The sequence below is a fragment of the Oxyura jamaicensis genome, chromosome 1 (assembly GCF_011077185.1).
Source record: "Oxyura jamaicensis isolate SHBP4307 breed ruddy duck chromosome 1, BPBGC_Ojam_1.0, whole genome shotgun sequence".
In the NCBI taxonomy this organism is placed as follows: domain Eukaryota; kingdom Metazoa; phylum Chordata; class Aves; order Anseriformes; family Anatidae; genus Oxyura; species Oxyura jamaicensis.
Window position 1 is genome coordinate 78,898,293 of NC_048893.1, and position 67,425 is coordinate 78,965,717.

At 43.0% G+C, this 67,425-nt stretch overlaps 2 protein-coding genes across 3 annotated transcripts in view; both read right to left on the reverse strand.

Moving 5' to 3' along the window:
• Positions 1-6,696, reverse strand: part of LOC118158242 (alpha-2-macroglobulin-like protein 1) — a 24,297-nt gene extending 17,601 nt beyond the window's left edge. Inside the window, exons 1-7 of the mRNA XM_035312876.1 lie at positions 6,487-6,696; positions 5,390-5,573; positions 4,607-4,769; positions 3,997-4,049; positions 2,026-2,046; positions 1,354-1,513; positions 808-892 (exon numbers count right to left, since the gene is read on the reverse strand). Coding sequence (XP_035168767.1) covers positions 808-892; positions 1,354-1,513; positions 2,026-2,046; positions 3,997-4,049; positions 4,607-4,769; positions 5,390-5,573; positions 6,487-6,545 — 725 coding nt within the window. The 5' untranslated portion in view covers positions 6,546-6,696. The remainder of the gene's footprint in view (positions 1-807; positions 893-1,353; positions 1,514-2,025; positions 2,047-3,996; positions 4,050-4,606; positions 4,770-5,389; positions 5,574-6,486) is intronic.
• Positions 6,697-10,907: 4,211 nt separating this feature from the next.
• On the reverse strand, positions 10,908-39,442 carry LOC118160389 (alpha-2-macroglobulin-like protein 1). Of its 2 annotated transcripts, none has more exons than XM_035315059.1 (36): positions 39,138-39,442; positions 38,396-38,579; positions 37,195-37,357; positions 36,792-36,844; positions 35,881-35,898; positions 35,190-35,349; positions 34,497-34,581; positions 33,542-33,656; positions 32,078-32,192; positions 31,558-31,667; positions 30,905-31,072; positions 30,268-30,498; positions 29,800-29,863; positions 28,902-29,047; positions 26,607-26,756; positions 26,042-26,158; positions 25,302-25,449; positions 24,777-24,891; positions 22,627-22,852; positions 22,366-22,492; positions 21,950-22,071; positions 21,388-21,442; positions 20,613-20,696; positions 19,376-19,552; positions 19,105-19,186; positions 18,566-18,722; positions 18,296-18,370; positions 14,980-15,142; positions 14,325-14,533; positions 13,917-14,132; positions 13,290-13,414; positions 12,806-12,896; positions 12,309-12,377; positions 11,995-12,097; positions 11,861-11,902; positions 10,908-11,773 (listed from the first exon to the last, which is right to left on the reverse strand). In XM_035315059.1, the coding sequence occupies exons 1-35, from the start codon at positions 39,194-39,196 to the stop codon at positions 11,862-11,864; spliced, it is 4,323 nt and encodes a 1,440-aa protein (XP_035170950.1). In that variant the 5' UTR covers positions 39,197-39,442; the 3' UTR covers positions 10,908-11,773; position 11,861. The 2 variants fall into 2 exon arrangements, with proteins under 2 accessions (XP_035170950.1, XP_035170949.1); XM_035315058.1 differs by having other exon boundaries at positions 24,777-24,894.
• Between the last annotated feature and the right edge of the window lie 27,983 nt (positions 39,443-67,425).

Here is a 67,425-nt window from a genome sequence, read left to right on the forward strand (position 1 = left end):
CCTTCCTTCCTTCCTTCCTTCCTTCCTTCCTTCCTTCCTTCCTTCCTTTAGCATGCCCTTGTCAATGCAGACAGTTCCACTATCTTGCTGGCTTTCTGTGCTTTAGTTCCTCTCTGGTCTTCTCTTGCAGAGCAATGTTCCTTAACAGTACCAGTGACAGGAAGACATCCATGAACTATCCTGGTGATGAAGAGTGCTGTGCTGTTTTCTGTTAGCAATTTAAATGCTCTGATTTGAAATGCAGTTAATAAGAAATGACGCCTGTTCAGCAGCAAAGACGCAGCAAAAGTTTTCAGACAGCCCAGCTCCAAATGTGGCTCTGTTCACCTCTCTACCTGTCCACAAAGTGCTTTCAAGAGCATTCTCCTTTCTCCTTTATGCTTATGTCTTCTGAGGTCATGCCTGCTTTCACACCCTCATCTGTTCAGTGTTTGCTAATGATTACAGAACTAGAGAAACACTGCTACTAAGAAGGAAATAAGTTCATTAGCATAAAATAAAATGAGAACCTTGTACTGATCCTTGTACCTCAACAGATCAGTCCCATATCAGATACGCATCTTTCCCCATACAAGGTCCACCAAGGCCAGACAGACAGCTTCCAGAGCAGGGTGTAGCTCAGGTACCTCCATCCCAAGCAAGAACCAAACAGTTAGACTCTTGTACTATCTATGATTCTTTGAAAGCAATGCTTGTGTTTCACCCCTCTTCAGCCAATTCTCCTTGGTGGACTCAAGAGAGTACATGTGTGGAAGAACAGACAAGATTTTGATGAGCTGTTTCCTTTCTCCAGGATTGTCTCCTCACCTGCCACATACACGCAGTGGGAAGGTTTTATCTGAAGCATAAATCTGAACTGGTCCTTCGAAGAAAACATCAAACTTCTGCAACACTGGAACAAAAAACACAAAGTTACTCTATCAAAGGCAGCAGTCTACCTAGACATGGATCATGAAAGGGAAGAGTTTGTTACCATAAAGCTGGAGTCCCATAAAGGAGCATGTTTATGAAATAAAAGCTAATTAAAATTTTAAAATTAAAATTACTTTAAAACAGGGAAACTAAAGGATGAGTCTCCCCCTTTTCCCCCAACCTATGAAGTGCTACAGAGATCTTAGGTTTATTCTCTCTCTGTGACACTCTAGTAACTCTTGTTACTAGATGCCCTCTCCAGGAGTCTCCAGTACAATCTCCCTTGTTGGCATTTGTGATACTGCCCACACTATACATTTTTGTTGAAATCTAGCTCTCAGAAAGTAAAACTTAGTTTACGGTGTTTGGCTGAATATTGTTATAAGGACAGAAATAAATAATTCTTCCACCCCATTCTTTGTTCTCCATACTCCATCTTACCATGTTCCTCCACCTTAAACGTACTGGACACTTTTGGGTTCACCACACTGATGGTGTAAGTCCCCAGAGAGAGTTCAGTAGCTAACTGGAAAGAGAGATCTGCAATGCCCTGTTTTGGTCTCACATCCAGCCATTGGCCAATGCGGTTTTGGTTTGGGTCCTGTAGTTGGAGGAAAGGAGACAAGAGACAGTCATTAAAAACATCTGCTCTTCTTTTCCCAAAGCCCACTGGATTCAAAGTTTGAGAGATTTCAGAGGCTTTCAAAGGCTCCTGCTTTGTTTGTTTGTTTTTGTTTGTTTGCTTGCTTGCTTTTTTAATGGGAGGTGCTGCAGCAACCTGAAAACTGAAACACCAACAGAGATGAGGCCACCACACAAAGGGTTACTCTATATTGTACTGCCCTTGAAAAATAGTGTGGAAGATCCTGACATTTAAACTCTCCAGTCTTGATGTAAGGATAAACTGTAAGAGTTTGCTAAAGTCTGGATGGAGCTCCTGAATGTTGAAAAGAATGAACAATTTGTCTCTTCAATGCTTTTTACAAGCATTTGGATGCATACACATGTATACACGGACCCTGAGAAAAGTAAGTTGACTCAGTAAGACAACAGCCTAAATATCCCTCCTGAAGTACCTTTCCTCATAACACTTGGGGAGTCCGACACACCCACCTGGATTTCCACCATGGAGTACTGCAAAGCAAACAGATAGCAGTGTCAGAAGCTGGCATGATATACCAACCTACATAGAGACTTATCTTACCCACCTAGCCCACATGACAGTCCCAAACATTACAATACAAGGAGCTTGATCCTACAGAAACCAGGAAAATGGTTTTGAAATAATATGGATATATTTTTAAGATGTATTTAGACATATTCAAGCTTTACTCTGTGACCATGAAAGCTATAGTTAGCTATTTAAAAAAAAAAAAAAAGGAGAAAATTAGAGATACTCACAGTCATTCAAAACTCATAAATATTAAAAGACATCAGTTTTGTAATACAAATCCCAACAAGTAGCACAGCCGCATCATCTATAGGATAAATAAACCCACATTCTCCTGTAAAGTCCCTGGCCTGGGAGGTGAGGCTTGGAGATGATAGGTAATGCTGCTGACTCCAGCAGCACATCCAGGCAGGCACAAAGAAGGGCCTCCTATGTCTATTATCTCTGTTCTTATATCACAGGAACTGTCAGCCAGGAGGCAATAGTGGTGTAAGGAGAGTGAGGCATAAGGAGGCAGAAGCAGGGGACTGGAGAAAGTAACTGGTCTGTAAACAGAAGGCCACATTTGATTCACATTATTCATCATTCTGAACTTTCATGCAGGTTATCACTGACGTGTTTGTTTTCATTGAAACTAACCAAAAAAAAAAGTGCAGTTTAACTACTTATATAACTAAATCCACTGTCACTGCTAAGCAAAACATGCCAGTGAACAGCACCTGTGTTATCACCAACCCACCTAATTCATAAACAAGATATTACAGCTTTAATGCTGCAGTGCACTCAAGCCTCATAATAGCATTGGTTAAATACGACCTCTTTTGAATTTTTGTCATAGCATTATTAACAGTTATAATGCTAATTTACTCATACTTACACATAGCCACCAAGCATTTATGGCCAAATATCTTTATGAACCAAAGGTAGGCATGGAAGCAAAGGTATTGCTTACTCTATTATCTAACTAATATAAGACAGATGCCTTCTATTTTTGGGGCAGGAAGTGAGTGTGTGATCCTAGGCCCTCATTAATAACCAAAAAAAAGGGGAAATTAAGTCAACACTAAAGAAGCCAGAAGGATCTTTCCCTTCATCTCAGTCTGGAGGGATTTGATTTAACTCTTTGCACACTTGTGCCCCTCAGAATTTATCTGTTGTGGCATGAATTCCAGTTGGCTCTCCTTAAATTGCTTCAGGACAGAGGAATGCAAGATATTTACAGCTGCTGGCAAAAGGTAGAATTGCTCAATGTAGAAAGATGCTAGTCTTGCAGTTTCCTGGCTAGCACCTATGCAAGTCTCTGGCAACTTCTCACTTCCTTGACTCAGGCAGAACGAGCTGCTGCCAGCAGCAAGTCAGTTTAATTTGCTTATACTGCCTTCTCTCGTCTCTTTTTATAATCAGTTCGTGTTGCATCCCTTCCCATATCAATTCTTTTTTCTTAAAATTTTGCAGACGTGCCATGGCTTGCTGCAGACCCTCCTACCACCCTAAGTACAACGCACCACACAAAGCTGCAGAACTCAGTTCTGGCTGAGCCTGGGCACAGCCCATCTGGTAACTGTGCCCACAGCCAGCAGCCTGCAGATCCCCTCAGAAGCCAGCTTTTTTCTGGCAAGGGGAAAGTGCAAGCAGATTCTGAGCTCCTAACTCAGCTAGCAGGCAGTGCTGGCACGCTCCCCAGACCTCAGCAGCCATACCAGGGTTACCACCAGCCAGCAACCGTCCTGTCAGACTGACAAAGCAGCTGGGAGACTGAACTCAGCAAGGTTTTGTAACAGGTCAGTGTCTGCTGCCTTGGGTACTGCAGACACGCAGACCATGTCAGCCGGCACAGCGTGGGGCTGGCAGAGCAGGCAGACTTGGCAGGGGAAGTCTGGAGACTTCCTTGCATCCACTTAGACAGGCTTTACCTTGCTGTTAACGGGGACAAAGTCTTCAGTCAATGTCACTATCCGAAATTTCACTGAAGGGAGAAAAGAGCATGTTGTAGAGACAGTACATTCAAGACAGGGCTAAACCTGCGCTTGCCTCATCCCCGAATCAGGGCTCTGCTGGCACCCCCGTGCCTGCCTGCAGCCCCCTCGCAGTGCTCGTTCGGCCCTGCTCACCAATTCTCCCCTCCCCACACACAGCAGGCTGCGGTGTTCCTGCTTTGCTTTTGGACAGTTTGCCCCACCCGCTGGCTCCACTCACTCACAGGACAGGCAAGTGCTTGGAGGCACAGGCTGAGGAGGGGGACACAAAAATCTTACTTTGTCCCCAGCGTGGGCCTGGAAAGCCTGCTCCTACATACAGCCTGTGAGACCACAGCTTCCAGCCCTCTCCCTTCCCTGAAACACAAGCATGAATACATTGCTCCAGATGGCAGCAGAGGCCTCGGTCATGCACAGCTTCTCCCTCTGTCCCAGCTAGGACTACATGGCTCAAAACACCGAGAACAGTCCTCGAGGAAAAACAGGAACAAAATACAGACAGATCAAGGCAGGGGAACTGCCAGGGTGCTCCATGCAGAGCGCTCACCTGTCTGTCCTGGCCTATAGACAGGTTTATCCATTTGAATGAAGGTGCCAGTGCCAGCCCTACGAATCAGGACTTGCTTCTCCTCCTTTGCACTGAAATAGTGGCCGTTGGAGATATGCAGCTGGACAGTGCCCACCTCTTGGCTGCCTGCAGGTTTGGGGACCTAGGACAGGGAAGAGAAGTCGCCAGGTTGGCAGGGAGCAGGTGAAGACATGATGGCATTAGAGCATATGCTCTTCTCCTTGCATATCCTGAACTGTGACACCTTCTTCTTCCCCACCTCATTCTGAAGGCCAGCACAGTGTGTCCCTTCAGGGGCTTATTAACTCTTATTTGCCAGCACAAAGAAAATAATGTTTGTGAGGTGTGAGGAGAGACTGCCTGAGATGAAAGGTCTGGCTCTTTGTGCACTGCGATGCACAGATGACATCCTGTGCATCCTTCATAGTGGAGAGAATGAGGTAACAGCTGCTGTTTGGTCGCTTCTAAGCTCCTCCACCTTCCTCTGTCCTTTGGTGACTGGCCAGGCACTCTTGGTGAACTGGGCCACCAGGGTGGGTAGTAAGCTACCCAACAGGAACAATACCATGCAGACAGACAGAGGCAGGGAGGAAATACACTAAGCTCCCACTAAACACTCTGCCTGACTGTACATTAACTCCTTTCCATGCCCTCTCCCCTCACATCATCCTCACTCTCCATTTCTCTGGCAAAAAGAGTCATGAGCCAAAGGAGCACTTTGGCAGCTGTTAGCTACAAGCTGCTCCCAGGAATGGTCCTCACCTGAAACCTGGAGCACTCGAAGATCCAGTTGTTCCGAACAACCTTGCGGTAGATGCTGATGTTGCCAGAGGCATGCACAAGCGTTAAGGCCACACGAATAGGCTTCTCCACACCACGCAGGTCCAAGCACACCCTCTGGGAAGAGGGGAAGGGCAGTTCAGCTGGGAGGATGATCAGGTACTTCCTGCAGTGGGGAAAAAAGACAATCAAGTAGTCTCTCTGCCTTGAGACTAATACTCCACGGCGTGTGGAAGCAGCTCTCTTTTCTGGGAGCACCTGCTCTGCTTGGGGAGAGGGAGAGGTGATTAACAGTGAGAATGTGTGCACCTCCCAGTGTTGATGGAAAGGATAAAATAAATTTCAGGAGACAACATGAAAAACTGCTTTGAGGTGAACTCACATTACACTGGTGTGTATGGAACTCTGGAGCATGCTACAGTGGCACAAGGAAGCATACACAGTAGGGACCATCTATGCCTCCGCAAAGAGAGCTCTTTTTTAGGGCTTCCCAGTACACAGGGGAAAGGCAACAGTGCTATCGGACTGGGAGATGGAAAAAGTTTCAGAGTTAAGACTTGGATCCAAAACCAAACTGCTGTGTTCACTCAGGAAGTTGCAGCTGTGTAATTCTGATCCCAAAGCTCTCTGTGGCTCTGGGTCAGTTTGACTCCAACATCCAAAGTGCAAGATTCTCTACAGCTTTTACTCCAGCCTCAAGAGAAAAGGATCCACCTTTCTTGCTACTTTGGCAGCAGTCTGGTTCCTGCTTAATTATTCCCAGCCCTGCAACCCTAAATCTCTTGCCCTTCTCTTTATCCTACACCTTTCCCGTAAGACTGCCTCAGACTGCAGACCCTTATTCTCCTTACTCCCACTGACACTCCTCACTTAGATCTTGCACTGCAGCAACATTCAAAGAAAAAAAATCCCACCTTTAGGAGGATCCTGTGCTCTTAACAAGGCTTGTGGCATGCATACCACCTCATATCTATCCCTTATAGGCAATGACTTTCAGAGTCCCATACTCTGTCCCTACCATCCTGGCCCCTCCCTCAGCATTGGACCTGTCAATCACCAGACCTCGAAATGGCACTTACGGTTGTGCCACTATCGCCAGGGTGTAGAGCAGGCAGCTCAGGAGAAAAGGAGTCCACATTTTCTTGGGAGAGCCCCAGAGAGGTGGATCTGTCTGGAGGGCAGGTCAGGAGAGAAGATGGAGTGCAGCTTCTCTCCTTCCAAGGTCTCCAAGCCACCAGCTGTTGTTGTCGTTTCTCCCAGGAAGCAGACAAGAAGCCCCGAAGTTTCCTTCCTTCTGCCTCATTCCTATGTTTATAGTGCTCCAGGTACAGGGTTGTACCGTTCAGGATGTTCTCCAGCCAATCCAAGTCCTTTTGGCCTCCGGCCTCTGCTTTCCTACTCCCCTGTGGATGCACTAGCATCATTCAGACAAGTTTACTTTCTATTTTGCTAAGCAACAGCTTGTTTCCTTTTCACTGCACTGCCCCTGCTCCTTGTTCCAGCTGCAGCCTCTATTCTATTGTTTTGCCTTGAGATGGATTGTTGCTCGAGCCCTTGGCGTGTGCATTCAGCTGGAGCTCAAGTTGAACTCTTGTGGTCATACTGTCCCCAAACTTTTTACGTCTGCATCTCCCCAGGCAGGTCTCAGTCTTGAAAGGGAGACTGGATTCTGAACATAAAAATTGCATCTACATAGAGCTAGGCTCCTTGACACAGTGCTCCCATGCCCAATGGAGAGCAGAGAGAAGGAAAAACTTGAATTCTTATCTCTGCCGTGCAGGTGTTTGAGTTTGAACAGGAAATCCAACAACTGCAGTGCACTCCAGCTCTATCTCACTTGCCTGCTTAGTCCAGTTCAGGGCCAACTTATGCATGCATCCACCAGTGGCATCCACCAGGGTTGGACGTTAGGCAGGCAGGTCAAAAACTGCATGCCTTGAGTCCTGTGGTTTTCCCCACACCCCAACAGCGTGTGGCTCTATCTCTACAAAATGGCAACACATGCTATCTAGTTTGGGAGCTTCTTTCCACATGCCATTTTTAAACCTGATATATACTGTTTATACTGAACTTTTACCTGAGTATGTTACCACAATTCAAAGTAAAATCTGCTTCTTGAAATACTTCCTAAATTAAGGAAGCTCTTCTATTTTAGTGTAATAGGCATTTCATATTTATATGATTTATATCATTTTTATATCAAAAAAATGATTTATCTTCAAGTGCTAATCTGAGATCTTAAACATTTAGGAATATTTTCATATTGGAAAGACTGACACATTATAAAGAAAAAAAAATGATTTTTCTTTTCTTGGCAGAGTGGGCAGATGCAAATCCTTTTGTTCTTTCTTTCTTCTTCTTCTTCTTTTTTTTTTTTTTTTAATTTTCTTTCTTTCCAGGGCTTTGTTCAGCTGAGTGATTCTGGTGCCAATGGCTGAGAAAAAGGTGAAAGTGCACCTGGATAAACAAATGAACAGGAACCAGAGCAAGAAAGGGAATCACTCTGACACCAGGCTGCCCTTCATTTCTTTCAATGGTTCTCAAAAAGTACGGGCAGTGCCTGCTGAACAATCCCAGCTGACATTTCTTTGTTCACAGTAGACCCACAGCAGTTCCAGGGGATGGCCAAATTCCTTATGAAAGCGTATGGGCTCACAATGGTATTTAGAGTCCTGGCTCCTGCTGATTTCTGTAGCTGTTTTGTGAGAGTTGAGTCCAAACATCTTTGAGTTCCCTACTTGTTACTGATTGGAAACTCATATCCTGAGGGGGAAACAAACAAACAAATAAACAAACAAAAACCCACAATCCAACTCACAGACAATGAAGCAGAATGAAAAAAATGTTGGAACAGCAAAAACAGTGTCCCAGGCTTGGTGTGCACAATTCATCCAACTCAGTCCCATTTCCATCTCCTGTGACCAGCTACTCATGGCCAGGGGTTGCCTAGGAAGTGAGTAGCTCTCAGCAGGGTTCCGCCCCGGTGCAGCTTGTGGCAGGACACAAGTTATGTGGCTGCTGTCTTTTGCTGTGGTCCTTTCTCTCATGGACCCATTGACCATGAGGACAACACACAAGGCTAGAGGTCTGCAAGCAGTTGGAATATAACAGAATAGTTCAGTTGGAAGGGACCTGCAAAGATCAAGTCCAGCTGCCTGACCACTTCAGGGCTAACCAAAATTAAAGCACGTCATTTAGGGCGTTATCCAAGTGCCTCTTGAACGCTGACCGGCATGGGCCATCACACACCCATCTGGAAGCTTGTTCCAGTGCTTGACCACCCTCATAGTAAGGAATTTTTCTGCGATGTTCAGCCTGAATTTCCTCTGGCACAGCTTTGTGCTGTTCCCATGCGCCCTGTCACTGGTTACCAGGGAGAAGGTAATCTGCATCTCCCTCTCCACTTCCATTGTGCAGTAAGTTGCAGGGAGCAATGAGGTTGCCTCCTTTTCTCCAGAGTAGACAAACCCAAGTATTCTCAGCCTCTCCTCATCGAACATGCCCTCCAGGCTTTTTACCACCTTTACGGCAGTCCTCTAGATGGGGCTGGGTTTGTGTCTCTGAAGGCAGTCAGTGCTCAAACAGTGGAGCTGATCAAAAGCCGGGTGGAAGAATGCATACCACTAAGTCTCCAGGATAAATCACTTCAGCCTCTCAGTTATGTAAAGGATAAACAAATGAGTGTGATGTTTGATACTGCTAGCTCTAAGCAGAGAAGGCAAAAACTAAGCTGCAGAGAAGTTGATCCATGTTGTACAAAAGTTTTTTGTTTGTTTGTTTTTTCTCTGTCTTTACTTTTCCCTTGCTGGAACACAGCCACCTCCCTCCAAATGCTGTCTAGCAGCCAGACCCAACAGATATTGCAGTTTAAGTCTGAGAAAGAATATTCTGAAGGAACTGGAAGAGTTCTTAATAATGTGGGCAGAGAAATTGCAGTGGATAGCAAGTAAAAAATGTCACTACGTGCAATTTTTACATAGAGTGTGTGTGCACACATGCATGTGAGTGTTTCTGTTTTTCGGGGGTGTGAACTCCTGTGGCAATAATGTGTTCAGGTATGAACTACCCCTTCTGGACTCAATAAGGAGTAGAATGTATGTGTGCGTGTGACCAATATAGCAATTGCTTTGCCAATACGTCACTATTCCAGAACACAGGGACTTTTATCGGATCTGTTGCCTGTGCTTTGCTAAGCAGTGCCAAAGAGAAAATTAGAACATTGTGGTTTTGGATTAAGAGCAAGGACACAAGCATTGCCAGAGATAAAGGAAATGGGGAGATGAGATACCTGCAAAGGAAACTGCAGTAGCTGTAAAGTTGTTTTTAAAATGTTTTAGAGAAAGCAGTATTCTGGTGAAAATCCTGTTCTGCTGAGCTGGGTTCTGCATTGCTCATAAACTGCTGAGGAAATTGAATAATGAGGTGGAAAAAAGCACCCGTTTAAACAAAGGTGCACAAACAGGGAGCAAGTGACTCCTGGAATAGAAGCCAATTTCAGTGGAGGCACTTCTGGCACTGCACAGGGCACTGGTAACACCTAACCACTATGTTGAATTTAGGCATTCATTCTAGTCTTATTTTCCTGTACATGAAACATGGAGCCTGCTTTACAGGCAGAATTCTTCAGTGCTTTACAGAGAGAGTTCACTCTTAGAAGAATTTCCAATGCTTCTGTCTTTGCCTCAAAGTGGGGACTTGCTGAGATTTTATGATTGCTCCAGAACTTTGAAGCTGGAATTTAAATACACTCTCCAAATCCCTCCCTCCAAACCACCACAAATCCCAGCCTTGCTGCAGAGTCTGGTCTGGAGAACTTCCAGGGCTGTTGCCAAATCCAGACCCTCAGCTCCCTGCCTCTCTTCCAGACCTTCCTCTCCTAAGCCTGACTTTGCACTTAGCCACTACACTGTCACAGCCAACTCTAGCAGGGTTCTAGGGAGACCTGTCTATACAGGGACACAGCACTGACAAGCTTAAAAATCCTAGATCACAAGATTTATTTTCTTAAATTGTGAGGTTTGATTTTAAAAAGCAATAATAGATGTTGAATTTTCTCCTGTCCTTTGGCTGCTGCATTTCCCTTGCCTCTCATCGTCTCACGATGAGATCTGTTCACTCTTTCCACTCTCCAGAAGCTCCTTAGGAGGGATGGGGTCAAGCCTGATGTACCATCCCTGCCCAACAACATGTGTTTCTGTTGTCATGTGGAAGATACAGCTTCAGAGGAGGAGAAAACAGAATCAATCCTCTCCTTCTTTCTGGGCAAGGAGGACAGGAATTTAGTGGGATCAGTCTCCAAAGAGGGCTAGAGTCCTCACCCCATGTTGATGGCTGCATGATGTTGCTGGAGTGAAAACCAGTGCTGGAAGGAATGAATGTCAGGTGTATGGTTCAGGTACCTGTCTCTGTAAGAGTTTGCTTCCGCACTCTCCTCCAAGGTGTAGAGTAAATATAATCTGTTATAGAGTACAAACACACCACAGAACCCAGATTTGTGTTTTATATTTTATTTTCCTTCTGTTTACAAGCAAGAAAATCCCTGGATTAAAACAATCAGAATTAATCAGACACCCAAAAGAATTCACCAGGAAATGGCTGTCAGCATGGCGTGGGCTGGGTTTAGTCCTGAAATCCAACTTGAGATCAGCCCCAGAACCAATATCCCAAGCCCACTGAAATGTGTGTGACTTTGCAGGTAATGTATGCCCCATCATACCGAAAGCAATAATGCAGCAGCCGTGCTCTCCTAGGGCATCTCCCAATAATGGGACCCCTGGGGGTTGAAACAGTGGATAGTTAGAGAGCATATCAGGTCCTTGGATAAAAAACAAACAAACAAACAAACAAACAAACAAAACAGTACGAAGAAGGAGAAAAACAGAGAGAAAATAGGATGACTGAAATGATTAATTCTGGGATGCTAACAGCTAAGTAGACCAGACCCTCAATAAAGACTCTTGGGGAAAGTGTTTCTCTGGTTTGATCACGTATTCTTGTCCTAATTCAGCCTCTACCCAGGAAGAGATGGCATATCCACCCATATCCAAATACTGTAAGCTGGAACTATTACCATTAATTCTGCTTGGAATTTCTTCTGGATCAGTGAAAACTGTCTGCAAGCACTGTCATTCAGCTGGCAGGCAGACCCACCAACTATACCAAGCTCAGATATCCCCCAGACTTTACAGCAAGAACATGTGTTAACCATTTCGTGTACAGAGCAATTTAGCAAAGACAACACAAAAAAAAATCCAGAAAACAGAGGACAGATGGAGGCCCAAGGAATTCCAGATGTGGTTCTAGATAAAGGGAATATGCTGAATCAGAGGTACACGGGGCTCCTCCTCTCAGGCAAAGATAGTGGGGCTGCAGAGAAATAATCATGAGGCTGCTAGGTCTGTACAGGGGCTCAGGAAGGGAACAGCAAAACATCTTTGTGGGGCTCATACCTACCTCAGATGCAGAAAACATTATAATCAGCCATGGCCTGCTCCTCTGCAACAGGACAAGAGAGACCAAAGTTATCCTTGCACAGAGTCAAGCACAAATACCCAGACAGCCCTTGCACCCCATGGTACCATACTCACCTGGATGGTAGTAGTCATAGACCCTGACATGTCCTGGCTTCAGGTTGGTCACCCCAATCTCCCGTTCCAGGTGCAGGACATATGTCTCAGACTTATGGCTCAGCTGAGGGAGAAAGGCAAATGACAGTTCAGTTATGAGCTGTTGTTTTTATTCCTCACCTAAATTTGATCCTAAAGACAGGCAATAACAACTCTTTGGGAGCCAAATACAGGACTTCAGGATGAATCCTGCTCTTCTACCCCAGTCCTGGATTCTCCACACAGCTTTTCCAGTGTCCTCCACTCCTACAGCTTCTCTAGTAGCACACACTTACCTTGTCCAAGTAGATGGCAACACCTGCTTGGGTTTTTTCAGTTCTTTTCACAGGGTGCCAATGCTCCATCTAAGACAGGAGAGTAGAGGAGGCAACTTAGTTGAGTAATGTGGAAAAGAAGGTGTGAGACATCCTCAGCGGATTTATCTAAGCCTGACTGAGCAGATTCTCATTCACCCACTTCCAAAATTATCTGGGGCTCTTACACCTTCAGGCTGATCTCCCTGCTGGGCCACCCACCTCCTGCAGAACCCAAGGACAGGAACCTAGGCTATGTGGCTGCTATATACTGAGTCAATTGGGCGGGAGGGATCACCACCCTCAAGGTACAAGGTAAGAGACTACTGTAAAAGTTCACGTTTCTTTATGTGGCAGAGTGGTAGAGATGATGAGATTGCTCAAGAGAGAAGGAACACATTCCTATGCAATCTCCCCTCCCCTTGGGCGTGGATGATCCAGCTGACACCACATCATCATCCTGATTCCAGGCTTCTTACAGGCATCCCAGATCCTGGAGCCAGGACAAATCCAGACAGAAGGGACACCTCCACAATCACCATGTTGGAAATGGCTCTCTTCCCAGTGTACCTGAGGGAGAAGATCAAACAGAGCTCACCCAGCTCCTCCTTTCCGCCATCACCATACCTTGCATGCAGATCCTAAGCCAGGAAGCCCAGCCAGGACTGTGGCCAAGGCAGTTGCTGCTCCCTCTCACAAGGCAGACAACTGCTGAACTGCTGTGAGCATCCCAGATCTGAGGTGACTACTTCCACTCTTCCTAGCAAGATCCAAAGACTTTGGAAACATTTCCCCTTCCCCAGAGACACCTATATCTTTCTTTCCCACCCATTCCATAGGGCATCTGGCCCTTCTGCTGAAACTGCTGGATGCCTCTATTGCAGCCAAGCATCCCTAACCTCTCCAGCAATTTGTGGCTTTCCTTCCTAAGTGTGGCTGTGTCTTCTGTGTCTTTACAATCACCTGACATTGACGTAGAGAGTTACAGAGTGGGTATCATCCCTGGTGCAATTGACTGGCTTGGTTTTCACTCGCAAGAAAAAGGATTTGGAGACTTGTGGGAAGGGAGTGTTGTACCTCAGCACCATCTGCATAAAGAGACAAAAAGACAGAATAAGACACAGATAATATGTTCAGTATCATCTCCATACCTTTTCAGTGACTATTCCAATCCTCAAGGTATGGACCACAGACAGTGACTGGATAAACTATATACAGTGAGCACACTCATCCCTGTACCAGAAATAAAGGTGACTCAGAATGGAAAACTTCCATGATCATTCCAACTGGGGCCACTTCTGCTCCCCTGTCTGCTTGAGACCATGCAAAGTCAGGCACACAACAGAGGGACCACTATGCAAGGTTTACATCCTCCAATACCCCAAGAACCACAGAAGCAGCACTCACATTTGGACGTGCTCTATCTCAGTCTCTTATGACACACAGATTTGTTGCATTGGCAACAAGATGGAAGTAAGACCCAGTTAATGCACATTTCCTTGCACAGAGCTGCAGCAGAGACTGTTGTTTTTCACAAGATGATGAGCAGAAGGTCAACACAGAAGGGGCTGTGGGAAGTGGACAACCTACCCGGGTAAAGACACAACAGCTGCCATGGGCCTGCACTGAGAACTTTCCTGGGATTTCTGTCAGTGCCACCTCCTGCACCGAAAGTCGGTTCTGGTAGGAGACTTGGAACTTCCTCCCAAAGCCTTTCTGGGACCTCACCCTCACTTCTGCAACCCCCTTTGTGCTGTACGTCAGCGCTGCATACTTAGCCAAGGCCTGCAGGGCAACCACTGTGTCCTGGAAAGGAAGAAACAATTATATTTGCATGCTTCCCCACAGCTCTGAGGCCCACACTTGAACTTGCTGATCTGAGGACCTCTGTATGCAAGGTCAGTATACAGACTGTATTCACACTGTTGTTTTCACATTTGCACAGATTCTGCAAATAACCTTTATCAGGCGGTATCACCTTCCCCAGCCCCAAGTTACCTGTGTTGAGGCAAATCCTCCATAGGCGTTCTGTTGCCTGGTGAGCCAGGCCACAATGCCAGAGGCTGTGGTGAGATCTGCTCTTGTAACATTTGGCTTGGAGAGCAGGGCCAGCAGGACGTAGGCTGTCAACTCCACATCCACAGACAGTGGCTGTGACCAAGCGCTGGGTGTCTCGGATGGGCTCTGACTCCAATGGATCTGCCCACCTGGAAAATAAAGTAAGTAGATAATATTGAGAGATGTCAGGGAAGAAAACCTGAGGTCTAGGAGGCACAGTGGCCTGTGTGTGCAAAGACCACTGAGTAAATACCACTTGGCTTGGTCATCACATCACTGGGTGAACTGCAATATCATGTATGCAACTTGTATTTTGCAATACCCAATGCTCCGTATTACACATTGAAGACCCATTTATCAAGGTGATAGAAATAATAATAATAATAATAATAAAACTATTAATATGCCCAAAATCTGCATACCAAGTAGCTCCCAAACAGCTGAATTCTCCATTGTCCTGTTTGCCAGGTCCGCTAGCTACCTGATATTAGCTAGCTACTCACGAGCTGGTCCTGAGGGTCAGGGACTAAGAAGAAGTAACCAAGGGCTCAAAAAGTCACATGTCCCTTCTCTGATGATCACCAGGCTCCCATACCTGCTCTGATTGCCTTTTGATCAAGCATGTCGAGAAGCTCTTGTGTGCGTTGAGGGTCCTTAGCCAGGGCGAAGGTGTAGGCCAGCAGGGCCTGTGTGTAAGTGCTGGCAGCTTTGGGAAGAGAATGAGCGATGCAGCCCAGAGCCTTGCGCACCACTGTACTCTACAGAGAAGAGTTACATTGATAGTGGTCACACACAAACACACAAGGTAGGCAAACATGGAGGTACACAAGCAGAAGGGTGCACTAGCATATGCTGTCATAGAAAGCACCTCGTACGTACAACCACATGTCACTGTGCTTGAGCCTGCACTCTTCCCTGAGTATCACTGCAGTGTCTGCATGTATCACTGTATGTCTTAGTTTCCTGAGACACCAAGCTGTGTCTCCAGCCCTCAGTGCAAGGTGCTTGACAGAGACTGCCCCCAAAGGTGGTCATGGATTTCAGCAGGGCTCTCTCAGTGAAACAAATTCCCTTACTGCTGGAATAACACCACCACATCTTACTTTGAATACAACAAGAGTGACAACACACTTGCAAATGCTTGTACCCAGCATAGTGACCATATTACTGTGTTAAATTCAGCTCTTCAGTGCCTTAAGGTTGCTCAGACTGCCAGTTTCCCTTGCAATATCAGTACTGTTGGCAGGACACAGCAAACCAACCAGTTTCAGCAGCAGTGCATTCCAACACTCATTTAAACCGCTTCAAGCATGAGCCAAAGGCTTGCAGTGGTTTCATGTTGGGTATTTGTGTATCTACAGCAGCTTGTGGTTTTCCCTCTACCAGTGACTCCTTGGTGAAGTATGGTAAGAATCACACAAGGGCTACATTTAAGATGTGACATGTTCGTCACCTCTTTCCCTTCTAGAAAGGAGAAAAGATATTGTCTGTGTCATTTTGGAGCTCACTAGATGGTAATATTGCTGGATACAGCCAGTGATTTTCAGACATTCTCATTGCATCTACTCATAAAGTATCAAAAGTTAGCAGGATACAACTGTTTATTTTTGGTTGTTCTCTTGGTAAAGCCCAACAGAAGAATTAAGCTAAGCTCCCGTCATTTCAAAAATCCTACCTTACTGTTTGATCTTAAATATAATAGCTGCAATTGACATGGTAATCTTAGTATTCTGTAACTGAATAAAGCTAAGTAAGAAGTAGAGCAAGTCCCTGAATTGTTCAGTTCAGATGTTCCTTTATTATTAATTTTCCTTCTTATATCTCTCACTTTCCCAGATGGTTAAAATGGAGTTAACAGAGCTAGTGTTTGTCCAGCTAACAAAATTCCACCAAAAGTACTTGAAGTGTCACCTGTGAAGTGGTGATCATTACCATGCATCTTAATATCTTGTCTATGAAAAGGCTAACATATTTTAACCCATCTGTCTCTGGTGTCTTCTGGTGAAACTAACACAAGAACTGAGTGCCACTCTACTGCAATCTGTGCTCATCCTGGTGTTGGCAATAGCATACTGTACAGAAGCATTGAACTTCCCTGAGAGCAGTCGCATGCCAGCTAAGGAATTTCTCCTCTACAATACACCATTTGTTTCTCCAGTCAACATAAACAATCTGTTTTGTTCAAAGGGATCTATTTCCAGAACACAGTGGATGTAGAGGGCTGTTTGACTGGATTTTTTTTGTCATACAGACCATGCTTTAATGTCAATTTATTCAGGATAGTGTAAACTATCTTCAGCGTTTTCTTTACATTTTAACCCCTAACAATTTCCATGAGCCTCGTAGTTATGCTTGTAAGGGAAAGTAGTATCTGTTCTGAACATCTTGAGTGCATCAGCCCTTGCAGGACACCCTCAATCTCTTTCTCATGATTTTCATCTCTAGTGACTGTGCATTCTTTGTAAAACCATTTATAACCCACTCAAATCCTCTGCTCCAATGAAGCATTCCTCACTCCACAGACAATCCTTTCTGAGCTAACAATGCTGTTGTCATCTTCTCTGGAGCCTGAAGAATCACATCACCGGTATCAAAGTGCAAGTCACTCTCTGTGGATTCATTCTGGACAGAGTGGCTTCCACTAGCTGATCACGCAAATTGATTTGAGGTTCTGTTTGTCTCCCTTTCTGTATTTTATTCATGGATTTGGAACACAGTCTGGTTGCTTCTCAGTAACTTTGCTTTCCTTTACAAATAACAGAACTGGCTCTTAATATAAACAATAAACTTTCTCTCTCTTTTTTTTTTTTTTTTTTCTACCAGGATGAAAGTGCTTGTCCTTGTGTTTCATTCTGCTACATTTGGCAAAACATGTCAAATAGTTTCATGAGAAGACTCCTCCACAAAATTCAGCCAAACTCAGACACTCAATGGAATTACCAGAAAACAGAATAATTCAGATTAGGAGGGACTTCAGAAGGTCTCTAATCCAACCTCTTCAAAGCAGGGTTAGCTATGAGATCAGACCAGGTTGCTTAGGGTTTTATCCAGTCAGGACTTCAAAATCTCCAATGATGGAGATGACTAAGCTTCTCTAATCAACTTGTTCTAACACTTAAGTGTCCTTACAGTGAAAAAGGTGATCTGAAGACACCTGTTGTCAGAATGAAGGTTAATTTCCATCAGTCTCTTTTTTTTTCTAAGCCCGCAGCTTTCAGATGCAATGAAAAACACCGTTCTTTCACTTACTTTACTTATTTCCAGGGATCTCTGTTTTTCCAAGTCTGTAGCAATAGCATTTCTTCATCAAGTTGACAATATTTTTTAACTGCCAGTACCACAAAGTCCAGTATTTAGTTATAAACCTTAGGACTTGTAAGAGTTCCCCCTTATTATTATTACTTAGCTGCACAATTCCAACTGCACAGCATGTATCTCCCTACAGTACTCCTTTCCCAGACTTCCAATTTCTGGGAAGATAAATCACATTAAAAATGTCATTATGTCTATTAATGTTGCTGCAGGAGTAGCTATGCCCACGACTCCTCCCTAACACCTCACTGCTAGCTATCATGCATATATAGGTGCAAGGAGCAACAAGATGGTGTGAGGATGGTGGAGGGAGCAGGAATCAGCAGCCCAAGACTGGAAAATTAGCATAGTATCTAGCCATGAACTCCAATGGCTCCTCTTATTTAGCCTCACATTTTCCCCTGCTAACAGTGTCCTCCACAAGGGACAGTTTAAGCTTTTTCCTGAGAAGTGATTTTTTTTTTTTTTTTTTTTTTTTACTTTCTGACCCATTACTTTGTCCTCAAGCCTTTCCAAGATGTTCTGTTGCCTGTTTAAATCCACCACACTAAGTTCTTCAGGATTCAGGCAAGAGCATAGCAAAGAATCCAAGTATTTACCTCTGGTGTCTCCCCTGCCTCCAAGTATGCAGCTGTGATGTAGGCAGCCAAGGGGACTTCCCCATCCACACCTCCCTGCAAAAAGCATAAATATCCAAAACCTGGGAAAGGTAACACACGAAGACCTGAAACTTTTCAGAAAAGGTCCCACCTACCCCCAGTTTTCTTCCATGCAAGAAAGCAGAACACAGAAAAGTGAGCTCAGACAATTGCCAGTACACTTGGCAAGAACTGCTCTGAGTTTGCCCTTCAAGGTACTCTGGCTCCTACCTTCATGGCTGTGTGAAAAAGTTGGCCCACATTTCTGAAGCATCCATTAGGAAGCTGGTGGAACTCCAGCCAGTTGAGAGCAGCTTGGATGCTCCTATTGTCCAGGAAAATGTATGGCTTGGCTTGAACAAAGCATTTGACCACAAATGAAGTCAGCCTGGTTGGAGAGAGAACAGAAAAAATGCATGAGAGAAGGAAAAGAGAAACAGTGAGAGACTGAGCAAATGAGAGAGAGAGAGAAGAATAAGTCAAGAGGAAGAACCTAAGCAGAAACCAACAAAAAGGAATAAAAGTGGGAATTTGAAACCTCTGGGTCTCTCCTCACCTATTGTAGTGCTATCCTAATTTGTCAGTCCAGTGTCATCCTTCATCCCAAGGATAGTTGCATACCAGTGGGGTGCCGTAACCCAAAAAATTGTTTATTTGTAACACTTTGCATCCAACAGGACAAAAAAGGATACAGTGCTAGAAGCAGAAAGCTGCCCACCTCCAGGTGGTCTGACAGCAGGAGGACACCAGGGAGAGAGCCCAGGGCTTACCAAGTATTACCGTACTCATCCTTGGTACCAAATTCACTGAAAGAACCATCGGGGTGTTGATACTGCAGCTGTATCTGGTACCCTGAGAAGTAGGATAGGATGTTAGGGTTCAAAGTGGTATTTTCAATGAGATCACTGAGCAGGTAATGGGAGTGGTATTAACGTTCTAAGTGGTGGAGTACCCTGCAGGTAAGGGGAGTAGGTACCAGGGACTATCACTGGGTTGGACAGAGGAGAAGGCAGAGGAGAAAAGTGGATCTGTTGTACTTGCCCTTGCGCAGGAATCCTGTTGCCCTTTCCTTGATTTCAGGGGTCAGCTGTCCCGTCTTCTCTAGGTACTGCAGCACATAGACAATGGGGGCAAAGAGTACCATGTTCTGCTCCCCACAGCCATGGGGCATATGCACCAGGTTGTCCAAGTTCTGTAGTACAGTCCCCATGAGGTCACCTGGAACAGAGTATAGGCACCCTGACCCCCTCCTGGACAGGGGTTTTGGGTATTCACCTCCTTGAATGACTCCTTTTGGTTGACAGTCAGCTGAATATGAGCCAGCAGTGTGCTCAGGCGGCCAAGAAGGCCAGCAGCATCCTGGCTTGCATAAGAAACAGCATGGCCAGCAGGTCCAGGGAAGTGATTGTCCCCCTGTACTCGGCTCTGGTGAGGCCGCACCTCGAGTACTGCATTCAGTTTTGGGCCCCTCGCCACAAGAAGGACATGGAGGTGCTTGAGCGAGTCCAGAGAAGGGCTACGAAGCTGGTGAAGGGTCTAGAGAACAAGTCTTACGAGGAGCGGCTGAGGGAGCTGGGATTGTTTAGCCTGGAGAAGAGGAGGCTCAGGGGTGACTTTATCGCTCTCTACAGGTACCTGAAGGGAGGCTGTAGCGAGGTGGGGGTTGGTCTATTCTCCCACGTGCCTGGTGACAGGACGAGGGGGAATGGGCTAAAGTTGCGCCAGGGGAGGTTTAGGTTGGATATTAGGAAGAACTTCTTAACTGAACAGGTTGTTAGTCACTGGAATAGGCTGCCCAGGGAAGTGGTTGAGTCACCATCCCTGGAGGTCTTTAAAAGACGTTTAGATGTAGAGCTTAGGGATATGGTTTAGTGGAAGACTTGTTAGCGTTAGGTCGGAGGTTGGACTCAGTGATCTTGGAGGTCTCTTCCAACCTAGAGTATTCTGTGATTCTGTGAATGGGTGACCAGTTCCTGGTAGTATGCTAGGTAAGATACCCCTAGAACAGCAGTGTCCAGTCAACTTATCAGTTCCACTGTGTTCTGCATATACATTCCCATCCTGCCAGGGGAAACCCATAAAGAGAACAACCTCTCCCTTGCTGAGTGTTTTAGGTCATCTCGAACCAGGAAACTCAGCCATAAACATGGAAAGATCAAGGGATTTGGAACCTCAGAAACCTCAGAAAGAGTACAGAGCATTCTCAGTTTGGGCTTTCCTAGGACTATTCTCAGAGATAAAGAAGCTGGAAAGGTATCATCACAGCTAAATTCCTTACCAGTGACTGAGACTGTAGCTCTGACTGAACCTTCAACCACATTTTGAGGCAACATCAAGGACACAGACTCCTGTGCTGGACTTCCTGGCACCAGAGGGCGTAAGGTACAGGAAGAAGGAGAAAAATAAAGAGATTCTGACAAAAATAGCCTTAAAAATCCCAATAAACTGTTCAAGACAGCGCTAACATCCAATTTTATTGTCACAAAGGTTGCAGATCACCTCACAAACCATGTTCCATTCCAATCTCAACTCTTTTCCACCCACCTCCATTGTGATTGTGCTATCCTACGTCTTCCTTCACAAGAGGGTGAGATGATCTCCTAGAAACCATCTGTGGCCAAAGCCACCTACCTGCTTTTCTCTACATAAATTACCCCAACTTGTTTCAGATTTCAGTTGCAGGCATGTCTTCTCAATGCACTTAGCACTCTCAAAAGCTGCAAATAGCCCCATAATGCACCATAATAGTCAAGACAGGAGCAGAAATTTGAAGTCATATCCTCTAGCCTCATCATGTTCAATAGTGTGGCTATTACCACAGGTGAAAAAGTCCTCCAGCTGCCATATTAGCTTCAGGGATGTGGATGCTAAAAGCATGAATCCCCCCCTCCCCACCTTTACCCAAGGGAAGCTCCTGAAGGCACCGCAATTATAGCGTGCTTCTGTAGCTTGGTCATGTTGACACAGGAAAACAATTCAATAATTGGAAAGACCCAGGAGGTAGCCAGGAATCAGAGGATGAGGGGGGTGAAAGAAGAAAACAATCTCTCTACCTTTTTTGGGACACAGGATGGAGCTGTGAGCCTTTTCCACCAGTACTCCCTCTGGCTGTTGGAACATTTGAAAGCAGCGGTAACGAGCACATAGGAGAGAAGCAGGATTACAAGTGGATTAGAAATAGATATGAACAAAATTCTGGTTCAGGCTGGAAATTCAGGTGGAGTATCATTATCACATAAACATTTTAATTATTGTCAATCATTTTAAGTTCCGATAAGAAATCAATAAATATTTTTAGAATATTGTAACTTCTGAATGTCTGTGAAACAGATACTGTAAGAGTTAGCAGACAGCTCAGGAGAGAGAACTTGAAAAGGTATAAATATTTAAAGTTTTTCATGTAGAGGCCTGAGCACAAACAGAAGCATGGGGGCTGGGAGGAGACCCACATACCTCCCACATCTATCAGCCCTCAAAACTGGCCCCAGCTCATGCCTCAAGATTCTAATTACAGACCTTGAATAACAAAGGGCAACTCTCAGGATTAATCTGCACCAAATTGGGAATTGCAAAAAAACCATTTTATGATCTAGGTAACAGAAGAAGTTGTCTAACCCGGACAAGAAGGAGCTTGGTGATTGTATCTTTCTGTCCTTGGTTTGGGACAAATGGTATCTCTTTGCCACAGAGCTCTTTGGTAGCCACAGCCTCTGTGCTGATGGTGATGTTCATGAGCCCTGAAAATAATGCACATTTAGTACAGAAAACATCTTTGAGGAAGCACTTCCTATTAATATAATAGAAGTCGCCTGTCGGCAACAACAAAACTGGATTAGAGCCCTATATACAGGAGGTCCTGTACCTCCTAGCACAAAACTATGAGCAATCATGACTTTAGGATGAATGCAAATGAATACCCTCAGATTTAACAGGGCATATAACCCAACTCCCTCATTTAGCCCTTATGAAGCATCCTTACCTTGGTCCCACTCCCTCCCAACTCCACCACCCCAGCTCCCTGTTCTTCTTACCCAGTTGCTCTGCTGTGACACTCCACTGAAACGTTTTATCTTCTCCAGCACATAAGCAGCTGCTGTAGACACAGCCTTTACATGGCTTCAGCTGGAAGTGTGTGAACTCCTCCACAGTGACTTGGACCTGAAGGGGCAGCAGGGATGGTAGATGGTAACAAGACAAATGTCACATAATTCTTAAAATAAGCTATGGACTTTAGCCATCTCCTACCTACTCATACCCCACTTTTCTTTCAAAGCCTGTCAGGGCTCACCTACCTTCATGCATCGCTGCAGGTAGTTGAAGACTGTGGCCTTCAAGATGAAGGTCTCACCCTGGATCACAGAAGATGGCAGTGTGAGATCCACAAAAAAGGGCTTGAAAACAAGCAAACTGGAGGTTGGAGCAAGTCCAAAGCCATTATGTCCTGTGCAGAACATCCCTGCTTTCCATTCTGTGATGGTGCCAGGCACTGTGACAGTGACACTCTTGTTACCACTGGAACTGAAGAGAAGTAGACAGCAATGAGAGTATTTAACTGAATCTTGTTGTATGCAGCACCATATGACCTGGTCTATACCCTTCTCCCCACTGCATCTCATCCCCTAACCTCCACCTAACTCCTAACCTCTACTGAATTTATACCCATTGGAGCATAGGCAAAGCACCCAAGGACATCATTCAACTGAACTAGACATGCCAATACACAGTATCCATGAGCAGCTGAGGGAACAGGCATTCACAACATCTATTTCAGGTGTCTGATTTTGGCAGCTTAGTCCCCCATATAGGCCCCTGTGAGAGGTAAGCTCCCCTCAGCATTACACCCTTTGATCCTCACTGATCTAACTTCACAATGTCTTCCTGTCTGGCCTCTGTGTGTATCACTGCCTTGCTATTCCCCTCCATCCATCAGCACACTCTTCCTGCAGGCCAGTATGAAGTCTGAAAGTCCCCAGACTATCCCAGAAGAGCTTACTATGGGTACTTGCTATTCCTCACTGGAATAGTGCCTTTATTTCACTCTTTCTATATTTCATGTTGACAGTCAGATGGCCTTACCTAGATAAATTAGGGACCCCTGCCTCAGATACTTATATCAACAGAAAACTTTTGAAAATAATTTACATAGCTGAAAGATGCTATCATCATACTTGTCACTTTTCTCACACAGCACTTGCCCTTTGCACATGTGAAAATGCTTTACAGCTGTCAGCAGTTTTATTCCTCTAGGCCTAGGAATGGAGAACCAGGCACCAAAAGAGCAGCAGGACTGGCCAAGACCATCAGAATTTAGCCAAAGAGACAGGTCCATCCATTCACCTTTCTGTGAAACACATTGACAGCTTAAGCTCTAACATGAAGACAGGGCAGAGACTTGACCTATGCCCATGTCACAGTTTCTGAGAGCATCGGACTATTCCACAGCTGCTACCACAGCAGACAAAAACAACCCTCATTAAAGCTAATCAACATGATTTAACTCCAACAATTGGAAACATTTGCTTTCCCCTAAAGAATCCACTTTTGCCAGACACATACAATATTAAACACCTTTTGTTTTTCACATCAGGCTGGCAGGCAAATCTCATAGGAGATATCCACTGATAGCAGGTGAAGAGATGGATGGAACTGGAAACAGAGGGCAGGTGGGAGAGGTCAGATCTGGGGGGATCTGGCCTGAGCAGATGCCAGTCTCCAGACACCAGACAAGAAATTCTTAAAGCCAGAGATGAAAAATCTCCAAAACTCATTCTGCCCCTCTCCTGAAGCTCAGTGTAAAATGACTTCCCACACCAGCACTCTGGTCCCTCTCCTGGGGGATACACTGCACACCCTTCCAGGGAAGCTGGAAGGGAGTATCAGGGAAGAAGAGTAACACTGATGCCGAGTAGGACCTCTTTCTCCACAGTACTTGGGGAACTACCTGGGAGTTCATGCAGTGTTTGCCCATTCATCCCCCCATCTTATACTCACTCCAGACCCAAGTAACTTCTCTCCCTCACTTGTGCTGATGAGGCTCCCTGAACACTCACTGAACTGTCAGCCTTTCTCACAGGACATAATTCCCAGTCTTGTGAAGGGCTTAGGCGGAGATCAGCTTCTCCTGCACCCTAGGATACAACCTGTGAGCCCACTTTGGGAACTACTACAGGCTACTACAAACAGAGTGCAGGCAGTAAACCAAGCTGCTTTGCCAAACCACACCTGCTTTCTTGTATACTCATGCCAGCCATCTGCTATGGATGGATGGTCATCTAGTAGAGAAAAACACATTTGATGCAGACATCAGCTTCAATGAGACACAGCCTAGTGTCTTCGTTGGTAGCTCATGATCTAAAATGGGTTGTATTTGCTGCCATTCCAGGTCAGAATAGACCACCACTGCTCAGTTTACCACTAGGCCCCCACTGCTCAGTTTACTCACCCCACAGAATACAAATCCCATATCCAGGTTTTTGTGAAATATTTGTGCACTTTCTCTTCAGCTGGAGAAACAGGTGAAAACATGGTGGGCTGATGGGTAGATGTCAACAGATGCCCTGCTGGAAATAACAAACACAAAGTTACTACAGGGTCCTCAGCACCTTAGAACAGAGGGGCTCCATCCCAGCTCAGGCTGCAGGTCAGACAGTCAGATCATGGGAAGCACTGCACTGATCTTGCCTATTTGAAAGGATAGAGCTGCTTTGGGCCTTACTTGTGTTTGTAGGCACCAAAAGAAAGGGCAACTACTCCCTCACACCAGGGGTAAGACCTGGGGTCCAGACAGCTCACTAACATTTCAGAGCCAGAAGTTCTAAGTGCTACAGAGTATCACAGGTTTAGAGCCAGGGGATGGTCTTTCTTCCATTTGCAATTACAGTAAATACTGCCTCTTAGCTCAAACCCGAGAATGCTTTCACTTGAAAGACTGAGCATCTCATGTAAGAAGAAGTTGGTAAGTGCTTACTGTTATGTGCTTTATGAGGTTGAGCAAACATCAACATGGGCCTGGAAGTGATCACGCCTGTTTCCTGCAGCATAGTTGTTGACTGAGTAGTTAGACACAATCTTGGTTTCCTGATATTGGTGTTGGACATAATTTTCAACCCCATTTCCTGTAGGAGAAAAAGAAAAAAATAATAATGAGGCACCATATTCTTTTCTTACCCTCTCTGTCCTTCATCCTGTGCCTTATTGTCCCTTTATGCAATGGGGACTCAGCTGTCCTCTGGCTTGGTAAACTGCTCTCTTGCTTCAGTTGAGGAGAGGATTATTCAGATCCTCAGCAAGGGGCAAACCTATGTTAATCCATCTGGTCTGAGTCAACCAACTTCCTTTTCAAACACATGGTCATCTAAGCACTATGTCTTCTCAGCCTGCAGAGGGCAATTCCTACCAGATTAATTTTGGGCAGCCCAAATTGCTCATGATATGGAGATTAAATATAATATGCAGAATCCAATTAAAGTAACCAATGATACTTGGCATCCTGAAAAATACAACTGAAGTGCAGTAACCACACAATAATTTCTCCTTGGTCAACAATTTCAAGTCACTTATTCAAAGAACAAGTGAATTATCAGGACCTATACCAAACCTGTTCCCTATACTATCTTTGATGACATTCCTAGGATCTTGGTAAAGTCAGGGGGCCACAATTCCCTCAATTCATGAATTATACCAAGCCACAAAATCAACCATTTTTACCTTGAATGCTGTAAACACATCAGGCTCGTCAGAATTTGGGAACCCACATGAATGATCATCTTCAGACACTTGGTGAGGATACCCAGAGTTATAAACAGATGGGAAGAGCCCATAGATCTGGGAAAAAAAAAAAAAAAATTAAAAAAAAATCAGTGCAAATAATACCTCGCATTCACTTTGTGTATCACATCCAAGGCCTGGGCCTGTTTGAATTGCTCCTGGCTATCACGCATGAATGCATGCCAGAAAGCACAGGCTCACTGTTAATCTTCACTGGCTTTTCTTTGATAGAGCCGGCACAACCTGCTGAACCAAACACGAGACAGAACAACAGAACCTGGGTCTGGATTTACTACAGGCGCACTGAGTGGCATTCGACCTTGTTAATAGATGCCTCCTAATCCTCACCTGTGCCACACTGAGAGTGCTCTTGATCCTTCTAGTCAGTGTTTTTAGTTCCTTGAGAGAGAAGCTCTTAACAGATGCTACAGCCTGTCTTCTCTCTCTCCCTCCCTCCTCATGTCAGTACAAAGGAAGGGGAAGAAGTCAGAGCAGACTTACTCACCATGGAGCTGCTGAGTTCTTTTTCTGGCTTCAGCAAAAAGACACTCTGATCCACAGCCCAGACAGCACATGTGGACCCAGGAGCTGCCAGCAGGTTCAAACCAACCTCTGAATCAGGAAGAGTCTGGGACGTTGAGAAGCCCAGCTCCACCTGGATGAGAAGAATACAGGCAATATATATATGACATTGCTGTTGTTGGCCACCCTACCACTTCCTGCACAGGAAAGGTTCCTACATGAAGAGAATTTCCAAGGACATGACTTGAACTGAAAACCAAGGGATCTCATAGGGATTCCCAGAACTCCTGGTGTTTAAGAAAACACCACATTGCAATTCTAAGAGGAAAGATGACAGGTCACATGAACTACAGAGGGGAAACCATCTTATCCACCATCACTGTGTGTAGGTAACAGTACTGGAGATATTAGAGTGTTAGAACACAGCACTCTCTTTATCCAGCAAGTCAGCTAGTCATGATCACACACCTCACACAGCTTGCTATCTGCTCCTTTTGAAGCTCTCTATAAAGAACAAGCCTGGTCTTTATCTCCAGGCTCCTTGTGGGGTTGGTCTCAGTTTCCTGAAGCATTTCCTGTTCTTACTTGAATCTGACTGTTCATGGCAGATGTGCAGCTGTGGAGCAGGAGCAATACCAGACCACAGACATTAGTCTTTGGAGTGCAAGACAGCTCAGAAAGCAGATTCCCGTGAATGTCACAATGATCACAGAAATTCGGCCCTTTCTGAATGGCTAGTAAAATCCACTTCTTCCATCAGCTGTCTTACTAATATCATGTACCGACAAGACTAAGCATCTGCTGCAATAGCAGAGCAGCCCTGAGCCCTTCTGGGAGTCACACAAATAACCTGTGCTGGACTTTGATCCTACTGGCTGCGCTTGCTATACAAGCTTACGGAGATAAACACAGATATGATCTGCCTTTCCCAAATACAGCAGCACAGAATCACAAAATGGTTAAGGCTGAAAGGAATCTGTGGTTGCCCTCTGGTCCAACCTCCCTGCTCAAACAGGGACACTTAGAGCAGGTTTCCCAGGACCATGTCCAGGTCGCTCCCTCCAAGGAGGCAGACACCACCACCTCTTTGGGCAACCTGTGCCAGTGCTTTATCACCCACACAGTAAAGAAGTGCTTCCTGATGTTTAGATGGATGTTGTGTTCCAGTTTTTGCCCACTGCCTCTTTTCCTAGCAATGGGCACCACTGAAAAGAACATGGCTCCATCTTCTTTGCACCCTCCCTTCAGTTACTTATACACATGGATGAGATCCCCCTCTCAGCCTCCTCTTCTCTAGGCTGAACAGTCCCAGCTCCTTCTGCCTCTCCTTGTCAGTGTTTCTGCTGACAAGAGATTCTTGTCAGCCCACATCTCCAAGCTGTCCAAGTCCCACTGGATGGCTGTGCTGCTGAGTCAGCCACATCCCCAAGTTTCTTTTTATCATGAATTTACTGAGGGTGTACTCTACCACATTGTCCAGATCACTAATGTGGATGTTAAACAATGCTGGACCCAGTACTGATCTCTGGGGTACTCTGCTTGTTACCGGCCTCCAGCTAGGCTTTGCACCACTGACCACCACCCTCTGACTCTATCCATTCAGCCTTTTTTCAATCCATCTCACTGTCTACTCATCTAGCCCATACTTAACAGCTTCTCTATGAGGATCTTACGTCAGACAACGTCAAAGGCCTTAATGAAGTCCAGGAAGACAAGCACTGCTCCCCTTTCATCCATCAGACTAGTGATTTCATTATAGAAGCTGATCAGGTTGGTCAGGCATGATTTCCTTGTGAATCCACACCACCTATTCCTGATGATTTTCTCCTCCTTCATGTGCCTAGAAAGGGTTTCCAGGATTAGCTGTTCTATCCCCTTCCAAAGGACCACGATGAATCTGACCAGTGTGTAGTTCCATGGGTCCTCCTTCTTGACCTTCTTGAAGATGGGAGTGACATTTGCTTTCCTCCACTCTTTGGACACTTCTCCCAGTTGCCACAATTGAGCAAAGATTATACAGAGAGGCATCACAATCACATCTCTCAGCTCCCTCAGCACTCATGGGTGCACCCCACAGCAGCACATACTTGATCCATTTGATCCATACATGATCCATTACAACACCTGTCACCATTCACATACTGCAGTTCACATGACATGGCACCCCACACAGTGCCAGCCACACACAGCACACGTATAATGCATTACACAGTCTCTTCTTTGGTTGCAGTAGACACACTCTCACACACTTAGTCATGACCTCTGACACGAATCCTACCTTATTTCTGAAACACGGGGAGACACTGAAGGTGGCAGAATCAGCAATGATTTTTCCATTAGGGAAGATAACATAAACAATGAGTGTTGGAGCTGGAGCATAGACTGAGCTGAAGGTAACAGGGATGGAGAAGAAGCCTTTCAGCACTAGATGGAGGAGAGAGGAAACGAGAAAAAAGTAAATTTGGTAATGGACATGGACTCAACTTTTGCCCTTGTGTGTGTGTGTCTATTTAATTCCTTTCCTCAGCTCTTTCAGGACCATGCAGATTTTGAAGACCAGTGAAACAATTAGCACATCTCTGGGCCTGGTATTCAAGACCTGAAGAAGACTCTTCTTGGTTCTGTTCATTCAAACTTAGCTCCACAAGGAGTGAGTCTCAGACATCTTTCAAAGCCTCCCATCACCAAACATCTCCCATCCTATCACCAAAGAGGTCACATTTGTCTCAAAACACCTATAATTTAGGTTGTATTAGGTTCAAGAAAAAAAGACAACAGTGAGTCAACAGTCAACACCCATCAAAATTATAAGCTCTGTCATTCTAACTACTCAATGGTTATTTGTAAACACAATTACAAATCCAAGCAGGATAGTTTTGATAGAGGACAAAGTTATAGTTTCATGCCCTTTGCATGGGCAGCAAAAGGAGAATTTTTTTTAGAAAATTAAGGCAACAAATGAGCCTGTGTGCCAGAAAATATTGAGCATTGTTCTCTTGGTACCAAGCAAGAGAGAAAAGAAAACATGAAAGCTAGAAATGCAAGTTGTTCTGACATGACAAAAGAAGGGTGAGCCAGCTCTAAACTGCAAAGAGGTTTATACCACATGTCCAATTAAGGGATGCCACATAGAACACTGAATGCTTGCTAGACGTGAAACCAGGCAGTGTACTTACTTCTTGGCAGCCCAACCCAAACAGTCTTCTGGCCTGTATGGACTATCCCTCTTTTCCCCGTGAACTAGGAAAGAATTCAGAAAGGGAAGGGAATGCCAGTCACATAGTCTTTGAGACCACTATGCAAACCAATGTATCCCTGAAACTGGAGATTAAATGGGGAGTGTGAGGGAGATAGGAACTTTACACATGCTCAGGTAACAGGGAAAGTTTAGGGAACTTGGGGGAGGACAGATAAGGTCAATACTTGCCCTACACCTGTGCAGAGCCCAAAAGAAAGCTGCTGCTTTTCATGCCACTACTGCAATCCCAGAATCAAAACCAGGATCCTAGCCCCATGATGGCTAGATGAGCTACCTGTCCTTGGCCAAGTCCAAGCTATCAAGTATCAGGCTTGGGAGCTTCCTGTGGAGGATGCTGATCTTGTGTTTTGAGCCACCACTTATTAGCACTTTCCCAGAAACTCACGAAGTAGGAGAAAATGACACGCTTGGGCCCATGTTCCAGGTCTTCCTGGTAGATTCTGAAGTCCACCTGGATAGCCTGCTTTTTACTACAGGGCATCATTTCTGGCACACGGACAATAGTGAGAAAACTCCTGCTGGTGCTGTAGAATGGATGTATGAAATGAGAGGCTTTTTGGTAATTCAAATCAACTGTCCCAGGCTCTCTATCCAAATCTTGATGCAAGACACTTGCCTGGTAAGAAAAAAACAAACAAACAACAAGATGTTTCTTTAGTTAAGCAAGTCAGCTGCAAATTACTCTACCTGTGGCTTAGTATGAACCTCAGGACAGGTCGGAACAACATCATCACACAAGTCTCTGTGTGAACAGCTCATGAGGAAAGCAGCTAGGATCCAGGGAATAAGCTCTAAAGGTGCACCAAGAGCCAGAACATGCAGAGGTGTTTCATGTTGGAATTCCAATCCCTCAGGAGGGAACAAGGGAGACAGCTGTGGGGCAGTAAACAGCACTGAGAAGCATGCTTACCCCTCAGCTTCAAAACCAATGTGAGAACATAGAGAACACAGCCAGTGTTGGAATATAGAACACAGCCAGTTGTGAGAACAAAGGTCTGTGAGACAGACCTTTCTTCACTTACCTCCAGGGAGGCTGAGGTGCTGTTCCAAGAAGTTGTATTCAGGCTAAATGAAACTTCCCCAGCATCCCCAGTGGTGTACTTATGCTGAAACTGCTGCTCACCACTGCTTACTATGAGGAGAACTTTTTTGTACTTCAGTGTCTTGCCTTTGTAGTCAGTGACTCTAATCTGAGAATACCATGAAGAGTGACAGAAACACAGAAGACTGTCAGTGGACAAAGACTCCTCTTCTCCAAGTCAGTAGCAGCATTTCCAAAGCCAGCAAGGTCACCCTTCCAGTCCCGAACAATTTTACCAACACTGCTACTGGTAACCTCCTATTATCCCATGCACTACCCTGTTGATCCATTTGTGTCATTTAATCATGATGAAATCCCCATACTCTCCAATGCTTCACAGCAGCTTTGAAATTCCAAATGCTTGGGTTCCCCCATCCCCGTCCCCACCTCTAGATCCCCATAGCTGCTACTACTCAGGATTTATTGATAATTACAATTGTCATTATCAATGACAAATGACAGTCTTGGGTGTTTTTCTCACTTTTGACAATTCAAAAGTTTTGTCTCTGGGAGTCCTTCATGCCCTCCCAAGCCCTTGCTGGAGGTGGGGCAGGAAAAGAGGTTACTCTCCAAAGGACCATAACTGGGAATTACCTTCCCCCTGTACATCTCTCCAGTATGGTAGTAAGAATTCACATCATCAAACAAGGCCATTCCACCAATCTTGGAAATGAGTAATTTGTGGGATGCATTGACCTGTATCTCTGAATAAGAGCAGTAAGACAGAAACATAAGGGAGGAGCAAGGAAACCAAGCTCTTCTCAGCACTTTGCCTGTAGAGTGACCCACTGGTAATACTGATGCACACGTGCACAAATGTTTCGTATCAGAGAAATGACTTGCCCAAGGGCTCCGAGTATCTAGTCTCCCTCCCACTTGCTTCAAGCCATTAAAAAGGTCCCTCAGCTTCACTCCATGAGATTAGACCACAGGCAGTCTGAGTGTATCGCCTTCAGGAATCTGTGGCTTTGCCTGCATTTGTGAGGTTAGATGGCAGGCCCCAGTGGGCTCAAAAAGCTCAGAGCCCTTGTTAGACTGAAAGCCTCTGGTGTTCTTGGTAAGACTGTGCATCTTCACATACCTCTTCACAGCTAGCAGAGGTATTTCCAGTTACCTGTGCCATCTTCCACCACTGAGGCCTCTGCAACTATGCTGTCCTGGTAGTACCGGAAGTCTCGGCTGAAGGAGGATAGGGTCACATTTGTGAAGAAGCAACCCATCTTGTCTGTCTGAAATCACAAAGAGAGGAAACAATGTCTGATTAAGACAATTATGTCAGAAATTATACAAATGGGGCAGTAACAGCAGTGCAAAATCCCTGCTCTCAGATGACCATCTAAGAAGCAATCTCACTCAGAGACTGCTGCTGTGTTTGCAGCCTCTGCCATCCATCTCCACTAGGCTACAATGTGACACAGCTGGATGCCAGCACCAGAGAGACATGAGGAGGTGGAGGGAAGCTGTCTTCATCCTCTGTGAGTACTCCCTGTAGTACTCTTTTAGCCTGTTTTTTTTTGGTGTGGTTTCACAATCACTTCTATTTATCTCCCTCACTGAGTGAAAGGAACCTATATGGAAGCACCCACATAAACACAGAAAAGAAAGTGACCCTTTCTTTTTAGAAAGGGTCAGAACTCTACAACAAATGTAGTCCAATGCCCAGAAAAAAATAAAAATAAAAAATAAAAACCATTGTATCCCTTAATTCTTTCCAGGATACACCTTTTAGACTAGCAAGTATGTTGTTCAGAGCCATTCCTTTTTTAAAAACAGCAGTTATTCCTTGAGGTAAGGGTCTCTGCTAAGAAAATAAACACCAGATCAGAGACATCTAGTAACAGCTTCCCTCAAAAGACCCAGAGAAAGGGGCCAAAGTGGCAAACACAAGAGGGAAAGTAAGGCCTAGTGAGAAGTGAAGCAGCAGTAGAAAAAGACAAAGGGGAAGGATAAGACTGGAAGGCCAAAGGCATACACAAATATGACACTCCAATAGTCTTGTGGTCTTGTTACTTCAAGGGTTATCTGCTGTTGGTGGCTGCAGAACCTGACCCTTCTTTGCACAGCAAGCAGCAAGAGAGAAGGTCCAAGTAGACTTCACAAAGTCTATGATAATTTTGTCTTTGGGCCAGGCAAAGTCTCAGCACCTGGAGTGTCATGTGGCTTGGGGAGATAGGGACTTCTCACCAGCTCTTGTGTGCCACAGAAGAATCAGCATCATCAGCATATTGCCCTTGTAAAAGGAAGACTTCTTCAAAGAAGAAGATTCTCTGGTTCTCTTCTCTGGTTTTGGTCTTCTAGATATTATTACATGTTAAATTAAATAAGGCCCCATTCAATAAGAAAACAAGGCAGTGTACAGATAGCAGTCAAGATTGTGAAGCAGGCATATGTTACACACAGAGTCATAGTCAGCAGATGCAGTTACTAGGAGGCAGCACTAGCAGACCCTTGGCCAAGTAGCCAAAACCAAGGGGTAACATCACTACTGTTTCAGCTAAGGGCTCCAGCAGCCTTGCCTTACCCTGGAGTTGACCATAATTTTCACTGAATGGGTTTCAGTTCCTGCTAAACATCTCACCTGGCTGTGGAATTCCTGACAGAGATCAGGTTTCGAAGCACTGGGTAAGAACACTGCTATCTTCTGACAAAGCTGCACATGAACCATCCCCTGGACACCTTTCCCATAGGTGTATCTGTTTGGAGGAGCAGGGAAAGGAAGAGAGATTCACACACACTGAGAGAACACAGGAACTTCCGTTGCATATCTCCAGAGAAACTTATTCATGGCTATTCACAATATAGCACAAAGGTGGCAGCTGTACAGCAGGCCCAGGAGCCCTGATCCACTCAACAAGACCAGGCTAGGACACTGCAATGATGGGAGATCAAGAGCTCTGTGATAAAATTAGTGTCAGACTACTCTATTCTGGGAAACTGAAATGTTTTAGGTGCTGACCCAACACAGAGTTCTGAATTTTCCTCTATCATCACTTGTGATAACACTGGGAAATGCTGAAGGCATGCATCCTCCAATGAGCACAAGCATGAGTGATTCAAATAAAATGCCTTTACATGAGGCTGTTAACCCTAGTGTTGTCCTTGGACTGTACCTAAGGCAATTTCTTTTTGAATCTCTGTAGATTCTGCTAGACTTTAACCTGGAAAAGTTTCCCTTCTTTTTCCATGGGTTTGTTCTGTAGGGAGATGATCACCAAACACCTTCTGTGCTCTGCACCTCAAATGACTAGTTATCAAGGGTAAGCCATTTCCCCATATTTTGTGTGTAGACATTTATGAACTGTTTTTAGAAAAGGGCACTAGATTACAAGAAGGGTAATTTTAGGATGTTTTTTTTGTATGGAATGTTTATGGAATGTAGGAATATTTTCTTTTGTTTGTGCAAACAACTGCCATAGAAGATTCTGGCCTCCTGTAACTGATGTAGTAAATTTCCTATGAACTTCTCACAAGTACCTAACCATCCTGTACTCATCTCATGCCAGAAATTAACATAGGGCCCACCTCTTCCTTACCTGCCACATACCCGGAGCGGGAAGGTTTTATCTAGTGCATAAATCTTAATTGGTACCTCAAAGATCACTTCAAATCTTGGCAGAGCTGGAAGGAAAAAAAAAAAAAAAAAAAAAAAAAAAAAAAAAAAGTGTAGGAAACACTGGCTAAGGACACCCTTTTCAGAGAATCAACATAAAAACGGACTGCGTTTGAATAAGAGCCAAGAAATTGAGAAGGAAGGTGGTGGGAAAGGGAAACAGAAGATTTCTGTTATGTCTTTAACAAATTTGCATGTAGCCCCTGATTGATTGATCTTTTCTAAACTAAAATCCAAACATGTCCATATCCCTACACACCAGACAGCTATTTATCCCAGCACAGTTAATTAGGGAATAAAATAGAAATGGGATGGCACTGAATTTCACACACTCCTGAAAGCCCATCCCAATGACCTTGTTTTGTCTCACACAGAGATTTACAGGGATCGACTGTGTCAAAGGTCTAGGGGCATGAACAACATTGTTCCCACACACCAGCCCAAGGTCCCAAAGTGTTCTCTCTCCTGAGCATCAGCTCAGACTCTTTTCTCTGACAGATGCCATTACTTTTCCCATTTGCTCCCAGGATGGCTATGATGGAATAAACACCCAGCTTCCTGGAACAGAAAGAAAGGTTATCTCTGCAGCTCAAACATAACCCCCACAGGCTCATACCATAATCCTCAACAGAGAAGCTGTCGTATGCTTCCCCATTGGTTACATTGATGACGTATGTTCCAAGCAGTGGCTCATCACTTAGCTGGAAAGACAGATCTGCAATGCCATCTTGGGGCACCACGTTCAGCCACTGCTCTATCCGGTTGCTGTTAGGGTCCTACATCCACAAAAGAGAAAAGCAATTGTTCCAGCATCTCAGTGATCCACACCCCACAGAAACCCAGCTTCAGGATTTTGGTGCTAGCTGGAAGATAGCTAAGAAACAAGGTTTGGAATAGTCCAGTCAAGAAATTTTGAAAACAATGATGTAATGCTACATTTTGCTCTCAGCCTTCTACATTTCTCTAAATTCTGATCTTAAAGAAAGATCCTTTGCAGTTCTAACATGTTATCATAATGGTCTAAATTGTTCTGTCTATACTTCTGTATGTCAGGATCAACTCAGATGTACACTGAAGTAACTGAGAGCATAATATCAAGTACATAAAACAGGCTCAGAGGCTGTATGCAGTATGTTCAATTAAGTAATCTTGAAGTTCTACCATTCTACTCACAGATAAAATCTAATAATCATAAAATAATCACAAAATAATCATAATCATAAAATCTACCAGGAACTGAATATGAATAGCTCAGTGAATTGGCTGCCATCAACATTACTGTAATAATAGATTTCAGCATCACTCACCTGAAGAAACAGGGAAATCTGGGAGGGAAAGAAAGGTAAAAACATTAAAAGAGAGAAACACATGCTGGTAACACACACAAGGTACTTGAGATGCAGAGCCTTTGTGAAGGGTGTGGGACTAGTGACTTGGAAATATAGAGCACTGATAAGCAATATAAATTGTCCAAATGTCACCAAAAAGGAGAAACACATTGTGGGTCCATTATGGGAAAGTCTGGAGAGGGAAAAGAAAAGCCAATCTGAAGATCACCTAGCACTTTCTAATGACTTCCTGACAGAGTACTCCATCAGGAAAACTCACTACTGAAACTGTAGTTAAAATGTAGCTCTGGCTCAGCTGCAGTCTCAAAGGGTTTACAGAGTTGCACAATCCTGCAGTTTGTAAGGCAGCTCTAGAGGTCATCTGAAAGGACATCTTATTAGAGCAGATTACTCAGAGCCTTCTCCAGTTGAGTTCTGAACATCTGCAAGGAAGAAAATTCCTTCTCTGGGCACCTGCTTCAATTTCTGATAATTTTCATAATGAAAAGCTTTTTCCTAATGTCTTATCAGAACTTCCAAGTTGTAAGAGCCAGCCTAAGAGCACCCCTCCACTCCACAACCCAGGAAAACCTCGCTAGTAAACTGCTCGCTCCTCACATGGCACTAGCACCTCACACATCAATATGAGCCATTCTGGTGCTTGTAGGGCTATTTTACCAAGATGAGCAATACATCTTTGCCATCTTTCTGAGTTAGCTGTTTTTACTTGAGTTACTGTTCTCCTCTGGACCTTCACTAAGCCTGGCCCAGGGATGAATGCAGGGGACAAGGAGAAATTGGAGCTTTGACAGATAAGCAGGGGAAAAAAGAAGTGGGAGTCACACATGGAAAAGAGCAGCCTCTTCCATGGTCCTCCAGGACTGGCTTACCGAATCATTAAGTGCAATGAAGTCCTCATCCAGAGTCACAATACGAAATTTCACTGAAGGCAAGGAAACCAGGGAATATATTTATTACTTTTCTGTCCTTCCCTGAAGACCCCTGCTTCCTCTGTCTCCCCAGGTCCTCTTTCCATTCTACATTTGTGTGTGGTAACATCTGACATGGATATTCCCCTATGTAAGATATCATGGATAAAGACCTACTGCCTCCCTCAACTTTACAGTCACCAAAGTCTGCACATCACAGCCACCAAAAACATAATTTCAACAAGAGTTATCTCAAAGCCTTCTGCTAGGGTTTTCCATGAATCTCAGGCAATTGTGGTCTTTTCATATGATGTTACAAGCAGAGAGCCCAGGCTCCCTGTTTGCTCCCATCTGCAGCTCTTACCTGTTTCACCTGGTTTATAGATGGGTCTGTCTGTTTGGATGAAGGTGCCACTGCTGGCCTTTCTGATCAGGACCTTTTTCTTCTCCTCAATACTGACTCCTTGGCCTGTGATAAGCAGCTTGACAGTGGCAATCTCCTCTGTGCCATCAGCTGGAGGTGCAACCTGTACAGAAAAAGAGAGAAGAGCATGCAGCTCCAAAGTAATATTACCTCTGGGGGCCCTGAGCAGGAATTGAGAGTAAGATGGAAATGGAAAAACTAACCAGTTCTTCTCCACCTGTCACAGGTAAACCCTTTCAACATCTGGATTCAGATCATATCCAGATTGCACTCAGTGCACTCACTACACTATAGCAACAGGCCCTGCATACCATGGAATCCATTGTTTTACCTGCTGTCTAAGGAACTTTGGGGACAAGAAAGTGGAAGTTAGGAAGATGAGAAAATGCCAGAAAGGTGGGATATAGCAGCACAGAATCGAAGCAGATAAATTGAGCTGTTTGACATAGCCTCAGATGCTAGGCCTTCAAAACTATGCAGCATATGTAAGTAAGAAAGCCATATTACGAGGACAGAGCAAACCCCATGATCTTCCTGATTCCTGCAGCCAAAGATCCCAGCAGCCTCAGCACAGAATACACTGTATAATTGAAGAGTTACTGCTGAGGCATGCATGCCTTATCATAGATCTTAGTTAAATTCTCACTAACAACGAATCAGCTCTAAGATGCTCTTTATAAATAATAAGTACATCCATTTCCAGCCAACTTCTGTTCAGTAGATCCCAAGAGTTGAGCTGCTGCCTGGTCCTACAGAAACTGTAGTCTATCACATGCAAACCACCATTTCCCTAGGCTTTTAGGGAAACTTTAGGAACTGCACAAGTCCTTCAGAGACAAGAAAAAGCTGTTCTACCTATTCTGGAGTGGAGGACAAGGAAACAGGTAGGTCCGTATTATAAACTCAGATGGGTAGTAGTTTTTAACAAATGTAACTTCAAATTAAAAGTTAGATTCAGAAGGGTAATTCAGTGCCAACTGGATACTGTGCTGAGCTACACAACCACAAGGACCATTCACTCTCCTTCCTAGCAGACTCACTCCAAGGTAAAGTAGAGCCTGTCCATGTCAGCTCTAGCTAGGGAGTAGCTACAAGGGTTTTACAATTCCTTCAGAGATGCAATTGGCCTAGGGTGGCTCACCCAGAACTTAGCACACATGAAAGTCTTCTCCTTCTGGATGGTTTCTTGCACTAAGAGATTGTGTCCTGCAGAGCGCTCCAGGACCAGATTCACTTGAAGCTTTGCTTCATAACAGGTGATGTGGAGGCAAGCAACTTGGGTGGATGGGTAGCGGAGATCTGCAGGGATCACCACCAGGTAATGTCTGGGACAGGAGAAAGAAGACATCAAAGGTTGCATCAAGTTGAGGGCTCAGAGACACAAAAGAGCTTCCCTGCAGCAGCCCACAACTGCAGAATTCCTCAGCAAGGTGGCATTACAGTAGTCAACAGTCCAAAGCAACCATGTAGTGATTGCTTCACAGCCTACTTAAGAAGTAGTTTCTGCTTGATTTAGCATAAGTACGGACCTAAAACCTATTTCAGCCCCTTTACTACATACATCTCCTCAACTTCCCAAAGCTGTCCTTTGCAGGCCAGAGGTGGCCTCATAGCAGTGCAGTCTAGACACCAGTGATTTGATCCAGTTAGACAACAACAGAAGCAAACGTACCTTAGCATAAGGTCTACCCTGGAAGACTCCCAAAGAGAAGATTTGTATTTTAACTTACAGGACATGAGAGGTAACATAAACAATTCAGCTGCTCTTTGGGGTGATCTGGTAAGAGCAGGAAGAAGGACAGCTGATGGCCTGGACTATGGTCAATCTACCTAGACTGATGCTTTTGTGAAACAGACTGAAACAGAAATTCAGCATCACTCACAGTTGGTGAAAAGCAGCAGCAGCATGGAACAGAAGGCTCAGGAGGATGGCTATCCTCATCTTGGGGGGCTCTTGCTGCCCAATCTCCAATGACCCTCTTCCTCTGAAACCACCAAGGCTGATTTTAGGGGGGTAATTTCTTTCTAGGACAGCCTAAATGGAGATTTGGATGGAGGGAGGAGCTAGCTTCTCCCCACCTTCTTCTCTCTGCTGAGATTATACTCATTCAGCAGTAGAGATGGGCATACTGTGCCAAGTGTAACTTAGCCAATAGCAGATGTTTTGGCTGCCATCCACCAGTTTATAACATCCCCTTCTGCAAGGTCACCTTGGAGACATTTGACCAAATGGGTGTTTCATAGAAAATTAAAAAAAAAAAAAAAAAAAAAAAAAAGAAAGAAAACAGAGAGAACTTTGCTGATCATTGACCCAGGTCAGGTCCTGATCACCTGTCAGTTGTGTCCCTTTGTTTCATCTCGAGATGGATTGCTGCTGTGCAGCCAACAGGAAGAGCTCACCCCTGCACACAAAACACAAAGGCGGTGCTGTCATTCGGGGCAGAGGTTTAGTAGCTCTGGATCAGTTTATGGCAATGAGGATATCTGTAGGCTGTTTGGCTTGAAAACATAGAGTAATTCCTTGTGCACAAAGGAGCACTGTATCAACACCACCACCTGCCACCAACCACTAATTTGATAGTGATTTTGCCTTTTCCCTCCCTGCACACAATGCGGGAAATGGAAACATTCACTGTCCAACAGAGGTCTCCGCCAGCTCTCTGCAACATCCATTAGAAATGGCACCATCTGCAAAGACGATGTCTCAAGAACTAGTTCCAGTTCCTCATTGTTCATGTCTGGGTCTGAAAGGTCTAGGGTGCAGGGATACCAGCCTTTAGGACCCGAGGGTTAGTTTAGAACTCACAAATTAAACATGGGGGCCTTTTTCTAGCATTGACAACCTGTATAGAAAGGTAGGCAATTGTGCTGCTTAACCATCCCGGCTTTCAGAAGAGCATTGTCACCATGTAAATTGCCAGTCATGAACAGTGCATGGATTGAGTAAACTCATGAACTACATCTGCAACTTGTGTGAGACAGCATTAGTTAGGTCAGGCAGAAATGTAACAGGGACTGTCCTAATAACACAGGCAGCTAAGGTTCTGTACATGGAAATATTTCCCAGCACTGTCTGATAGTGCTGATGCAGCCTAAGCTTTACATACCTAGGTCCTAATGTGGCATTACTCAAGCAGGCAGCTGGGACCTCCATGTCTGGCAAAACCAGGCTCCAGGATGCCTAGAAATTTCCAGCTAACCTGAGATTGCTGTTCCCCAGGCTTTCTATACTCTTTTACCAGCTGGGGTGTGGAAGGCTGATCTCCATTTCACCTCTATCACCAGGCCACTCTAGAGCAAGCATGTGTCATGTGGGCTATCTGCTATGCACTTGGTGCTAGTACTGCCTTTGCCTCAAGTGAGTATTTCACTGCTCATCTGGCCTCTGGCCAATTAGCTTAATCAGTTCTCACAACTCATTTCAGAGATCAGCTTTGAGTCTGTCTAAATCAGTGCTAGGCTCCCAGGCAAGGAAGACTGGCCACTTCTTATTTTGATGGACACATTCTCCCCATTCTTGTGAAGGAAGGTCATATTACCGAAAATGGCAGACAATTTTTAAACTGCTTCTTTGCCTAAAATCTGTCATTTTCCTAGAGAAAGCACCAGCCAGGTGCAATAAAATAAAAGCAATAAAAACAATAAACCATAGCAAGAGAGGGCCAACTGCTGGCAGACTTCTGACAGGACCTGTGCCCACCAAGGCCAGCGCTGGGGAGAGCTCTCTGATCCTGTCCCACTGTGCTCCTCCTACAGTGTTTGCCCAGGTGCATTCTCTGTTTGACTTAGGCAAACCCGGCTCTTGGTCACAGCAACATGCATATGAAGGATATGTATTGAAGGCAGTGACTGACAGCTGCAGAGGCGCCATAAACCTGAAGAAGTCTCTGAAATACAGAGAGTACAGCAAAGCTGTGCACAGCTTCTGCAGTTTATTTCTGTAAATGGACTCAGAGAATGCCTTTGTGATAGAAGTGCTCAGTCAAGGGGTCCAACGGAGGTAAAGGACCTATATCCCTCATAAAAATACACTGTTCAGCTGGAGCAAAGGACACATATAGTGGTAATACAAAACCAAACAAAAACCCATTTCTCAATAGATGGTTTGCGTCAAAAATGGAAAGGGAGGAGTAGAAACTTAGTAAAGGTCACACCCATGATCACGGAAGACACCTTCCATGGTTCAGAATCAGGATCAAGTGCAATGGCACCTTGGAACTCACTCCAGTGTTTTAATCTAATTGAAGAAATTATAAAGGCAATAATATTATCGTTCTCTATGAGAAGAGCACTAGGAAAGCAGAGCACTGACAGAAGACTGAGCAGAGAAGATTAACTAACTCATCATTGCCCCTCCCTGGAAATGTTCAAAGTCAGGTTGGATGGGGCTTTGAGCAACCTCATCTAATGAAAGATGCCCCTGCCCATGGCAGGGGGAGAGCTGGACTAGATGTTCTTTAAAGGCCCCTTCCAACTCAGACATTCTATGATTCTGATTTTATCAGTTTCTTTAAAGAATCACATCTGTTACAGAGCTTGTGCTGTAGAATCAGCCATCAAAGCCAATGAATCACGCTTCATTTTCCTGCAAAAACCCATTTCCATCTTCAGACAGGCCTGGGGCCTCCTCCGTTGTTGCCTCCTTTCCTTTGCAACCACAGACTTCGTGATCCTGATCACTGACATTCCCAGCTCACCTCTTATACACCCATACCATCTATACCCACTGTGTAGTATCTTCTTTGAAGACAACGGGATTTGATATTATACTGAAGTATACTTTTGCATTAAGAATTTTTCACAGTCCATTCAATGTTTGTAAAATCTGTGAGGCCATAATATTTCTGCAACCTGACTAGCATACATAACATAATGGAGTCCTCAAAAGAATCTCTCTGTAATACCAACGTGAAGAACTGTGCCTACTTTCTGCTGCTTTGACAAAACAAAATTTGTCCACTGCACCAAAGTCAGTCAAGGACTTGAGAGCACACCTGGACAAACAGCAGAAAGAGCAGGAACTGACTGGGTCAGAAAGCTCAAAGGAGACGTAGAGTAAATTGTTCTATGCCTCTCACAATGATTGGCCTCTACACTGAGGCCATCTGCAACTTGAAGGATAATCCAGAAGCCTGTGTCAGGATTAATCCTGTCTTCTGATTTTTTTTGCCTGGGAATCTAGTGCAAGTTTTTATATCATAAGCTTTGAATTTGTGAACTGGAACTGAGCTTTGGAGAATTATGGAGCTATGAACTTTCTTCATGAGAAGGTTCTCAAACAGAGGGCAAGCCATCTCTCTCTCTCCAAAATACAGGTGTAAACCCTGAAGCCTGCAGCTTTTGCATACTTTACATTAAAGTGCATAAATAACTAGCAAAGCTTATTTCTAGCTAACATCCCAAATATCTGTGCAACCCATTGAAAGCATCTTTTATCTTCTGAACCTTCTTGACACATAACCAAAGCTCTCGTTCTTGCTTGATCTCTCCCACTTAGCCCACTGAACTGAGAAAGTCTCACCAGCTTTCCAGGCATAATGAATGTCCTGGTTCTTGTCCTTGCAGGCAGCTGCTTGGATCCTACTAGTTCTGGATCACTTTTCTTCACCTTCTAAAAGAGTCAGAAGAAAAGAGAGGGACAAGTGAGAGGTATCCAGTGTCCTAAAGAGTTCGTCATAAGCCTTATGCTTATATCAGGCCAGTGACAGTTATGAGGAGGACCAACAGCATTTTTTCATGTTTCCGGCATGGCCACTCCTTTACCACCAAGGTGCTCTAGCCAGCCTATTGAAAGAGTGAGAGCAACTATAAGTCACCCCCATCATTTCTGGGACAGCTGTACATTTGGTTTCCCTGACAGGGGGAATTCAGTGGGACCAAGAAGAAATGACGCAACTGGTCTGAGCCCCTGTAGTAACGATGAGTCATAGTTACTCCCACCAAGAGGGGGTTACTCCCGCCACTAGGGCTCCCTACCCTTACAACCACAGGACAAGGACTTCTACACAGGACAGACTCCTGTGCAGAAGGAGGTGTTTACTGAAATGTCCAAGATGAAACAACCCATCCCAACGTGGTGGGAGAGAGAGAAAGGGACTGACAGGTACAATCTGGTACTGACAGGTGCTCTGAAAGGGACTCTCAGGTAGCACTGGTGTTTGAGCACTGACAGCACCGGGTGACACAGGAATGAACCAGTCTGCAAAAACAGCAAGTGCAAGAAAGGATCCAGGATCATAGAAATTGCAGAAAAATTAGATTATGGCTAGAGGACATCACAAATCAAGGACTCTCTCTTTACTCCCCCAGATGGATCTGGAAGAGTATAGTTGTGCCTGTCTATAGTATGCAGCCCATGGAGAGAGTAGTGAGCAAGGGAAGACTTCACTGCTGTACCTTCATGGCCATGTAGAATAGCTGCCACACACCTGCCCTGCAACAGTTGTCCTGCTGTTTCCTGGCCATGCACTTTGCAACTATTTGGATGATTCTGTCACCTATGAAGGTGTACTGCCTCACTCTCAGGAAGCATTTGGTCACAGGGGCTGTCAGCCTAGGAGAGAGAATCAGAACAGTGCACTAACAGATTTGGGTCCACATAACGAGAGACACAAGGTTTAAGAAGACTTGTTCTTTACTTTACTGAGAAGAGAAGGGCAGTTGTTTACCAGATATTGCCTTTCCCATGTACCTCTCCAAATACAGTGGAGAATCTATTGCTATGTTTGAACTGAAGCTCCCTCTCGTAGCCTGGGTGGGAGAGAAATAAGAGTGAAGATCTTCCAGAAGCAACAACTACTTTCCATCTGCCATTATTGTATTGTACTCATGAAAAAGAAACCACTTGTTAAAAGAACTGGAACACTCAGTACTGACAGTAGAGAAATGGTGCAACAGATCTGATGAACCTATCTGCAAGAATTCCATAGCTTTAATCTTCAGCTTTTCTTTCAGCTGCCTTGTTTTCTCCAGATACTGTAGCACACAGATTATGGGGAAAAATTGTGTCATGTTCTGCTCCCCACAGCCATGGGCATCTGGCTGGGACTCAGAACCAGGTGGTCCAGGTTCTCCAGAGCCATCCCTATGATGTTACCTGGGCATCAAAGATAAAAGACAACAAGGAAAGGGCAAAGCTCAGATATTCAGGCATACTGGGGCAAATGGAGCTTCCTTTTGCAACATCACTACTTATCCCATAACTCTGTTTACTCAAAACAAAAAAAAATGTTTTGTCTCCATTTTGGGCACTTTCAAGTAAAGCAACACAGTTGAAAAGGAGGACTATACTGGATACCTCTTGAAACACTTGAAAAAAACACTTGAAAAAATGTGCAGGTCACTGTCTTCAACCAATAGTTAACCTAATCCTGAAACACCACCGAAGTGTTCATTTAACTCTAACTTGCAAGTTATTCCAGACTGAACAAACCTACTTGTTTGGAAAGTAAACAAAATTCATTTTTCAAATAATAACCAAAAAACACACAGACACAATAGATACAGATGTTCCTCTTACCTGCCACCCTTTCTGTACCCACTCTTCCCTACAGATGCCTGAAAAATAAACAAAATTCCAGTGCATCTAAATGCACCTCTGTGAAGTCCCCAGCCTCTTCATTGATGTCCAATTCTTCCAAATGCTCGTGCAGGTTTCAAGTCACATGCTGTTTGCTAACGCAGCCTTTTCCCAGCTCCTGACCACATCAGGTACCTGACAAATTCCTTACCCAGCACCAGCACTTGGGACCTTGTTGAAATTTACACCATGGTCTCAGGGAGCTGCATGACACCATGTTCCAGGTGAAATTTCCCACCAATGGACATCAAAAAAAATAATGACTCATCACACGAGAGACACATACCACCCAGCCAGAATACATCTGACAGTGATGGCTCTCCAGAGTTCCAACACAGAAGGGAGATGAACTAATCATTTCAGCAACCAAGGAAAGAAAGAAGAAAGATCAATTTGAACCGGCCACATACTGATCAGTGAACTTCAAGTATGTATACATATTGGCACATTTATATAAATTATGTTCCCATTATGGAGAAATAAGTATCCCTTGTGTACTAAGTGCTTTTCACCACCAGCACCTGCTCAGCACATTTTTACTCCCCAAATCAAAATCCTATTGTCTCTGAAGCCTTTCCTGACTTTTCAATTCACATCTACATTTTGGGCAGAGGGGAAAGCTGTGAGAAATCTCCCAAGTACATCTTCCAGCCTGTGTTTATGACATAAAGGAAAACATAGTAAGTACATAATAGTGGGGAAAAAAAAAAAAAAAAAAAAAAAAACACCAAACAAACAAACAAACAAAACCACATGGTCACTGTGTACATTTGCAGAACTTTGGGGCTTTATTTCTTCACTCACCTTAGAGAAACCAGAGGGAGTCTTGCATTGGGAATGTCTTGGCATTTCACAGAATCACAGAATTGTAGGGGTTGGAAGGGACCTCAAGAGATTATCGGGTCCAAACCTTCTGCCCAAGCAGGTTCCCTAGAACAGGTTGCCCAGGTAGGCTCCAGAAGGGCCTTGAATATCTCCAGAGAAGGAGACTCCACAACCACACTGGGCAGCCTGTTCCAGTGCTCTGTCACCCTCACTGTGAAGTTTTTTTTCATGTTTGTGTGGAACTTCCTGTGATCCATTTTGTGGCCATTGCCCCTTGTCCTGTCCCCACAAACCATTGAAAAGAGGTTGGCCAAATCCCTCTGTCTCCCACACTTCGGGTATTTATAAACATTGATAAGATCCCCTCTCAGTCTTCTTTTCTCCAGGCTGAACAGACCCAGGTCTCTCAGCCTTTCCTCATGCGGAAGATATTCCAGGCCCCGTATCATTTTTGTGGCCCTCCGCTGGACTCTTTCCAGGAGATCCCTGTCTTTTTTGTGCTGGGGAGCCCAGAACTGGACACAGTACTCCAGGTGAGGCCTGACCAGGGCAGAGTAGAGAGGGAGGATCACCTCCCATGACCTGCAGGCCACACTCCTTTTAATGCACGCCAGGATCCCCTTGGCCCTCTTGGCCACCAGGGCACACTGCTGGCTCATGGTCAACCTGTCGTCCACCAGGACCCCCAGGTCCTTCCCCTCAGAGCTCCTCTCCAGCAGGTCATTCCCCAGCCTGTACTGATACATGTGGTTGTTCCTTCCCAGGGGCAGGACTCTACACTTGCTCTTGTTAAACTTCATTTGGTTTCCTCCTGGAGTATTCAGGAAAAAAATCCTTTATTTCAGTATTGCTGTTCCACGAGGTGGACAGCGTATTGTATCTTCCTCTTGTGTAGACACATGCTTCTCCCTCCCCTCCCCCCCCCAAAAAAGTTATTCATAATTAAATACAAAATCCACTGGCTTCCTTACCCTGCCATTTGCAAGAATTGTCACTCCCATGTCTTTTCTTTTCACTACAGATTTTAAAAACAAAACAAATAAAACATTAGAAATAGAAGTCTACGTTTCCTTACAGCATTGTTTCTTGGTATGTCACTAAATTAATTCCCTCCATTTTCTTTACCACCCTCCATCTCTTCTTCCCTTCTTCCTCCAGTCTTTCCAGAGGTTTTTCATGGACGTTGAGGAAACTAAAACTTAATGATTCCACAAGGTGGCTGGTTGTCCCATTTGTCATCACCACTGCCAGCAGCAGAACGCCCAAGGATCAGCCTGATTGTTTCAGTAGTACATTGTATTAGCTGCAAGAAGCAACCCAAAAAGCACAAGGCTATGGTCCGTATCGGGTATGTAAAATAAGAACTGGAGTTCTAATGATATGATTGATTCTTTGTTCGCGTTAATTGTTTGTTTTAACTTGGAGAAAATGATAATAACAATAATAATCCCAGATCCTTTTGTAGCTGCAGGACGCAGAATTCAGCATGGAAACTTACGGGCTTACATTCAGACTTAAGGAGCACTCTGCCATGTTCACTGGCTTTACTTTGGAAATTAATTTGTTTCAGACGTCTAAGACAAAAAGTATCTGACAGTTTGTACTGCTGACACCTGAACATGGCCCAGCTGGACTCTGTTTTGATTTGTCTATTGTGAGTATGAAATGACCAAAAGAGATCATTAACCGAGATCATTTGAAAAGCAGCCTCTTAGCGCTGTCATGGTTGAGATAATTTTCTTCACAGAGGCTCACATGATGCTCTGTTTTGGATGTTTGATGAAAACTGTGGTGTTAACATACTGATGTTTTTAGTTGTTGCTGAGCAGTGCTTAGACAGGGCCAAGGACTTCTCAGCTTCTCATACTGCCCTGCCAGCAAGGAGGCTGGGGATGCACAACCAGCTGGGAAGGGACACAGTCAGGACAGCTGGCCTAAACTGGCCAAAGAGATATCCCACACCATATGACATATATTGGGATGAGGGTTTGACAAGGGGTCACCAGCACGTGGCTGATTCTCCCCTCCATCCCGACATCATGCCCAGCAGTAAAAGCTGGGGTAAAGAAGGAGGAAAGAGAGGATGTTTGGAGTGATGGCATTTGTCTTCCCAAGAAACCGTTACACGTGAGGAGCCCTGCTTTCCTGGAGGTGGCTGAACACCTGCCTGCTGATGGCAAATAGTGAACAATTTCCTTGTTTTGTTTTGCTTGCACACACAGCTTTTGCTTTACCTAGTAAACTGTCTCTATCTCAACCCACGAGTTCTCTCACTTTTACCTTTCCGATTCTCTCCCCCATCCCATCTGGGGAGTGTGGTGGTTAGCTGCCTACCGGGGTTAAAGCACAGCAGGCATTAACAGCTTGTCTCTCTTTTGCAGGTTTCTCTCCCTCACTGTAGGTGTTGAACAGCTTCTCAGCTCAGGAAGAGCTTGTAGGAATCTACCTTTAGAAAGCTGAGGAAGTCAAGCTGGTTGATTAATACACAAGAAAAGATATCTTCTGCGTTCTAGGGACACAGGATCAATGACAGGTATTGGAAATGACCTTACCCTAGTACAGAGCAGTCAATGTCCTCATCAATTTCAATCTCAAAATGGAGGTTATCCCACCTGCTATCACACAGGAACACCAAGAGAAAGGAACAAAAGGCTCACACTGAGGATAAGACACATGACAGAATCATAGAATCATTAGGGTTGGAAAAGACCTCCAAGACCATCTTGTCCAACCATCACCCTCTACCACCAATGTCACCCACTAAACCATGTCCCTAAGCACCATGTCCAACCTCTCCTTGAACATCCCCAGGGACAGTGACTCCATGACAGGTTATCATCCCAGAGATTTCCTTCTTCCTTACATTTGAAATACCAGCAAGCCACATGTACTGTAGCACCAAAAAAAAAAATATTTAAACAAGATCATCAGTTTTTAAAAGTTAGAATTATAGTGTCATTTAATCATATTTCAGCAGACTTGCTGAAAGTTTCAAAGTCTGTTAGGGTGATTGTGTCTTTTCCCTGGCAATAGCTTTTGAACTACTGACCCATTAGGTCAATAAGATATGAAACATCTCTGACTCTATAACATTTGATTAAGAAGTTAACAGTTACAAAGAAAAGAGGAACCAGTTATCGTAACTTTCACTGAGGAGGAGGATGCTGTTGAAGATCAGCAGTCATATGTCTTGTACAGCAGCTACATGACCAGCTGGTCAGTGGATGACTACAGGTTAGTCAGAGAGCAAACAAATAGTTCTCAGTTAGCCAGAACATGCACTGCCTCTTGCCCTAGCCAGAAGAACAGAAATATAGAAAAATTGGGTTATAAGAATTAGGACACTGAGAATTCATAAAAAGCAGTTTAAAATGAAGGAGAAAGGAGTAGACAACATGTAAGTCAAGAAGTCAAACTGTTTTAGTTTTTGGTGTTTATTTAACAGGTTGGTTTAAAAATAAGTATTTTTACAAATCATTTTAAAATTATAACAGACATATGCTGAGTTCAGATTAACCTTTTAGAATACAGCCAATTAACTAAAGTAAAAATTTAATAAAGCCCTACAAGTTTCCTCCAACATTTTGAAGATCAAACTACTGAGCAAGTATGTCATTAGTAACAGTCCAGAAAACAGTTTACAAAGGTGTTCAGCCAGTTTTTGACAAGAGCAGTCTGTTCATGTCCCCACAGAATATTTCCTTTCTTCTGTTTATTCACCTGGTTCAAAGTAATGACTAGTTTATTCAACCTAATAAAGGCTTAGGGGACTGCAAAAGCGTGGAAATTGCTTTTTCCCTCCGTATCTACAAATAGGAACTAGTTCTGAGGAGATGACAGAGTTCAAGAAGCATTTGGACAACACTGTCAGACACAAGATCTGTCAGCTTACAAAGACAAAATTTTGTCTCTTCATCTCTTCACAGTCTGTATCCTCTCCAAATAAGTTAGCATGCATGTCACACACAAAAATAGGCAAGTCATTCACTGGTTAGCCCTATTGCTGTGGTCACTGAAGAAGACAGTTCAAATGTTTCACTTGGAAGTACAAGGAAGCAACAGCTTTAGAAGCTTGGTTGTGAGTGAAGGAAAAAAAAAAAAAAAAAAAAAAAAAAAAAGCAGTGTTAACTACATGCCAGCAGAGGGAAACACAGCCTCAAGAAAACAAACTCAAAACTCCTTTGGAGATGTTTTTACCTTGCTGTTTACCCATCATATCCATTGAAACTGACTGATTTACCCAGAGATTAATTAGACTTAGAGAAATGTGGTAAGATACATCATCTTGTTTCCTGTATATACTATGTACACCACCAGAAATATATAAAAGTGATCTTTGATTTGCATTGCTTTTGTTAATACATGACTATGACATCTTCAGCTTGATTTTTTTCAAGGTTGTTAAGTGCTTCCCATTCTATGTGAAGTTAATGGATCTAGAATTCATTTGGCAAAATACGATCCTAAGTCAGCATAGTTAGAAGTGACTTCCGTGTGTTGGAATTCACAACTTTCACCTTGAAAGATCTCATTCAACTATTAGTCACTGCGGCAGTAAGTGCATGCTTTTGATAAAACCATTTCTGAAAAGAAGAAACAGAAGGAACTCTATGAGTACTTCTCCTGCACCTGTTCTGAAGTACTTCCCCTGCATCTCTGTCCTGAACATGATGACTAACACCCTTTCTATGCAAAATAGAAGTTCAAGATCAGGCATGCAGGTCAGGTTCAGAAAGGCAGCGCTAGATTTTATTAGAAGGGGAGGATTTCTGTTCTTATGGAGGTATGTTCAGACAGCATGCACCCAAAACACTGGGAGAACTTCTAGTTATAATAAGGAAGGTAGGATCTTTAAAAAGTTTTCCAAGAGTGGGCCTGCCTAGGAGTGTGAATTCCAGTTCTCTGAAAGTTGTCACCATCCAAGCTCAGAGCATCTGCTTCCAAACCCCTCCAAACCAGCCTACTTCTCATACTCATTGTTCTGGCGCCTAAGCATTACATCTGTTAAAGGGCACTTATAAAATTATTAAAATATATAAATATTAATTTAATATATATTTGAATAAACATTAAATAATAATTAAAAGATGTGTAACTCCTTCAGACAACCAAAGCAAAAATGCACACTGTGACCTGCTTGCCAACTCTACACAAACAAAATAATGCAGCATAGCATGCCCCACTCGAGGACACTCAATGCAGCGATATTAAATACCAGTCATTTGGGCTAAGGGAAAGAGATGGAAATTTAATTAAACTTGATAGTAACGATGATGTAATTTTGCAAGATTTGGATCCCTTAAGAATACATTACCTTCTTTCCCCTTGACATGTCCGAAGTCAGAGACAGCCTCATCCTAGATGCTATGAGCACCTTCTTTTCTCTCTGAAGTCAGAAGGCATGGACCAAGTTAAGCACACTGAATCATTTCCCACAAAGCATCACAAATGTGTTACCCTGACTCTTACTCCTCTTCTGCCTCCACTGTGCAGAAGAGTTTGTTGCCACTGAACGCAGAGAACTGATATCACTTTGTGAGTTTGGGTCATCTAAAGTGTGTCTACAGAACATGCTAAGTATTAAATTTCTGTGACTGCATCCCACCTTCTGCTTCTATCATCTTCAGCTGCGTGCAGCTCACTGGGAGCTCCCTAAGTGAAAAATCAAATTGTGACAATTCACCCTGGGAAGGGAGGTCACCACCACCCTTTCCCATGAGTATGTAGGCTGGGAAATGCATTAGCTGCTCAAGAACGGATGGCCATAGATTCTACCTGTAAACGTGGTGTGTCTCTACACTAATTCCACGAGGGTGAAAAACAGGATGTATGCAAAGCACAAAAGTCAGCCTATGTGCAGAATCTTGCTTGCTTTTCATCTCTCAATGTAATGGATCCCAAATTAGAATGGATAGCAATCCCTGCATCACAGGTATGTTACAACGTTTAATTATTGGCATATAGTTTTCCTGCATTCTTCCGTCTTGTCTTCTGCTTTGACTGTATGCCTTTGAGTACATTTGTCTTTTTGTAAAGCCTAGAATACCGCACACTCAATGCCACTGTCCTCTAAATAAGTAACTGAACTTCCAAAGAAACACAGCTACTTCTGCTAGTGTAAAGCCCATCAGGAATTCCATAACGGTGAAGAAAAGCATAGTTAGGAACCCCTCTCATCCTCCTACTACCACATCATCACTACACCAAGCATAGTCAGCTGCATCTAACCAAAGCCATACTCCACCAATGTTTCCCATACAAGCAAACTGACTCCCTATGACATCTGATGAAATCAGGACCGGGGTGTTGTAACAGAAAGTTACACACACCCACTTATCAAAATAGGTGGTTGGACTAGATGATCTTAGAGGTCTTTTCCAACCTGAATGATTCTATGAAAATCTGAAAATTTAGATATTGAAAATACTTTTTGCTTCCCTCCAACTACAGGGCTTCTTCTCTTCTCCTGTTTCAGGGTTTGCTTGTTCCAGAATGAAGTCTCATAACTGGGCTGCTATTTTTCATTTTAATTTCTTACTTACAAACTCTTCTGCTTTCAAAATAAATGCACCATTATTCAAATTAGACTAAGATGAATCCAAACCACTGAAAGATTCAGGCTGAATGATTTTGTAAAGGTGTTCTTCTCTCAGTCTTACCCTCCAAACAGGGCCACAAAAAGCTGTGCTGTGTGATATTACAAAGAGAACTAGGGAGATATTCTTCCCTGTTACACAGCTCTGGCCACAGGGCTAGAAAGAAAGGACAAGAAAACTGCGGTGGTTACTTCTTTTTTACTCTGAAAGCCCTAGCTTTGCAACCAGCCTTTTCCCCCACCAAAGATACAACCTCTACAGCTAGAAGTGATTCTGCCTCTTCTTTACCTGCTTCCTCCTGTCTCAATTCCACATTTTTAGAGACAAGCAGTGTCACCACCAGTGTCACAAGCTGAACATGGGCATCTGGAATGCTCGGAAGTCACACCCCATTCTTTTCTCTTGGAAGCTCAAATCAAAACACCACTATACTCTTCTGCATCTCTTTATCCTGGATCTTAAGAACTGTAGGGAAGAAATGATAATACTTTGGACAGCTCTAACAGCTGCTGTATGCTCCCTCTACGAAGGAAAAGATGGACAGAACTAGGAGGATTTTTTTTCTTCATTAGAAATATTCAGAAGCCCTGACACAAAAAGGGTAAAGATTTTATTTATTTATTTATTTTTATTATTTTTTAAATGAAAAAGATCAAAAAAAAATGGAGCAGTTTTAACTCCATCTCTGACAGAAACTCTTCCTAGTGGCTTTCAGGTGCTTTTGGAGCCCACTACTACTCATCTCACTTCCATAAACTGGGACAGCAGATCCACAACAGACCAGGACAAACAAATGCAGAAGGCAAGAACTTGCCTGTATCTCAAACACACACATTTGCAAAGCAAGAAAGAGCACAGCAGTAATCACTGACCTCACCAACTGGCAGGAAGAAGTACTCTTTATTCTAACCAGTGAAGCATGCCAACATCTAAGATGAAGTGCATAAGCCAAAAAACAATGCAAGGTCCCGCATCTGGGCCAGGACAATCCCAGGCACAAATACAGGCTGGGCAGAGAATGGATTGAAAGCAGCCATGATGAGGACCTGGGGGTGTTGGCTGATGAGAAGCTCAACATGATTCAGAAATGTATGCTTGCAGCCCAGAAAGCTGACCATATCCTGGGCTGCATCAAAAGAAGCATAACCAGCAGGTCAAGGGAAGCGATTCTCCCCCTCTACTCTGCTCTTGTGAGACCCCACCTGGAGTAATGCGTTCGGCTCTGGAGACCCCAGCACAAGAAGGACATGAAAGTATTAGAATGAGTCAAGAGGAGGGCCACAAGGATGATCAAGGGGCTGGAGCACCTCTCCTGTGAAGACAGGCTGAGGGAGTTGAGGTTGTTCAGCCTGGAGAAGAGAAGGGGGCCTACAGGAAAGCTGGGGAGGGACTCTTTGTCAGGGGGCATAGTGATAGGACAAGGAATTAAAATCTTAAACTGAAAGAGGGTAGATTTAAGTCAGATATATGAAAGAAATTAATCACTGGAAGTGCTTGCCCAGAGACCCCTCCCTGGAGGTGTTCAAGGCCAGGCTGGATGGGGCTTTGAGCAGCCTGGTCTGGTGGAAGGTGTCCCTGCTCATGGCAGGGGTGTTGGAAATGGGTGATCTTTAAGGTCCCTTCCAACCCAAACCATTCTGTGATTCTGTGATTATTAGCTTCTGTTTTGCTTACTAGCCTGTGCACCAGCAGGCTAGACTTGGGGGGTTATGGAAGAGTAAGCACAGAATGACAGCCTCTCCATTGTGTATTACACCTCTGAGGCTTTTGAGGCAACTTTGACATTGTATTGCATGCTTCTCCTTCGCAACATTATCATCCCAACAGAGGAAGTCCTCTGAAGTAGCATATCTGGAAAAATATTGAAATGATGACTGCGTGGGATGACAAAGTGGCAGAGAAGATGATTCGATGAGTAGTTCCAATCTGATACCTAGAGCTTGAGATAACCTGAAGTAAATATACAGTAATAAACCAAGCTGTTCAGAGAGGGAAAGAGTGGGTTGGAGAAGCAATCAAGGTGACAGAGCAAAAGATAAGGAAAACGACCCAGAAAAAAAAAAAAGTGGAAACACGAAAAAAAAAAAAAAAAAGAAAGACAGTGATCAAAACACAGCTGTCTGCTTAGATCATGCACAACTGGGAATGCAGGCCAGCCAAGTTAGAGGTTTTCCAGAGCTTATTATAAACATAGTTACAGCCTCTCTCCCTGTATGGCCCTGATACAAACGCACTCCACCCCAAGACCTCATTACACTAAGGAGACCCAAGTTTTACAAGTGCTCCATTTCTGTAGCCGGCACAAAACCGCAATTCCAGTTAGGAGGAAATGCAAGAAGTGCAAAAGGAACCATTTATACCTGGTTTTCCTAGCAGTTACAGCACAGGTCAGTAATAACACCATAGGCATGTTCTCATGCTGTTTCCACTGTACCGTTTGAGTCAAATAGTAATATTCAAATATTTTATTATGAATATCCAAGTACTATATAATTATTGATACCCAGTATTCATATCCAAAGGATACAAAGGAAATACACAGAGGAATAAAACTTGTTACTAACACATTCTTGACCATAGTTCTTTAGTGAGAGCCCTTAAGTGAGGTACACGAAGACTGCAAGGAGATCAATCCCTCTCCCCAAATTGCTTAATCAGTGCAAGAGCCAGAGACCTATTGATCTTTTCAGTATTGAAGTTTGCTGGCTATTGCTCACTGAGACATTGAATTGAAAGTACACATCTTCATTAACTTAACATTCTACCTTGTTGAGAACCAGAGGTATTTATAAAACTACACAACTAGCATCAGTTTTCACTTGTGTGAAGCACAAGTCTTCACAGTGTTTCACTAACGAGAAATTTAAAGAAATACATGCAAGATCTATATAACCTTAGCTCTTGTCAGGAAAAACATACAGTAAGAATTCACGTATCCACGTACATAACTGCCAAAGCCCCAGATTCAAACACACCTTATCTTAATAAAGAATCTCTGATTGGTTAACAGAGGTACAGTTCTATTTCTCTCTAGCAGTCACAAATGCTATCAAGATAGCATAATTCTCCTTTTAAAACCCACAAAACTTGTACTCTCAGGGACTTAGGTGAACTGATAACATGACTGATAAAACCAAGGCCTGACACTGGGTTTCCAAAGCACTTTAGAATGCTTGGGAATTAAATTGCTGGGGAAAAAATAAAAACAAAAACACAGCCTAATATGATGGAGAACATCCAATGTGGTTTACTTTTACCTTTCTGGCTTAGCTGTATCAAATCATAGAACCATAAAATCACAGAATGGTTTGGCTTGGAAGAGCCAAAAGATCATCCACTTCTAGCCCCCCTGCCATGGTCAGTGATGCAACCCACTAGATAAGGTTGCCAAGGGCCTCATCCAGTCTGGCCTTGAACACCTCCAGGGATGGGGCATCCACAGCTTCTCTGGGCAACCTGTGTCAGTGCCTCACCACCCTCTGAGTGAAGAATTTCTACCTAACCCGTAATCTAAATCTCCCCTCTTTTAGTTTAAAACCTTTCCCTCTTGTCCTAACAATATCTGCCCAAGCACAAGGTTGCTCTCCATCTTTTTCATGAGAACCCTTTGAGTATTGAAAAGCTGCAATGCAGTCACCCCAGAGCCTTCTCCAGGCTGAACAGCTCCAGCTTTCTCAGCCTTTCTTCACAGGAGAGGTGCTCCAGCCCTGTGATCTTCAGGGTACTCCTCTGCACCCGCTCTAACAGATCCACATCCTTCTTGTGCTAGGGTCCCCAGAGCTGGATGCAGTAGTGCAGGTGGGGCCTCGCAAAGACAGAACAGAGGGGGACAGTCACCTCCCTCATCCAGCTGGCCACTTCTCTTTTGATGCAGCCCAGGATGCATGTGGCCTTCTGGGCTGCAAGCATGCACTGCCTCATGTCGAGCTTTTTGTCCACCAGAACACCGAAGTGCTTCTCTGCAGGGCTGCTCTCAACGAGTTCTTCTCCCAGTCTCTGTAATGTCTGGGATTGCCCAGACCCATGTGCAGCACCTTGCACTTGTTGAACCTCATTAGGTTCACATGGGTCCACTTCTCAAGCTTGTCCAGGCCCCTTTGGATGGCATCCCTTCCTTCTGTTGCATCAACTGCACCACTCAGCTTGGTGTTATCTGCAAAGTTGCTGAGGGTGCACTTGATCCCACTGTCTCTGTCATTAATGTCTATGTCAAAGCTGCAAGATCAACAGATTTCTGAAGTTAACCAGCACTTGAAGAAAGGGAAATTGGTAAAGAAGATACAAAGAAAAAACACACACTCACATGAATTAGAAGTATTAACTCTTTTATTCAGTTCTCTGTGTCTGTAAGATAGCGTTCATTATGACTGCTAACCCCATGTCTGGACATTTCCCCATTCCACTTTACTTTTGGTCTGTCCCTTCTTCCCTTTACTGTGAAGGGGGCATTACCAAGACATAAGTGTCCCAATAAGAAGGAAAGCACACATCCTGCTGATGCAGAGAAACCTAGAGAAAAAATCATTCAAAGAGTTAGGCTTTTCCCAAAAAACTGTGCATCAAAAATGTAATCAGGTATCATAAAAAAGATTTCTGTAGCTAGCATCTATCTCATTTCCTTGATATCTGCATTACAGGTGCACCAAGGGCGGAGCCACGGGTTATCAAACTCCTCTTCTGACCTAGGAAAAGGCCCTTCCAGTTCAAGGAGTGAGGTACAGCGTTCTAAAGGTGAAATCTAGTTCCTGTTACCTTTCCTGCAGGTAGAGGAGTTCAGTCTCTGCAACTGCTGATCCATCAACTTTTCACAAGCATTACATTCCTGTGGAAATATTTCATGTGGAAGAAAAATTGTATATTAAGTTCAGCAAAGTCAAACTGCAACTTATTTCCGCCTAGTATCTCATGAAGTAAGACTTCCATATTTGCCATTTGGTAAACAAACATTTCCATTTAGGCATGCACAAGCATTTCTACACCGTAATACATATGTGCTACTCCTCCCACACACTGCTCTAAGGATAGGTGGGGCAAGTAACTAATATTTCTGTTGTTTCTTTTGCCTTTGTGTTTGTAAGTTGGGAAATATAAACATCAGCTTACCAAGTGTCCTCCTGAAACTCATAAAATACTATACATTTTTTGTGCTTAATACACAATGCTGATGAACAGACAGAATCCAGGGAATAATATTAGCAGGCAGGACTTTGCACAGTAGTGGTGAGGAAGACAAACTATACATGCCTCCTTGGGTAAACCACACTTCTTGTAAACACCAGATATGAAATATTTGCGATATATTTACAGCTGTACCAACAATCAATACAATGCTCCCATTCCTCACCATCATATAACTGAAAGAGTCATCTTGACTCCTGGCCTTCCACTACATTGATAAAACTGAACTGAGTGGATACGTGTGTATACAGCTTCTGCTCAATCTTCTTTCTGTGCTTCAGGACGCCTTCCTGGTTTGTCCATGTAATACTGTGTATTGTATTCACCTGTCCAGATCCTTCCTCCCTAAGATGTAAGTACTTTATGACACTGATAAACTAAGTATCAAGGATGCTTACTAGTGTCATTGCTTCTACCATAAACAGGACACATGCATAGCAAAAATGTGTGACAGGCCAAAGAGGTAGCAACAACTGGGTTACTGCTTTTTCCTCCCACTTTAACAAGTGCCATTTTGTACATGAGAGATTATCCTATAAAAATCTGGAAATAGCACATATTCCCAAAAAACTATCAATGTAATAGTGTTTTCTGATTAAAATATTTTAATCCAAAAAATTCCAATGACCTATCATAAAACTCCATTCCGATTCCATTCCTGTGTTGAAGTATATTTGAAATTGTACTGCAATTTGTCTAAAACAAAAATTCACACCTTATTTTGTGTATGTCTTAGTTTAAGCCACAGATTAATGTAATATAGTACTGGTGGGAAAACACAACTGCACTTTCTGGTAGCAAATATTCAATATACTGTTTGACAAAGAATTTTGCTACTACATTAAAAATATAAAGATCTGCATAATTAATGTTAGGCTCGAACTCTGGATTCACTCAGTCAAGGTCCAGATTAGCACAGCTGACATTTCTCAGCTAGAGAGCTCTCCAAACCTATTTCCCCTGTTCAGCTAACCTCAGCCTGAAGAACCAGAGACATTTTAGCAGCCAATACTCTTTTTAATAAGGTACGTACATGTACAGAAGTACATCAAAGAGTTCTGAATGCAATGAAAGATGTAATTCTATGTATGCAACACTTTCAAAGTCCTTTCTCACATGTTTCTTTACCTCCTCTTATTGATAGATATACCCAAAAGCCTTCTCCCTAGCATCATCAGTGAGTGCCTAACTGAGACTGGGCTTTGGATATCACTATCTTGTAGGTAGGCATTTTGACTGCTTATCCATTCTGCTTCCTATGGGAATGAACAACCAAATGACATATATAACTCCTTAAGCACACCTCCTTCCAAACCAAAACCAAAATCTATTGCTGAGACAGTGTGATATGTAATAGCATCTACCAGTTGCCTCCATGTAGAAAAGTAGACTTAGTAGACACAGAAATTCACATAAATCTTTTATGAGCCCTTTCTCACCCACAAACTAGGCAGAACTTAATATGTTGATACACTACTATCCAGACTCTGTACATTCCATTAACACTTGCACTGTTTCTAAATGCAACAAAAGGGGAATGCAGAAACACCCTCAAAATGCTCTTCCTTAAATTCACTGTAAACGTCAACTTTTCTATCAGCCTAATTCATAACCTACTTCTCCTCCATAGTGAGGAACTTGTCCTCTCTTCCCTTCACATATACACCAACCCTTCCCTGCCCACGGAAGCCTATGAATAAGAATGGCAAGTATTATTTTTCCATTCTTCAAATCCATTCCAGATCAGGGTTGCAGAGAACAGTATCGGTTGCTTTACTATGTCATATCTAGTAGAAAAAAAAAAACACTTTGTATCAACAGTCACATGTAAAAATGTGGAGGATCTACGAGAATACTCTAAATCCGTGCTTGTCTTATACCCCAAAAATCTTTTCTTAACAGCTGACTGAATCACCTAAAATGGTGGTCCCTGCTAAAAAGACTTACATACATTTTTATGCCTCTAAGCCTTACCTAAAATGGCTTCCAAAAACTGCTGAGAAGCAAAAGCTCAGAGGTTCGGGGACAGATGACCAACTCTTCCTTCCAAAAATTACTGTCATCTAGACTCAGCACAGTAACATTTTTAATCCACATGACCATCCATTCTAGTAGGCAAGTACTACAGCTAGTTTCCATATCAACAGCTCTATAATCAGCATTGAGCTCTCTTCCTTGATATCCAGTCCCCAAAGGCTAGCATGCCTATCATTTCTTATGTTCAGAAAGTCTGGTGATATTCCTCCTTACAACAAAAAGCTGGGAATGCTCAAGATCAGCAAAAGCTGTTTTACTGCCTTCTCTCCATCTCTGATGACAGACTGATATATGCTTAGACTCCTTTGCCTCTACTACCAGAAGATACTTTCTCCCTTTCACATCCTTCCTGTCGGACTGAATGTAAAAACTTTCTCTATGTGGCTCCATCAGGTAGGAGATGCAGTTAAAATGGAGGTCTTGCTATGATGAAACATACTAATTACTTGTGCAACAATAACTCTTTGATGATGTTTATATCATTGGTCTCCAAAGTGGGGTGCACAAGACAATCCATTAGGGTGCAAAAAGAAATTATTTTTGGTACCATTAATAAATTAAATGAAATACTTTTTAGGACAGAATTTGTTTCATCTTTATCTGGTCCTTTCTTTTATTTCTGTGTATGTTTAATAATGTACATAATAGTACAGTAGTACCTGTACATACTCTATAAATAAATGAATATACATATATTGGGGTGCGTGATCAAAATGTTTTATGGGATACACAAAAAAAAAACATTTTATGGGAAAGGGATGCACATCAAAAACGTGTGAGACGCTGAAGTCTACATAACTGAAGAGGTGGTTAAAACTACTCACTGTTAGTCATTACATCAGAAACACTACAGATTTTACATTTCTCACTGTCTCCCACTTCCATACGCAATTTAACTTTTGGTCTTTTGAGTATTTTTTCTATCTTGAGATATATGAAATCTCGATAAAGCACACTGTCCTCTACTGTCATGGTGTTTCTAAGACATCTATCATTTAATCTAAGTGGTGCTCTATAAGTATTATTACACAATAACAAATATTTATGTAAGATTCACAGAAGAGGATAATAGATCTGCTTTTTGGCTTTTTCTGGTTTAGAGCTCTTAGTATTTCCAAATTTGGAACTGACAACATTTGGGTGTCTAGGGGCATTTTGCACTTTTATTTTTCTATCTGTAATCAACCTGTTACCCAACCCTTACATATAAATATTTTATTATTATGTAGAAACATTATTTCTTAAATGTAAAATGTAAAGACATTTAAACATCTCAATTAACAAGATATTATTTATATTGTAATGGGATAAGGACTGGTACACCCACCTAAAAAGCAATTTATCTTCTTTACTTACCAGTTTGGATTTACTAAAATGACTAGCTAAATTAACCAAAAAGAGGCCAGGATTCAAAAACAGAAGGGAAAGCCTCAAAGTGTCTTTTTACGCATATGAAACATTATACCAGAATTTTGAAAAATACATCTAGTTCTATCTGAATAAATGTGCAGCATTGTGCCTTACTGAACAAAATTAGAATGGTTCAAGGATACAATTTAGACTTAGTGTCAAACCAATTTATTTGTTTAAGGTGGATTCCTGCTGTTGTCCCTAAATATCAAATGACCATTATGTACTACATGAGAACCCTGATTTCCTGAAGTGTCATTAGAACATGAAACTGGCTGCTTACTGTGTGCATCTATGAACAACCTTGGACAAAAACAATGAATGTGGGCAATAGTAAAAGATCTTCACACTCAAAGGGGGACCAGGCTTTAGATGCAGAGGAGAAAACACCTGATGAGAAATGTTAGATGTATGTTTACACACATGCAATGTCAGTTACCACCAAGTACAATTGTGATGAACTACTCAAAAACATTTCAAGAAGAGATACATATGTTTGAGAAGTACATAAAAGAATCACCCAAAAGGTAGTATCAGATAGCAGACAGGCCAAAATGAAGTAGCAAAGATTAGACAAGCTCTCAGTCGATGACACTGACCACTGTCTGACAGTGGTCATTTTCTCCCTTCATAAAAATAAAAATCTGTAGATAAAAACTTCAGAATGTTCCTTATTTATTCCCCCTTTTTTTATAAAAACATGTGAAAACAAACATGTCATCAACAGCGTAACTTGGACTGATCTTCTTGTGGAGCAGATAGATGAATGGACTATATTAATTCCTTCCTGTCCTAGTTTTCCGTTTTCTTAAGATGTGGCAATTTTAGTGAAGTTTAAATTTTTAGGGCATATACTGTACCTTACAGAAGCAGTGAGGAAAATGGAATGTTGACTGAAAGACCAGAATTAGGACACCAGGTAACCAAACATTAGATCAGATAGAACTATGTGTCTACTGTACTACAGCTAGTCTTGTGACGGTTAGAATTCAGTAAATTAGACTCACCATTCAAAAGGACAGTTCAGGGACTTTGCCTGTCTCCTCCGTCCCCATTACTCCAGTTAATATTTTGCAATCCATCTCTCCCAGTACTGTAGGTTTCTCAGGTCACAGTCACATGAGTTTCTTCTGCTGCTGCTGCCACCTACCAGTTTTAATATTCTGTTGCAGCAGAAGGGCATATAGAAGAAGTTCTTGTTCAGCACTTACATAATCACCATCCTTTGTCTAAGATGTCATGGTTTTATTCAAGTTCTACAATGTTTCCCTATACACCAGGCAAAGCACTGGGAACAATCAACATGAACAAGGAACAACCAATAAGGCTTTGAAAGCCATTCCATAAGCAGGAAGGAGCATAATCTGCAAAAACATTTTTCAAGCAATATTAAAGATTAACTTCTGTAGAATGCAGTAAATTTTGATTAACTCTCCCCAGTTAAAGATCATTTGCAGACACTACAAAGAACTAGTACTGTCCTTCTTTCAAGAAAATCTTCAAGTAATACTTTGGAAGTAAGACTGGAGATATTAAACTATGAGACAATGTGAATTTCTTCAACAAATTTGAGGAAAATGAATTCTTTTTTAGACGTTACTATAAACCCACAAAGCTCTCCCCCAGAAAGACACCCAACCACATGCCTGAGAAGTGTTACACCCATGTCCTATAGCAGCTGATGTACAAAAATATTACACAAATAAAGGAATAGGCCTGCCCAGTGCTGAGACGCAAGAAGCGGGTGTGTCTGAAAGGAAAAAGCATTAGAAACATAAGTATAACAGGTCTGTAAAATTATCTTAAAAGTAAAATTAAAGAAACAAATTATACACTCAATTATACCAGTGAAATTGGATATCACATAGAGATTCCAGGTTTATCTCAGCATAGCTGAGAGCAAAATTTGGCTCCAAAATGATTCCCTCCCACTGTAATCTGAAGCTGCAATTTATGGTAGTGCTGACAAATTTGCTGCGTTCCAGGAAAACATAAACTGAGAAAAGTTCAGTATTTAATGATAATATAGAGGAGTTATTTAAAGTACACAGAAAAAAAGATTGAAACAAAAGCTAATTCTTTACAGATGTATGAGAAATAAAATATGGCATCAGGAAACGTGGAAGCCTGTCTGAAGGTTAGTATTCTTCTACTTCGAATGGTATTCCAATTGTCTGATATTTACCACTGTATATGAAATACAGATTCTACTCTTCGCACAAAATAAAACCGTAAGTTCTCATCAACTCTGAAGTGGTTTGAGGCTAAGGGAGAGAGTTTACAGAGAAGGATAACATTTACAGGTATTTAGACCTATTAGTGAGGGCAACATAAACTGCATCCCCCATCCTTTGCTAACAAATAATCAGACCCACAACTAGTTGTTTTTTCTTTCCTCTAGAACACACATTCTCCAATCTGTCCTCTTCATAGGATCCAGCTCTACTGAATTTTAGTAAATTTAATTTAATTTCCTAGGTACTCGTTTTTATGTACCTCTCAGCTCCCAATTGATGCAGTTAAATGTTATGCTCACTTTGCAACTGGAAAGCATCATATCTTTCAATAACCTAAGCTAAAATAGTACACTTAAAAGCAAACTACCTAAAAGCGATAAAGTGGTAGAATTAATGTATTACAAAATTCTCTCATATATCTAACATGAGAGGACTTTTAACCTGCCCTAATTTTTGTCTCATCTGAGTAAAGCAAAGGACAGTGACAGATTTCTTAAAGGTCAGCGATATAAGGAGGGGTTATAAAGAAAAGTAGGATGTAATCTAAATATCACTGTTAAAGAAATCATTCAGAAAGTTTCACCAAAATGAACCAACTGGGAAAACAGGAAGAAAGGAAGGCAAACAAGTTAGCAAATTTATGAAGGTTACATAAGAGCAGAAAAGAGTCAATTTACCTGACAACAGGTCGGTTTTAGATGTCACCAAACTGCTGCGTTTACCATTCTACCCGCTTGCATTACTGGGGGGAAAAGTTTAGGAAGAAACATTCTCAAGGACTTTTCATAAGTTCTCATTCTCGCCATCGGAAAGGGGAGAAGGGAAGGTTTTCTCTGGATTGTTTGACTTTTTTGGCTCCTGAAAAGTTTTGCAAAGAACAGTAAGAAAGTGCGAACTGTTAGAACACATTTCTGTTAAAAAAAAAAAAGGGAGGGGGGAGGGGGAATAAGTCAAATAAGTCATACAGAAAAGAGCAACAACAAAACCCACCCAAAATTCGTGCATCAAATTTCTGTCATCAGTTTAAACAAATAAACAAAACAAAAACTTTTTAACTCAAAGTGCAAACATGAGAGGCTTGGAGACTTCCAACAGCAACACCCACCACCAGAATGCTCCGAAAGTCTCCCTCAAAGATTAAGACTTAAAGAAAAAAAAAAATGAAAAGCCAGCAAACACCTGGTTATAAATCCTGCTGTGTTCAGTTTAAAACAACTCCTAGAACAGTGAAAAAATTAAAAATTAAAAAAGACAGTAGCAACAGAGGTTACCTGTCCGAGCACCTACAATTCCATAGAGAGAACAGGAGTGGGTCGTATGTCTCACACCAGCCATAAAGCCCATAAACCTTCTCAAAAAGAGTGAGCCATGAGAAAGATACTGTACATGGGATTTGTTTCCACAGAGTCTCTCTAATCCTTTAGGGTCCCTTACACATTTAACTGACAAATTTCCACAACAAGGGGGAGAAAAGATTTAGCAAATGTCACATGTTGGATTTTGAAGTCCAGTATAACATCTTAATATCCTTTGCATTTGACAAACACCGACGTTCCAGAGGTTATGTCCTGAGTAAGTATCACACATGGAAGATAGCCCACGAAGTGGAAGAAAATGCTCCAAGAGTGACCGTTAGCAGAACAAAAAGGTCATCAGTCCACACAGGCATCAAGCATTAACCTTCTGTTGCATCATGGGTGACATGGTATAACATTCCATAAAACGATTTTATAAAACACATTAAAGCATTAAATACAAAGCTTAACATACAATCCATATATTGACACAGCAAGACATCAATTATAAGCATATTAAATTTAACAGAAGAAAATCTGCACAGTTACAAAAAAAGAAACAAAAAACAATTTTATCAGATGTAGTTTAAGAAACTTATTGTTGCAAATGAGTTTCTAACTGGCTCTTTCAAACATTAAAAAATACAAAAATAATTGTATCACCATCAGATGTATTAATGCTATTATAATCCAGCACTACAATGACCATTTTTTCACCATAAGCTTCCAAACTCAAGTAAAGAGGTAGTGTTAGTGCAACTGCATGAAAGTTTAGAATGTGTTTTTCAGTGTATGTAACTGAAGGAAATACAGCATATAAAGCTGATGTCTGTAAAGTTCACCTTAAATGGGAAATGCTGCCTGGTTACAACAGACTAGATTTGGGTGTTGTTGTTTTTTTTTTGCTTTAAGTGAAAACAAAAAGCTCCCTCCACACCCCACCCCATTCTATACATTTCACTATCTCAAAAGCAATGGATAAATAGTGAGTAAATATATCAGACAAGTGTGCCTATTCATACCAATGAGTCTTCAAGCAAGGTTTCCATATGCAGTATCACTAACTTACGCACAAACAAACGTATGTGATGTTTCAAATACTGTCTTCTTCCCTGACCGCTATGCAAAGACTTATCTCCAAACTTGCTGGGGAAGCACCAACCACAGAGGAGCACCTCATGACAAGGCAAACAAACTGTAAGTCTCTCAATCCACTGCTTGTCTTTCAAAAAATCTCATGTTTACTTCACAAATTTTATTACTTTAAGATGTTACCTAGACATTCTGAAAGGGTGATGAGAAATGTAAAGTTCCTGTGTATCACAGCATTTCTCCACAAAACAGAATGAAGCCTCAAAAAACAGTCCAGAATATTCAATTACCTGCTCTTTACTCTAAAAGCTATCTCCTGTGATAGGAATACAGAGGTCCTATTGTACCAACAAGCATATGCTTACTTCCTGCTGTTATCCTACATGTGCTCAATGTGTGTGACAGCTGAAAAGGGAAGGGTCGACCCTATCAGCCCCTCAAGAAGTGCAGGCACCTACCACTAATAAGAAAAAGGAAAAGAAAAAAAAAAGGGGGGGGGGGGGGGGCGCGGGGGGGAGGAAGGGAGAAAAAAACCCAAAGAACTAACACCCAAATTCCCCTTACACACCAGGCGATAAGAGCCTCTGAAGAGACTGCTCAATGACTAGAAAATTAGTTTTCTTTTGTGTTCTGTGTTTCTGCAACTCTTCACAAAAGTTGAAGACCTTTATATTCTTCAAGTATAACCTGTGCACTTGAAGGCTCAGAAGATTTGAAAATACCTTGACTGCTGAAGCTCCTTTTGTTGCTGGACCAGCTGGTCCACTTCTCTTGCTTAACACCAATAGTCAACCTTTCACTTGATTTTAATAGTAATATTTAATTCTACAAAAAAAAGCCATTTTATTACATTCCTTTTAAAATAAAATAATAATTAAAAAAAAAAAAAAAAACTGTACAAAGAAGCATGATCAAACTTCCAGGAAAGCAGGTTAATACTGTTTATTGCCTCTTGAAGACTCTCTGCATAATGTCCGTGAGTTGTGTCTAAGGTCCAAAGTGAAGATAAAACAGCAGAGCAGCAGAGAGGTGAGGAGGGGCCACAGAGGTGGGCAGTGCAGAGCCTCAGAGGGTACATGAGACATGCTCCATTAAGTATCCAGAAAACAGCAGCATTGCACACACACAACCCCCCTCCAAACAAACCCTATTTTCACAAGATTGTTTTTCAGTTGTAAACATTTTACCTTTTGTTTTTAAAAAAGAGGCTTATGTTTATATATATATATATATATATTTCTATCTTATATATATATATATATATACACACACATACATACACACATATATATAGCTCCAGGGCTTTATGAACCCAGAAAATGGGAAAGGAATGAGAACAGAGGGAGGAGGAGGAGGAAAAGGAGGGGGAAGATAGGGACTGAAAAATGGACTCAGTATATCTGTTTTGGTTATCTGTTTTCCAAAACAGCTCAAGGGTAATGAGAAAATGCACAGCCAGAAGGACTAAGAAAAATCAGGCAGCCTAGAAAAAGTATAGGATCTAAAAAGCCAAAACCCAAAAGGAAATGAAGCAAAGCAAATGTGCATATACAAACACACAAGTGTGTGCACTCACACCACGTACACATAAGGGTCCACGATCAATTTGTTAATTGTATATGGACCTAGATTACATATTTTTTTATTTTTTTTTTTTAATCTGGCTGAGCTCTTTTTTTTTTTTCCTTTCCGTTTTTCTTTTTTTTTAATTTAATTTGCTGCATGTTTCCCAAAACTAAGAATTTAGTATTTCTCCCCAGTTATGCTCTTTGGATTTCTGACATCAGCTTTTGAGTATTTTCAATGGGGAAAAAGTAAACCTTGCAAGTATTGTATGAACTGCAGCTTTGTTCTAAAGTACCTCTAGAATTCTAATCACTTTTAACCAACTTTTCACTCCTCCACACTTACCACATTTCTGG

What these genes read in the sequence shown, in the direction of transcription:
- LOC118160389 (XM_035315058.1), bottom strand. Translation starts at nt 39,196, where the DNA reads ATGAGGATAGCCATCCTCCTGAGCCTTCTGTTCCATGCTGCTGCTGCT. An exon ending in TCATGTGTGCTAAGTTCTGG is followed by an intron (nt 37,358 to 38,395) that starts GTGAGCCACCCT and finishes TTTTCTGTACAG; the next exon opens with GTTGCACCTCCAGCTGATGG. An exon ending in GAGAGATGTACAGGGGGAAG is followed by an intron (nt 31,073 to 31,557) that starts GTAATTCCCAGT and finishes TGGTATTCTCAG; the next exon opens with ATTAGAGTCACTGACTACAA.